General features: G+C 40.5%; 3 protein-coding genes and 2 non-coding genes across 13 annotated transcripts in view; 4 read left to right on the top strand and 1 right to left on the bottom strand.

Moving 5' to 3' along the window:
• PARP2 (poly(ADP-ribose) polymerase 2) overlaps nt 1-11725 on the bottom strand; it is a 14357-nt gene extending 2632 nt beyond the window's left edge. The window contains exons 1-9 of one of the 2 annotated variants that reach the window (XM_054447591.2): nt 11117-11725; nt 9705-9860; nt 9330-9400; nt 7908-7958; nt 4629-4725; nt 4129-4204; nt 2879-2981; nt 1011-1173; nt 324-462 (exon numbers count right to left, since the gene is read on the bottom strand). In XM_054447591.2, the coding sequence (XP_054303566.2) occupies nt 324-462; nt 1011-1173; nt 2879-2981; nt 4129-4204; nt 4629-4725; nt 7908-7958; nt 9330-9400; nt 9705-9860; nt 11117-11162 (902 nt within the window). In that variant the 5' untranslated portion in view covers nt 11163-11725. The remainder of the gene's footprint in view (nt 1-323; nt 463-1010; nt 1174-2878; nt 2982-4128; nt 4205-4628; nt 4726-7907; nt 7959-9329; nt 9401-9704; nt 9861-11116) is intronic. The other variant, XM_054447592.2, reaches the window with a different exon arrangement.
• A 2409-nt stretch (nt 11726-14134) lies between these two features.
• On the top strand, nt 14135-46264 carry CCNB1IP1 (cyclin B1 interacting protein 1). Of its 6 annotated transcripts, none has more exons than XM_054447589.2 (7): nt 14135-14327; nt 27605-27804; nt 30188-30265; nt 31330-31444; nt 40289-40620; nt 42713-43046; nt 44757-46264. In XM_054447589.2, the coding sequence occupies exons 4-7, from the start codon at nt 31420-31422 to the stop codon at nt 44957-44959; spliced, it is 894 nt and encodes a 297-aa protein (XP_054303564.1). In that variant the 5' UTR covers nt 14135-14327; nt 27605-27804; nt 30188-30265; nt 31330-31419; the 3' UTR covers nt 44960-46264. The 6 variants fall into 6 exon arrangements, with proteins under 6 accessions (XP_054303564.1, XP_054303563.1, XP_054303561.1 ...); XM_054447588.2 differs by having other exon boundaries at nt 27605-27916; XM_054447586.2 differs by lacking the exon at nt 14135-14327 and adding an exon at nt 21261-21583.
• Nucleotides 30455-30531, top strand: LOC129013455 (small nucleolar RNA SNORD126). Its single transcript, XR_008493928.1, has one exon. It is a non-coding gene; the product is annotated as a small nucleolar RNA SNORD126 (small nucleolar RNA).
• Nucleotides 33344-33491, top strand: LOC129013447 (small nucleolar RNA SNORA79). Its single transcript, XR_008493923.1, has one exon. It is a non-coding gene; the product is annotated as a small nucleolar RNA SNORA79 (small nucleolar RNA).
• Nucleotides 46265-48379: 2115 nt separating the features above from the next.
• TTC5 (tetratricopeptide repeat domain 5) lies at nt 48380-68144 on the top strand. 3 transcript variants are annotated; one of them, XM_063651362.1, is made up of 11 exons: nt 48380-48472; nt 52200-52411; nt 52523-52655; nt 53685-53896; nt 55053-55203; nt 55613-55704; nt 58024-58080; nt 58619-58765; nt 58946-59160; nt 62505-62649; nt 64909-68144. In XM_063651362.1, the coding sequence occupies exons 3-11, from the start codon at nt 52619-52621 to the stop codon at nt 65026-65028; spliced, it is 1176 nt and encodes a 391-aa protein (XP_063507432.1). In that variant the 5' UTR covers nt 48380-48472; nt 52200-52411; nt 52523-52618; the 3' UTR covers nt 65029-68144. The 3 variants fall into 3 exon arrangements, with proteins under 3 accessions (XP_063507432.1, XP_054303557.2, XP_054303558.2); XM_054447582.2 differs by lacking the exons at nt 48380-48472; nt 52200-52411 and adding an exon at nt 48486-48579; XM_054447583.2 differs by lacking the exons at nt 48380-48472; nt 52200-52411; nt 58619-58765 and adding an exon at nt 48486-48579.
• Nucleotides 68145-70379: the final 2235 nt, after the last annotated feature.

Raw genomic sequence — 70379 nt, 5'->3', positions numbered from 1 at the left:
TGTGGTTTTGGTTACCTCAAATAGGAAAAGGGGGTGATATGCCTGAAGGTGTTTTACTTGGTGGTTGGATAGCTAGACCCATTCTCTCTTGGGTTGGTAACTTCCACTTTGTCAGAGAATATGGCTGTGGTCAAGCCGGGAGATTGCATCCCATATTTGTAAGCTGATTAAATAGGCTATCTATATATCATTTTGTTTCTGTATCTATTCAAGACGATCATTTTCTTAGGAATAAAAGATTTAAAAGATTATAGCTGCTGCTGATGGATACAGGGGATATGTATAGGTAGAAGAACAAAGTGAAGTAACAGCACAGGCCTTACCCAAAGTCATGCGGAATCCTGGTGTAGAATTCATTGCATGCTTCCGTGAGAGCTCGTCCATGCTGGCCAGCCCGAATACAATCTTCAATCTTCTTAAGAGACTGGTAACCTGCCTTGATTTGTGCCACTGTCAGCTTCCCTGTAGGCCCAGCCAGAGATCAGACTCCAAACTAGGATCCCATCTAGTGAACTGTACTTAACGTCCTTCCCTAAAAAACTTTCACCTTTCAACTTTTTTTTTTCCTTTTTTTGAGATGGGGTCTCACTCCAGTTGCTGAGGCTGAGTGCCGTGGCACGAACACAACTAAATGCAGCTCAGCCTCCTGGGCTCAGGTGATCCTCCCACCTCAGCTTGCCCAGTAGCTGGATCACAGGCACACACCACCATGCCTGGCTAAGTAGTAGAGGCGGGGTCTCACCATGTTGCCCAGGATGGTTTCAAACTCCTGGGCTCAAGCAATCCACCTGCCTTGGCCTCCCAAAGTGTTGGGATTATAGGCATGACCCACCACACCCAGCCTCAACTTTCAAAATAGTTCCTCCTCCCTCCCTACAACCTGTCACCCCAAATCCCATTTACTTCATTCAGTACTATCAGCAAGCTTTAAATCATAATGATAATAAAATATCCATTAAAGGAACTAGGAATTATGAGGAGAGAATGCAGAAGAAAATGTGAAGTCCTACCAAGTGGGGCTTTCTTGGTATTATACTTCATTTCCATCATCATTTCTTCCATGGCCTGAACATTACAGATCAACTTTATTAACTCCTGTACCCGAAGATCTAGCTGTGACTCTGGCTTCAAGGGAGATTTAAGAGATTCCTCTTTCTTTGTTTCCTCTTCATCCTATAGCAAAAAACAAACAAACAAAACAAAAGAAAATCTAAGAAATCATCTCTAGATTCCTTATAACACCCAATATTATACAATGTAAATGCTTTGTAAAGCTTTTATATTGAATTGTCTAGGGAATAATGACAAGCAAGGAAAAAAAGGCTGTACAGGTTCAGTACAGAAGCAATTTTTTTTCAAATATTTTTGATCCTCAGTTCATTGAATCCATGGATATAGAGGGATGACCATACTAGTTCTGCCTCCCACATTTTACAACTCAGAATAAGTCTAGAAAAAAAAGGCTTTCCTCATGACGTCAGTGTGTAAAGATAGCTATTATGTCTCAGATCTTCCCATCTTAAAAAAGACTAAAACTTCTCCATTTTTTTGGACATGTGACTGTTTCAGGACAGTTTCAGCATCCTGGTATACCTCAGTTTATCTAAATTAATTTTTTCATGGTGGTATATATCCAGAAGTGAAAACATTTTTTATCACTCCTCTCTTGGTCCATAACAATAAACTTCTGGGGCCAGGCGCGGTGGCTCACGCCTGTAATCCCAGCACTTTGGGAGGCCAAGACGGGCGGATCATGAGGTCAGGAGATCGAGACCATCCTGGCTAACACGGTGAAACCCATCTCTACTAAAAATACAAAAAAAAATTAGCCAGGCATGGTGACAGGCACCTGTAGTCCCAGCTACTTGGGAGGCTGAGGCAGGAGAATGGCGTGAACCCGGAGGCGGAGCTTGCAGTGAGCCAAGATGGCGCCACTGCACTCCAGCCTGGGTGACAGAGTGAGACTCCATCTCAAAAAAAAAACAAAAAGAAAAAAACAATAAACTTCTAGAAATAGGGCCTAAGATTTTATAAGAACCTTAGTAGGCCAGGCATGGTGGCTCATGCCTGTAATCCCAGCACTTTGGGAAGCTAAGGCAGGTAGATCACCCAAGGTCACGGGTTCAAGACCAGACTGGCCAACATGGTGAAACCCTGTGTCTACTAAAAATACAAAAAAAATTGCTGGGCATAGTGGCGGGCACCTGTAATCCCAGCTACTTGAGAGGCTGAGGCAGGAGAACTGCTTGAACCCAGGAGCTGGAGGTTGCAGGCGAGCCGAGACTGAGCCATTGCACTCCAACCTGGGCAACAAGAATGAAACTCCATCTCAAAAAAAAAATAAAGGAACCTTAGTAAATAACAGAGCCGAGACTAGAAAGGCACATTCTATCCTCATTCTGACTGTCCCTTCGGGATTACAAAGATCAGTGAGAGCATCCCTGAGGTGAGAAGTAGAAAGGACTCAAGATATCCTGGCCTGTCCCAGTCTAGGAATGACCTAAGCTATTCTGCTTTACCCTGAGTAAGAAGAAACAGGAGTAGGTGTGGTGCCTCATGCCTGTAATCTCAGGACTTTGGGAGGCCAAGACAAGAGGACCGCTTGAGCCCAGGAATTCGAGACCAGCCTGGGCAACATAGTAAAACCTCATCTTTACAAAAAAAAAAAAAAAAATCAGCTGGGCAGAGTGGCATGGGCCTGTAGTTCCTGATACTGAGGAGGCTGAGGTGGGAAGATCACTTGAGCCTAGGGATCTTGAGGCTGCAGTGAGCCATGATTGTGCCACCCAGCCTGGGCAACAGAGCACACAATTTTGCCTCTAAAAAATAAAATAAAAAAAGAAGATGGGTTTCCTTCGAAAAGTATAGTGAGAGTTACCTGAGTATTGGTGGCATAGTCCATCTGTAGCATGTCATATTTTCCAGGCACCTTCTCAAACTTTTCTCGATCTTCCCAATTGTTTTTCGTTTTGTCAAGGAATCTGTAGAGTCCAAGGTATAAGAAAACCTTACAAATAAAGGTCTACTATGAAGATGGACTTACAACTGTTTCCTTAGACAGAAAATCTCCAAAGAATTTATTTTCCAGCACTGAGCTCCTTTACACATCAACTTTCCATAAATCAAAATTAGTCTAATTCTAAATGAGGACACTAAATGGACAAAAAAGCTCTGGAGAAAAATGGAATTTAAAAAATGGGGAAAAACAATGCTTGTCCTTCCCAAACACCACAAAAGCCATTGAGATTTCAAACAAAAGATATCCATCTAATCCCTGAAAGAAACATGTTCCCAAATTCTCCAGGAAGTTCTTCATCTATATCATAAAGTTTTAAAAACTCTAACTGAATATTTTCTTTTTTTCTTTCTTTTTCTTTCTTTTTTTTTTTTTTGGGAGAGTCAGGGGTCTTGCTTTGTTGCCCAGGCTGGTCTCAAACTCCTAGCTTCAAGCAATCCTCCCGCCTCAGCCTCCCAAAGTGCTGGGATTACAGGCGTGAGCCACCGTGCTCGGCCCCTAGTTGAATATTATCTACCCCGGGATAGTCTCCACTTACCCAAATTTCCTAAATTTGTTGGTCATGTGTTAAATATGTTAGATTCTTCTGTTTTTAGTGACTTTCAAGGTATTAGTTTGATTTAATCACTAAGGATGCAGTTTGGTGTTTCAATCACAGAATGTCAGGGTGAAAAGACATTAACATTTAGGCCAAATCACACCTATAAAATGAAAAGTTTTTTGTAAGCCACACACTTATAAAATTTTTAGAGAAGGCAGGGCACGGTGGCTCACGCCTGTAATCCCAGCACTTTGGGAGGCTGAGGCTGGTGGATCACCTGAGGTCAGGGGTTCAAGACCAGCCTGGCCAACATGGCGAAACCCCATCTCTATTAAAAATACAAAAATTAGCTGGGCGTGGTGGTGGGCGCCTGTAGTCCCAGCTACTCGGGAGGCTGAGGCAGGAGAATCGCTTAAACCCAGGAGGCGGAGGTTGCAGTGAGCTGAGATCGTGCTATTGCACTCCAGCCTGGGCCGACAAGAGTGAAACTCTGTCTAAAAAAAAATTCTTAGAGAAGATACATCTAAGAAGAGGAGGGTATATTTTTTTGTAGTCACTTTTTAGCACTCACTTCTTCTGAAAGATTTCCTTGGCCTTGTTGAGATTGCCTGAACAAGCCACCAGGCTGTGCTGTCCCATTTTCCCAACTGCAAAGTAAATGCCACACATAAGATAGTTCCCTAATAGTAACAGGCCAGCTCTCCAAGATCTCTCTGCTTAACATCTGACAAACAGGCAGGAAAGGGAGAAGGGAAAAGTGAAAGGATTTAGGGAACTAATCATGTTGATACAAGTTACCTGCTAATTGCCATAGTCTATGAGCACTACTAGCAGTTCAACTATAGAAGAGTTTTCAGCCTCAATGGGCTGCTCTTAGTTTTTCCAGGGGGAACTCTAAGGAGGATGCCTGCCATTCCCCAATTTCAAGATGCTCAACTTGATTCCTAAGCCTCTCCCAGACTTCAGAGCCTCTACTCACCCAATTTAAACCCAGAGAATCCTTTGGCCACCCACTAAGCTGCTTCTGACTTTCTGAATGCCAACTCATAAAATCGCAATAAAAATCATTACCTCGGCCCCATCTCATCCAAACACTGAAGTTCCTCTGGGCATCATCTTCTAATAGCTGAATCAGATAGTACTTGTTGTTGTTGAACTGGAGATTGGTCTATGTTGAGTGAAAACAAAAACAAAAAACAAAAAAAAGAGTTTTGCAAATGGAAATCACATAAACCAATGACTCATCATTGTCACAGGTGCCAGTTATTTCCATAAGGAAAAGGATAGCATCAGGCAAGAAAATTAGATTCCTGTAAGATTAAAGATATAAAGAAGAAATAGGGCTTATACATTAAACTTTGGATTCTTAGGAATTAAAGTAGGAGCCTAGAAGCTTCCTAAAACCCTCTACCCAACCTCAAATATCCTACATTGAATGGCTCCTCCTGTTTTTTCCTGCCTCAGCTCCCTATTTAGGTATTTTCTAAGCCATATGTGTTTTCCCAATCCACTCCCAATAATTATTTCCCAAATGAAAACAAGTTTGATGCTCCAAACGTCTAAAAATGTTATGCTCAACTGTTAAATGACTTACTCCTTGACAGTTCTACTCACAGCTTTTGTTTGTCAGCTGCAGAAATTTGACAATGAGCTGAGAGCAGGGCAATACTGGGAGGGGACAAGGGATACGCAAAACCACTGCCACATCCTTCCCATACCTAACCTGACCTGACTTGGAGATACTGAGAGAGAATATGGCCAGTATCTAAAAAGAGGTATCTGTAAGTAAATCACTCAGAGTGAAGAAGAGAGAGAAGTCCATGATAAGGCACAGCAGCTGGTGGTATATGGCTGAGCCCTGGATATGGAGGCATTCTTCTTTGTTAAGCATGCTGCCCCTTCCTACCTCTATCTCCTGCTTGCTCACATTCTAAAGCCATTGTACGACCTTAGCCCACTGGTGAAAAAAAAGGTCATTAGATGTTAGAACAAAAAGGAGCCTAAGATATTTTCTTTTTTTTTTGAGACGGAGTCTTGCTCTGTCGCCCAGGCTGGAGTGCAGTGGTGCAATCTCCGCTCACTGCCACCTCTGTGTCCCAGGTTCAAGCCATTTCTTGTGCCTCAGCCTCCCTAGTAGCTGGGATTACAGGCACACGCCACCACGCCAGACTAATTTTTTTTTGTATTTTTAGTACAGATGGAGTTCCAACATGTTGGCAAGCCTAGTCTTGAACTCCTAACTCAAGTGATCTGCCCACCTTGGCCTCCCAAAGTGCTGGGATTACAGGCATGAGCCACCATGCCCAGCTTGATATTTTCTTTTCCTTTAAAAATTTTTTTTGTAAATGTTTTTATGGTTTTTGTTTTTGTTGAGATAGGGTCTCCCTCTGTCACCCAGGCTGGAGTGCAATGGCTCAATCACAGCTCACTGTAGCCTCAACCTCCCAGGCTCAGGCAATCCTCCCACCTCAGCCTCCAAAGTAGCTGGCCCATGCCCAGGTGTTTTTGTATTTTTTTGTAGAGAGACAAGGTTTCACCATGTTGCCCAGGCTGATCTTGAACTCCTGACCTGAAGTGATTCTCCAGCCTGGGCCTCCGAATAAGTGCTAGGATGACAGGCTAGCTGGCTGCCTTAAGGTATTTTCCTTCTTTTTTTTTTTGAGACGGAGTTTTGCTCTTGTTGCCCAGGGCTGGAGTGCAATGGTGCGATCTTGGCTCACCGCAACCTCCATCTCCTGGGTTCAAGCGATTCTCGTGCCTCGGCCTCCCGAGTAGCTGGGATTACAGGCATGTGCCACCCGGCTAATTTTGTATTTTTAGTAGAGATGGGATTTCTCCACGTTGGTCAGGCTGGTCTCGAGCTCCTGACCTCAGGTGATCCGCCTGCCTCAGCCTCCCAAAGTGCTGGCATTACAGGTGTGAGCCACTGCACCCAGCCAACCTTAAGGTACTTTCTATCTGCTCGTGGTATTTTAAGTAGAAGAAATAGTAACAAATAAATACTAATTGGTTGTTAAAATTATATATATTGGATCAATAAATTCAAATATGAAGTCATATCCAGGAAATATATTAATGAGGCAAATGTATTATCTACTCAAAACCACAAAGATACACAAGAGAAAAAGGTTGATTAAAAAGAAAGCTGGGCTTGGGGGCAGATGCCTGTAGTCCCAGCTACTTGGGAGGCTGAGGTTAGAGGATCACACGAGGCCACAAGTTCAAGGCCAGCCTGAGCAACATAGCAAGACACTGTCTCTTAAAAAAAAAAAAAAAACCCAAAAATTTTTTAAAAAGGAAAAATTAATAAATTTAACTACAGAAAAAATTTAAAACTTCAGTATGGGCAAAAAGTGTACTATAAGGAAAACCAAAAGGTAAATGACAAATCTGGAAAACATATAAGCGAATTATGTTACAGACAAAAGGCTATTCTCCATATTATATAAAGTTCCTTGAAACCAGTAAGAAAAGGACCAATAACTTTTTAGAAAATGTGCAAAACAGCTTATCCCAGTGGCTCATCCCTGTAATCCCAGTGCCTCATGAGGACAAGGCAGGAGGATCATTTGAGGCCAAGAATTCAAGACCACTTATCCAACATAGCGAGATTCTCATCTCCATAAAAAATTTAAAAATTAGGCTTCGTGGCATGCGCCTAAAGTCCGAGCTACTCAGGAAGCTTAGGTGGGAGGATTGCTGGAGCCCAGAAGTTCAAGGTTGCAGTGGGCTATGACTGCACCAACTGCACTCCAGCCCGGGTGACAGAACAAGATCCTGTCTCTTAAAAAAAAAAAAAGTGCAAAAGGATATGAACAGAGAGTTAACAGTTTCAATAAATGATATGAAATTTGCAAAAAAATCTTCTCACAGAGGACTCTGCTATCTGATAAGAGTGTGCTAGGTCAGGTGTTCAACCACTAATGGCTAATATTAATATAAAAAGGACTTGCCGGGTGCAGTGGCTCACGCCTGTAATCCCAGCACTTTGGGAGGCTGAGGTGGGTGGATCACCTAAGGTCAGGAGTTCAAGACCAGCCTGGCCAACATGGTGAAACCCCATCTCTACTAAAAATACCAAAAAATTAGGTGGACACTGCGCCTGTAGTTCCAGCTACTTGGGAGGCTGAGGCAGGAGAATTGCTTGAACCCAGGAGGCAGAGGTTACAGTAAGCCGAGATTGTGCCACTGTACTCCAGCCTGGGAGATGAAGTGAGACTCTGTCTCAAAAAGAAAAAACAAGATTTAAAAAAAAAAAAAAGGGACTTTAATGAGCACTGGGATGCTATCATTAATAATTACCAAGAAGAAGGTCTCATAAATATAATGGTTCCACCTCTTGCCTCTTACCTGATTTAGCATGACATCATAGACATCATTTCCTTCACAATACACATGAGCCTAGAAAAAGAGAGAGAGAAAAAATCATTAGTACAGGTTCAGCCCTGAGATCCTAAATGAGACTCTAAATTTTCTTATGGCTCAAGTTGTCATTCTACAGCTACATCAACATTCATCTCCCAAGGAAAGAATGGCAAACCTATGTTCTACCAGTTACCTGGGTGTAACCTTACTATAAAAGAAAACATGCTCCCTTTTTTTTAACTATACAAAAGATTCCGAGTTAGGCTGTGCATGGTGGCTCACACCTGCAATCCCAGCATTTTGGGAGGCTGAGGCGGGCAGATTTTGAGGTCAGGTGTTCGAGACCAGCTTGGCCAACACAGTGAAGCCCCGTATCTACTAAAAATATAAAAATTAGCTCAGGCTGGGCGTGGTGGTGGGCACCTGTAATCACAGCTACCTGGGAGGCTGAGGCAAGAGAATTACTTGAACCCAGGAAGTGGAGGTTGCAGTGAGCTGAGATCACACCACTGCACTCCAGCCTGGGTGACCGAGTGAGATTCAATCTCAAAAAAAAAAAAAAAAAAGATTCTGAGTTAAAGAAAACTTACTCCAGAGGTAGCCTTCTTTTTTCCCCATTCATCAGTAACTCATGCCATTCCATGGTACAGTTTCTCATTAAAACAAGAAAACAGTTTTCCCTTAACAATGATACCATTTTCTGGTTTAAAAAGAGAATGAGGTGTAGAAGGCTGATGGCAACCACAAAAGGTACACATGTGATATAGTTTGTTTATTTGTCTCCTTCCAAATCTCACACTGAATTGTAATCCTCAGTACTGGAGGTGGGGCCTGGTGGGAAGTGATTCAATCATGGAAGTGGATTTCTCATGAATGGTTTAGCACCACTGTCTTGCTGCTGTCCTCTTGATAGTGAGTGAATTCACACAAGATTTGGTAGTTTAAAAGCGTGTGACATCTCCCCCATTCTCTCTCTCTCTGTGACACCTTCTCCAATCTCTCTCTTTCTCTCTGTCTGTCTCTCTTTCTCCCCTGCTTTTGCCATGTGAAGTGCGTATTCCTGCTTCACCTTCTGCCATGAGTAAAAGCTTCCTGAGGCCAGGAGCAGATACTGCTATGCTTCCTGTACAGCCTCTAGGAACCTCTTTTCTTCTAAAGTACCTAGTCTCAGGTATTTCTTTATAGCAATGCAAGAATGGTCTAACACACCATGTTTAAAAACACCCTGATTATTAACCCCAAGCCCTACCACTCCTATCTCTTGCCATTAGAGAAAACTAATCACTCATCATATTTTGGAGAGGATTCCTAAAATGAATACTAACAGCATCCTAGACAGGAGTGCTTATAAGAAAGGATGCTCTCTGAGACATCCATGGACTGAAGATTGGTTCCAGAGTCTCTTACCTTCCCCACCTTGGCTGTACACTCTGGGTCCACAGGAGCTTTGCCCTTTAACAGCAAGGCCTTCACAGATTCTGAGGAAAGACAGATAGGTACTACTTATGGGAATCAAAACAGCTGTTGTGGTTAAACAGAAACTTGTCAGGATTAACTTTGCCCTCCCAACCAATCCTGGTCTTTCCTTAGACCTCAGTCCATCTCAAATACATGAAAATGAAGATTCAAGGCAGTAGATTAGTGCTGTGGTATGCCCAAAGGATAGAGAAATTAATTATATCCTGAAAGAAGGAAGAAATTAGAGTTGAAATAACAAGATATCATCCCCAGATCCACTCCTACCAGAGACCCTCTTGCTGGCCCATGACCTTCCTGGCATACCATCTTGCTTGTCTTCTGTCCTGTCCTTATTAGATTTTCCTCCAGCCACAGGCATCTTTTTCGACTCCTGTCTCTGGCATCTGCGAGTTTTCTTGGCAGGGGAAGAGTCTTCTGGAGCCGTGTTGCCATTATTAACTCTTTTACTTTCATTTAATGCTACAGAATTTGGAAATTAGCAAAGAATTAGTACACCTGAATACGTGTAGATTTTAAAGATTGAAAAAAATCTTTTAAAGAAATGGTTTAAGATAATTTTGTTTTTTTGTTTTTTTTTTTTTTTTGAGGTGGAGTCTCACTTTCTCGCCCAGGCTGGAGTGCAGTGGCGCGATCTTGGCTCACTGCAACCTCTGCCCCCTGGGTTCAAGTGATTCTTGTGCCTCAGCCTCCCGAGCAGCTGGGATTACAGGCGTGCGCCGCCATGCCCAGCTAATTTTTGTATTTTTAGTAGAGAAGGGGTTTCACCATGTTGGCCAGGCTGATCTCGAATTCGTGACCTCAAGTGATCTGCCCTCCTCGGCCTCCCAAAGTGCGGGATTACAGGCGTGAGCCACCGCACCCCGCCGGTTTAAGATAATTTTCTAAGTTTACAAAGAGGCAATAACAACTGTCATCACACTACTCTTGTGTAACAGTCTGTGTAATTCTTCCTAAATTGCTATTCTAGCCAAATGAAATAAAACAAAATAAAAGGGAGCCCCAGGAGTCTTGTAAGCTCATAGACTGAAGCCTGCTTATGTTTTACTTGTGTCCCAATGTCCCCCAAATACCCACCTCATACATGAGGCGATATGGGATAAAGGTTAGTAAAGTGCTCAAAGGTCTGTGCCTAATTTAGAGCCTAGCTCTGCTGCTTCTCTCTGTGGAAACTTGGAGAAGTATTTGATCTCTTCCTACTTCACTTGCTCCAATATTAGAATATTGTACAATACGGTACTTCTAGAGAAGTACAATAGTACCTAATTTATAGGGTGGACCTATGCATTTAAGAGCATTATATACATAATACCGTATCTCAGTAGGTCTAAGACTCGCATTTTACTCTCCGGAACTGGGATGCATCTTACAATAGATGACATAAGCAGTGAATCACAGTTCACCATTTTCAGTGCTTATCCTTTCTTGTGTATAAAATAATGGTGTGCCTTACAATTACTTTTTGTAAATTGCATGACATTAGGTATTAACAACAGTACTGGCACATTAGTTGTTACCGCTCCGCAAGGCTTTATGCACAATTATGTAATCCCCAAAGCTCTGAAAATCGAAATTTACAAAATTTAGCACCCCAACTGGTTTGGTAGCCAAGTGCAGGTTATAGGGAGCTGGAAGGGGAAGGGCGCCACAGTAGGTGGCATCGTTCCTTTTCTGACTCCCCGCCCCCGCATCCCGTCCCGAGATATTGAGCTCCGAACCTCTCGCCCTACCGCCGCCGGCGCTCCGTCGCCGCCGCGCCGCCATGGAATACGAGCGCTGACGTCATCAACCCGCTCCAAGGAATCGTGGGCCCAGTGTCACTAGGCGGGAACACCAGCGCGCGGGCGCCCTGGCAGGAAGATGGCTGTGAGGGACAGGGGAGTGACGCCCTGCAATATTTGCATGTCGCTATGCATTCTGGGAAGTCACCATAAACGTGAAATGTCTTAGGGTATGGGAATCTTATAAGTTCTGGACAGGACCACCTTTTCCCATAGGGCGGAGGGAAGCTCATCAGTGGGGCCACGTGCTGAGTGCGTCCTGTCACTCCACTCCCATGTCCCTTGGGAAGGTCTGAGACTAGGGCCAGAGGCGGCCCTAACAGGGCTCTCCCTGAGCTTCGGGGAGGTGAGTTCCCAGAGAACGGGGCTCCGCGCGAGGTCAGACTGGGCAGGAGATGCCGTGGACCCCGCCCTTCGGGGAGGGGCCCGGCGGATGCCTCCTTTGCCGGAGCTTGGAACAGACTCACGGCCAGCGAAGTGAGTTCAATGGCTGAGGTGAGGTACCCCGCAGGGGACCTCATAACCCAATTCAGACTACTCTCCCCCGCCCCTTTTTGGAAGAAAAAAACCGAAAAACCAACCGGGTCGGGCGCGGTGACTCACGCCTATAATCCCAGCACTTTGGGAGGCCGAGGCGGGCGGATCACAAGGTCAGGAGATCGAGACCATCCTGGCTAACACGGTGAAACCCCCATCTCTACTAAAAAAAAAAAAAAATACAAAAAATTAGCCGGGCGTGGTGGCGGGCGCCTGTAGTCCCAGCTACTTGGGAGGCTGGGGCAGGAGAATGGCGTGAACGGAACCCGGAACAGCCTGGGCGAAAGAGCGAATCTCAAAAAAAAAAAAAAAACAAAAACCGAGTGGAATGTGAAAAGTTCCGTGAAACTCTAAAAACCCTTTGGGAACAGAGGGAACCATGGGGCAGGAAGCCCACGAAAATGCTAATTGGTCTTCTGGTTCTTGGTGACATTAGGTGAGGGGCGCCCAAATGTTTGGCTGCTTGAGAATCACCGAGTATGGGGACTGCATACTTAAGCAAATTCCCCACACCAGACCCTCTGATTCAATAAGCCTGTATTAACAAAATCACTGGGTAATCCTGATTTTGGCACCAATATCATTTAGAAACATATTGTTAGGATAAAATAGTACCTGTTAATAGACCAATCTGAGCAAAATAGCGAAACCTCGTCTCTATTACAAAAAAAAAAAAAGTAAAAAATTAGCCAGGCGTGGTGGCGGGCGCCTACATGTAGTCCCAGCTACTTGGGAGGCTGAGGCACGAGAGTCGCTTGAACCCAGGAGGCGGAGGTTGCAGTGAGCCGTGATCGCGCCACTGAACTCCAGTCTGGGTGACAGAGTGAGACTCCGTCTGAAAAAAAAAAAAAAGAAAAAAATTGATACATTTTAATTTTTGTTCATCAAAAGATGTAAAGTTTAGAAAGAAAAAACCCAAAATCTCATTATTTGCATGTAATTTGATTATGAATATTTTAAAAACTAGAAGAAACTACAGGATAAAAATTTTACCTTAATACAAAGCCTAGCAAGACTGATAGAAAATAGCTTATGAAAATAAATTCCATGCTTATAAAAGAGCTTCAAACGACTATAAATAAAATTTTTGGATAAGGTAGCATTTACAATAACACCAAAGCGTATCAAGTAGTTGGAAATAAATCTAACAAAATGTAGGTGCTGAATAAATGTTTGTTGGATAGGATTGCTTAACCTGTTTCAGTGGTACAAAGCCTGTTACATCTGACTTAATTATGACACAAATAAATTAGACTAGGTCTAAAAGGAAATACTTTGGAGATAGGAAAAATATAATGTAAGCCTTTATGAAATGAAAATTTATTAAAAATAGCTAATACTTAGTAGAACTTTCTTGTGTACTAGAGGCTGAGCTAAATGCTTTACATGCATAACCTCATTTAATCTTCATAAAAATAATAGCTAAAATTTATTTAGTTCTTACTATGCTACGAGCTTTACATACGTTATTTAATTCTCACAACAACCTCGTGAGGCATATGTTATTATCTCCATTTTATAGTTGAGGAAACTGAGCTTTAGAAAAATTTAATTTATTCAAGATCACACAGTGTATTGCTAGGGCTGCTATAACTACATACTACAGACAGGATAGCTGTCTGTAAACAATAAATTTATTTTGTCATAATTCTGGCGGCTAGAGGCCCAAGATAAAGGTCTTGACATGGTTGATTTCTTGTAAGGCGTGCCTCCCTCTCTCCTTGGCTTGCAGATGGATGCTGTCTGTCCTCTCTGTGCGTCTATGTCCTAATCTCCTTTATTTTATTTATTTATTTATGTTTTGAGACAGAGTCTTGCTCTGTTGGGCAGGCTGGAGTGCAGTGACAAGATCTCGGCTCACTGCAACCTCCACCTCCCAGGTTCTTGAGCAATTCTCCTGCCTCAGCCTCCTGAGTAGCTGGGACTATAGGCGTGGGCCACCACGCCTGGCTAATTTTTGTATTTTTAGTAGACACAGGGTTTCACCATGTTGGCCAGGCTGGTCTCAAACTCCTGACCTCAAGTGATCCACCCGCCTCAGCCTCCCAAATTGCTGGGATTACAGGCGTGTGTCACTGTGCCTGGCCCTTAATCTCCTTTTCTTATAAGGACATCAGTGATATTGGATTATTCCCAACCCATATGACCTTATTTTATCTTAATTACCCCTTTACATGTCCTACCTCCAAATACAGGCAGATTCTGAGATAATGAGAGTTCTTCAAATGTATACATTTTGAGGCGACACAATTCAGCTCATAATATACAGTTCCTAAAAGGCAGGGTCAGATCTGGGTGACTCCAAATTATATTGTTATCTACTAGGCTAATGTATTGTTTCATGACAGTAGTTACCATCCCACACACATTTTTTAAAATGTATTTTTAAAGTTTTTATTGATTCTTTTTCTTTTTCAGTCATGGTGGTCAGAATGAGAATTACTGAAAATATATTTTGAAGATATAACTTCTTTATAGTCAAATACAGAACAAGTGTAACTAAAATAGTACTGAAGCATGTCACCAATAACTGGAAGAAACCGACTGGGTGCGGTGGCTCATGCCTGTAATCCCACCATTTTGGGAGGCCGAGGCAGGCGAATCACCTGAGGTGAGGAGTTTGAGACCAGCCTGGCCAACATGGTGAAACCCCCTCTCTAGCACAAAATTAGCTGGGCATGGTGGTGGGTGCCTGTAATCCTAGCTACTCAGGAGGCTGAGGCAGGAGAAGCTTGAACCGGGGAGGCAGAGGTTGCAGTGAGCCAAGATCATGCCACTGCACTCCAGCCTGGGTGACAAGAGCGAGACTCTGTCTCAAAAACAAAAACCAAAAAACCTGGAAGAAACCAAAAAATTTATTTTCATAATTAAAACCAAAACCTCTATAGATAAGTGGATGAAAGATATTAATAAACAGTTTGCATTTGATAAATAAGTACCTGGAAAAGAAAAGATATTCAGGCTCACATAGTATGAAAAATGCAAATTAATATTCGACAGGACAACTGGCCTACTCTCTTCATATTATCATATAAAAAAAATTCTTAGGACTGTTCTAGAGTAAAAGAGACTTTGAAGCATAACAACCAAATGCAATGTTTGGATGCTGGTTTGAATAAGCCAGCAATAAATGGGGATATGTGTATATGGACTGGAAATTGGATGATTTTAGGGAATTATTTATTAGATATTATAATGGTATTCTAGTTATGTTTAAAATAATGATATTCTAGTTATGATTTTAAAATGTCCTTTAGGGCAGGTGTGGTGGCTCATGCCTGTAATCTCAGCACTCAGATCCTCAGGCAGGAGGATTGCTTGAGCCCAGGAGTTCAAGACCAGCCTGGGCAACATGGCGAAACCCGACTCTACAGTAAAGCGCAAAAATTAGCTGTATAATTTATCACTTGAGTCTGAGAGGTCAAGGCTACTGTGAGCTGTGATCATGCCACTGTACTCTAGCCTGGGTGATAGAGTAAGACCCATTCTCAAAAAGAAAAAAAAAGTTCTTTAAAAAAAGCATGCTATAGTATTTTCTGATAAGACATCAGGTTATCTAGAATTACTTTATTTTTACAGATGGAGTCTTACTCTGTTGCCCAGGCTGGAGTGCAGTGGTGTGATCTCAGCTCACTGTAACCTCTGCCTCCGGGGTTCAAGCAATTCCCCTGCTTCACTCCAGTTTGGGCAACAGCATAAGACCCTGTCTGAAAAATAAGATAAATTTAAAAATAAATAAATAAAATGAAAGTTAGATCATGTTAGATTTTTGTTCCAATGGCTCCCCATCTCAAATGCTGTGGCTTGACCAGGCTCTATATGATCTGCCTTTTATCCCAGTGCTTTGATTTCATCTGCTATTATTTTTCCCTTTGCTTACTCCTGTTAGGCACTCTGGCCTCTTTCCACTTTGTCTCAAACATACCAGTCACCCTTCTCCCTATGGGCTTCTGTTCTCTCTACCTGGTCTACTCTTCTTCCAGCTAACAAGATTGATCTCTGACTTTCTTCAGGTCTTTGTTCAAATGTTATCTTCGTCGTAGCAGTGGTGCCTTCCTTGTTATAAATAACATCACTCCTACTATCACTTGTAGCATCTTACTCTGCTTTATTTTTTTCCAGAGTACTAATTACAACTTAAAATATATTTGTTTAATTTTTAGGATATCTGACTCTCTCCAATAGACTGTAAGCTCCAAGTGAGCCAGGGCTTTGTGTATTTTGTTTACTGCTCTATAACCAATGCCTGGAACAGTATCTAGCTTTCAGTGATTTTTGTTGAATGAGATACTAAATAAGAGGGAGTCAAGGAGCAAGGGGTATGACTTGAAAAAGAGTGTGGGTCCTGAAGGAAAGGTGAGACTTTATTGAACTTCACTCTCTTGAGGATTTTTTTTTCCTACCTTATTCAAAGAGGTGAATCTTGAGAGCTGTTTAAAAAAGAAATTCAGAATCAAAAAGATCAGTAATTGAAGGAACCTAATAAGATTTTAAAAGCTTTGAAATTCCACAAGTATGGTTTATTATATTGCCTGATGTTATAAATACGTTTCCAAACTTATTTATGTTTATTTATATATTATATTGCCTGATGTTGTAAACAAATTTCCAAATTTATTTATTATTTATTTGCCAATTTCCCAAAAGTGATCAGCAAAGCTGTGGATCAGGAACACCATTTAAAGGAATTTGCATACATGTCTTCAGGAATAGCTAGGAAAGGGGATGTTGATGAGAGCCTTCTACTTTGCTACAACTTTGGAAGGAAAGGATCCTCAAGAGATATTAATTTAAAATGGAGAGAGTTCTGAGACCTATTAAAAGGGGGAAAGTAGTAGCTCGGAGTTGGGATAGGAGGTGTTGAACATGTAGAAGGCCCAATCTCTGGAGTCCTAGGTTCAACTTGGGGGATAGGCATTCATTGTGGTGTCCATTTAGCCTTTGAAGCCTGTCCTTTGCTGCCTTAGGAGGTTGGGGTCTCCTACTTTTCTGTTCTCCCCTCTAAATTGAAACCTACTCTTGGATCTCTATCCTTATTTTGTGGAGAGGTACTGTTTTATTTTTTAAACATGAACACATTCTTCTTGTAAAACATTGCAGATATTCAAAACCAAAAAGCTCCTCCCTTAATTCCCTCAATCCTGCTCCTAGGAGTAACTTGTTAGCAGTTTGGTGAGTCTCTTTCCAGACTATTTTCTTTTCATTCACTTGCAAAGATGTGCACATACAGAATTATTCTATTTTGCCTTTTTTGTGGGGGGGGGGGAAGTGTTACATAAATGTGAGCATATTACATGGTGTTATTCTTGGCTATTTTCACTTCATATGCATTGGAGATGTTTTCATGTCAGTACATGCAGATTTACTTCATTCTGTTTAACTACTGGTTAGTATCTCATAGAATGGTTGTATCATTTAAAAAATGTTGTGGGTACATAATAGGTGTATAAATTTATGGGGTATATGAGATATTTATTTATTTACTTATTTATTTGAGACTGAGTCTCACTCTGTCACCCAGGCTGGAGTGCAATGGCGCGATCTCATCTCACTGCAACCTCTGCCTCCCTGGTTCAAGCGATTCTGCTGCCTCAGCCTCCTGAGTAGCTGGGATTACAGGCACATGCCACCATGCCCGGCTAATTTTTATATATTTTAGTAGAGATAGGGTTTCACCATGTTGGTCATGCTGGTCTTGAACTCTTGACCTCGTGATCCACCCGCCTCGGCCTCCCAAAGTGCTGGGATTACAGGCGTGAGCACACCGCACCTGGCACATGAGATGTTTTATGTGCAATGTGAAATAAACACATCCTGGAGAATGGGGTATCCATCCCCTGAAACCTTTATCCATGGACAGTCTTTCAGTTATTTTAAAATGTACAATTAAGTCATTATTGACTATAGTCACCCTATTGTGCTATCAAATAGTAGGTTTTATTCATTCTTTCTAACGATTTTTTTGTACCCATTAACCACCCCTGCTGCCAAGGAATAGTTGTATCATGATTTAATGATCTTGTTTGAATAGACATGGGTGTTTCTAATTGTTTTGCTGTCATAACCAGTGCTACAAGGAACATCCTTCCTTGAACATGCCCCTTTGAGCACAATATTTCTCCGGGGTGGATAAACAAATGTGAACTTGCAAAGGAGATGCTTAATTTTTAATTACAGACAAATGACTTTTCTCAATTCTTCATTTTGAATAAATTATAAATGAAATTTTTAAAGAGTGTTGCGTTTTCCAAGAGTTTACTCACTTCAGCAGTGATAACATCCCTTTTTTCCTTTTTTTAAATTTATTTTTTATTTCAATAGGTTTTTGGGGAGCAGGTGGTGTTTGGTTACATGAATAAGTTCTTTAGTGGTGATTTCTGAGATTTTAGTGCACCCATCACCCGAGCAGTGTACACTGTACTCAGCATGTAGTCTTTATCCCTCACCCCCACCACCCTTTCAGTGATAACATCCTTAAACAATAGTCATTCAGTTGGTGTTCTCCAAAGGGTGAGCCTCAAATCTACCAGAAGTACCTGAGAGTGCTTATTAAAGTACATATTCCTGAGACCCACCCACTGAATTAGAATCTCTGAAGGTGTGTCCCAGGAATCTACTTTTTTTTGAGACAGGGTCTCACTCTGTTGCCCAGGCTAGAGTGCAGTGGTGTAAACACAGCTCACTACAACCTCTACCTTCTGGGCTCATGCTGTCTTCCCATCTCAGCCTACCTTAGTAGCTTGGACTACAGAGGCATCACCACTCTTGGCAATTTTTTATTTTTATTTTTTGTAGAGACAGTTGTTTTACCATGCTGCCCAGGCTGCTCTCAAACTCTTGGGCTCAAGCGATCCTTCTGCCTCCATCTACCAAGTATTGGGACTACAGATGTGACCTACTGCACCTGGCCTCAGGAATCTATCTACTTTTAAACAATTTCAAAGTTATTTTACAGAGCACAAAATTTTGATGTTACCAGCTGAAGAGAATTTCATCATGGATTATTATAAGTATTAAAGCCCGGAATACAGAATATCATAAAGAAATGTTAGATATTTAATGGGAATTTGAAAAGAATATTGTACTTTCTAAGGTTTTCTGAAATCACACAAATGGAGGCAGTGCAATGTGGTGGTTGAGTTTGGGCTCTCAAGTTGGATGGCTGCTGTCTCTGTTTTCTGTTGCCTATAACGGAATACCTGAAACTGGGTCACTTATTTATTAGTTTGTTTGTTTTTTAATTAATTTATTTTTTGGATACAAAGTCTTGCTCTGTCTCCCAGGCTGGAGTATAGTGGTACAATCTTGGCTCACTGCAACCTACACCTCATTAGTTCAAGCGATTCTCCTGCCTTGGCCTCCCAAGTAGCTGGGATTACAGGTGTGCACCACCATGCCTGGCTAATTTTTTGTATTTTTAGTAGAGATGGGGTTTCGACATGTTGGCCAGGCTGGTCTCGAACTCCTGGCTTCAAGAGATCCACCCGCTTCGGCCTCCCAAAGTGCTGGGATTACAGGTCTAAGCCATTGCACCAAGCCTGGGTTATTTATTTAGTTAGTTAGTTTTTGAGACAGGGCCTCACTCTGTCACTCAGGCTGGAGTGCAGTGGCACAATCTTGGTTCACTGCAACCTCCGCCTCCCGGGTTCAAGTGATCGATCCTCCCACCTCAGCTTCCTGAGTAGCTGGGACTACAAGCCCATACCACCATGCCCAGCTAATTTTTGTATTTTTAGTAGAGACGAGGTTTCGCTATCTTGGCTAGGCTGTGTGGTAATTTATTTTAAAAAAGAAATTTATTTTTTGCAGTTATGGATGCTGTGAAGTCCAAGGTTAAGGGACTGACTCTGGGTTGCATCTGAACTCCTTCTTGCTGGAGGGGACTCACTGTGATGTTCCAAGGTGTGGCAGGAAATCACATGGCCAGGATGCTGAGACTGCTAGCATGCTATCCTTAAGTCTCTTTTCCTTTTCTTTAAAGCCACTAGTTCCCCTCCCATGATAACCTACTAATTCATGAATAGATTAATTTATTCATGAGGGCAGAGCCCTCATGATCCAGTCACCTCTTGAAGGCCCCACTTCTAATGAGGATTAAGTTTCAGCCACTTTAGGGATTAAGTTTCAACATGAATTTTGAAGGGGACATTCAAACCATTGCAACTGGGATCTGAATCCTGACTTTATCACTTGCTAAATAGACAAATTCCTTAATCTCTGTAACTCTGTTTCCTTTTTTTTTTTTTTGGTGAAATAGTTATAATGAAAGTGCTTACATTCTTGGGTTAATGTGAAGATTAAACAAGGTAATGAATATTACATTTCTTGAATGTTTATAGTAAGTATTCAAGAAATGTTTTGGCTCTAGAAGTTACAATAAATCAATTATGAAACAACAAATTAGCATTTGATGCTAAATGTTGGGAAATTTGGGGCAGGTAAACTCTAAAGTGGATTGGAATTAGGTAATTTCTAGTAAGGTGGAAGCAGGGTGGATAGGATGAAATGATTAAAAAATGAGAACTACTATGAGTTAGAGTTGTATCATTTCTTCGTATAACTTGAATCTTTATACTTCAAATATTTGCACATTACATGTATATTTGTACATATAACACATTCGTATATATATTCCCTATTATTATAATAGTATTTATTAAGAATAATGATGAATATTGTGCCAGGGAGTCCTCTAATTATGGCTTAAAAAGAAATCTTTCAGCTTGCGCAACATGGCGAAACCCCGTCTCTACAAAAAAATACAAAAATTAGCTGGGTGTGGTGGTGCATGCCTGTAGTCTCAGCTACTTAGTGGGGTGCTGAGGCAGGAGGATCGCTTGAACCCAGGAGGTCAAGGCTACAGTGAGTCGAGATTTCACCGCTGCACTCCAGCCTGGGACACAAAGTGAGACCCTGTTTCAAAAAAAAAAAAAAAAAATTTAACAGAGTAAGAACCTATACTTTAACTGGAGGGCGATGTGAGGGGTCAAAATAATTGATTAATCAATTATGTCCTCAGCATTGAAAGTCATTGTTTTTGTCTGGAGATGTGTAAAACGTACACTTTGCTCTCTAGTTGTTTATAGTCTACTTGGGAAGATAAATCTAACAAGAAATATGTAACAACAATAATAACAGCTAACATTGTTGAGTACTATGTACCGGGCATTGTACTGAGTACATTATATAAATTATTTTACTTAATCCTCACAACCATCAGAGTAGGAAGATTTCATCTTTTTTCCCTCTTTTTATAGTTGAGGGAACTGAGGCTTAGATGTGTGCAAATAAGTGGCAAGGTTCAGATTCAAAATCAGCTAAATTTTATTTGAAGCCTAAAACACTCAACTCACCTATCTTTTATCTACTAAGCCTGTTAGTTCAAAGATTACCTGAAGGTAAATTTTATCAGGCCAGCTTTGGATCTGGGGGGAAAAAATGAAGGTAAATTTTAACTTGAATCGATCTAGACTGTTTATAATGGAATCTGTTGCCTAGCCTAAGTTAACCATGTTGAGGTCACAAAGGATAAGAAATTACCCTTAAGGGATGAAAATTCTTTGGAATAGAATGCAGCAGGCCCACGCAAACAACAACGTGTATAAATAGCTTAAATTAGCCTGTTTTTGCCTAAGTACATTAACTCAAAAGGAAACTTGGTTTAAGAAGTTCACTCTAAAAATAGCGCAAGAAGCATCACTGGTCCATAAAGAGAAAGGGGTGGAGTGGGTTACGTCATTTCAACACCTTTTAAGGTAAAGGAGGAGGGAATCCTCTTGAACTCATTAGCCAATCAGGTTCTGAAGACGCTTCCCAAGACGACTTCCTGTCTCTCCACTTTCTTTCCCTCTCCGTTTTGGTGGGCTGGTGAGTGTGCGCTTCATTTTGCTCTCTAATTGTTGAATTTCTCTTCCATTTGAGTTATATACCCAGGTGGCAGGCCTTTATTTCAAGTCGGCATTGGAGTGTGTGTGAGTCGCAAGAAGATTAATTTCGGCTGTGTGGAGGTTGGGAGAAGGCAGTGAAATGCTCTGCCTGGCTTGTTTCCACGTGGGCCTCTGCAGTACTGGGTTTGCCTTCCATCTCCGAGTCCTGGTGACCCAGGAACAATAGACTGTGCTTCATGTGCACAGTGCGTGTGTTCTTGGAAAACGCCGGCTTCATTTTGCTTGGCGGGAAAGATATTATCATCCCAATGCTGTTTTGATTTATATCTCCCTGGGTGAGGTCAGATTTCGGGAGAAGCGTTCAGCTCAGTAGAGTTTAAGTCTCCGGTGAGTGTCGAGAGGGCCCAGGTCCTTACTGGGTTTTGTGGAAGCTGCAGCGGACCTTGTCTTTTCCCTGGCCTTTGCTCAGATCATTTCGGCTTTCTTGGTGAACCTGGGCAGCAAACTCTGAAGACGGATAAGCCTTAAAAGGAGCTCCTAATTTTTAATGTTGCCACTGTGGTGATTGTGTCCTTAAAAGCTATGGAAAAAGATCAGGGACCTTAGTTCAGGGCAAACCTCTAGATTTAAATTCCAGCGCCACAGTTTACAGCTCTGGTGACCTTGGGAGAAGCGGTGAGCCATTCCGAGGCTTAGATTTCCAAGATCAGATAAAATATATAAAAACTAGGCTCTAGTTGGTGTGTAATAAATGTTAGGTACCTTTAGAAGTAAGCAGTACTTATTTATTTACGGTAAGTATTTTGGATATCTGTTTTCTCATAAAAAGTTTTGCTTAGTGACCTTCAATGTAATTTCACTGAATTCCTTTTGGTACATATTAATTTTTATATGATGTTTGTGTTGGATATTCTTATAGGCAGAAAGTGTGAGAAAGACAAATAATAAACCAGTTAATGGAATGTAGTAATAGGTATTTGTAGGCCTCCCATAATTTTTATAATTCTTAAGCATTGTTAAAATTTATTTTTTGGGGCACGGCGGCGCATGCCTGTCCTCCCTGTAGCTCCCAGCTACTCGGGAGGCTGAGGCAGGAGAATCGCTTGAACCCGGGAGGTGGAGGTTGCGGTGAGCCGAGATCGTGCCATTGCCCTCCAGCCTGGGCAACAACAGTGAAACTCTGTCTCAAAAAAAAAAAAAAAATATATATATATATATATGTATACACATCATACATATATATATTTTTGAATAGGTAATACATTCACATGGTTCAAAATTCAAAAGATATCAAAGTTTCTTATCCCCTTCTCTAAGCCATCCAATTCCTCTCCCTCATAACAGTGTTACTAAGATATTTTATGCATATAAGCAAATATGTGTAGGTATCCTTCCCTTTTACTATACCTACTCTACTATGTGTCTTACTTTTTCCACTTAAGTTTCATGAGTGTTCATATTGTTTATAATGGTAACATAGTATTCTTTAAAAATCATTTCTTCTAAAAATATATTTTTTGTTTCAGTAGGTTTTCGGGGTATAATGGTAACTCAGTATTCTAATTTATGTACCTACTGTAATTTATTTAGCTTTTATCAGTAGATATTCAGATAGTTTATGATCTTGATATTTCCCCCTCAAATGAATAACCTTGTAAATAAGTCAGTTGGCACAAAGGCATTTCAATTGGGTTTTGGTATATTCTTGTTTAAAAGGACTCTAGATATTTTGCAGTGCTTCCTATTTATATTTATTTTGTACACATAGTGGTGATTAGAAACCGATCAATACTCTAAACTTGATTCAGCAATAGAGGATTTTCTACCGAAAGGAAAATCATCTTGATGGCTTTTATGTGAATATATTTTTGCCCACTTTGGTTTGAGTAGGGGATGGTTTATCTTGTTATGAGCATGTGTTTAATGTTGGGAATGAGTGACAGCAGTGGCCCAGAACAACCAAGTCATCTTTGTATTCACTGGGGCAGAAAGGGCATGCTTTCAGTGTTTACTTAGAAAATGTGTGCTGGATATGCCCCTGAACTCATGGTGTTGAGGGAGTATTTTAGTATTAAGTTGAGTATTAAGTTACAGGGAGTATTTTAGTATTAAGTTAGGAAAAGCTGAAATGTATTTTAGGATGTAAACTTGCAAAATAAAAAAGGAAGCCTTTGGGCATTTCTCCAAAGCTGTTTTAGTCTTAAGAGGCTTAGTTCTGGTTTTTTAGGTGGAAGTTTTGTGAGTTGGGAAAACATTACATTCTTTCCAATGGAAGCATGCTTTTGTTGATAAGTAACTTCATAATACATTGGAGTCTTTATTGTTAAGTAGGAAATGAGGGGAAGGGGGAAGCAAACCTGTGTCTTTTTTTGCTTGAAAGACAATATGGCCGGGCGCGGTGGCTCACGCCTATAACCCCAACACTTTGGGAGGCCGAGGAGGGTGGATCACCTGAGGTTGGGAGTTCGAGACCAACCTGATCAACATGGAGAAACCCCGTCTCTACTAAAAATACAAAATTAGCCGGGAGTGTTGGCGCATGCCTGTAATCCCAGCTACTCAGGAGGCTGAGGCAGGAGAATCACTTGAACCCGGGAGGTGGAGGTTGTGGTGAGCCGAGATCGCGCCATTGCACTCCAGTCTGGGCAACAAGAGCGAAACTCCGTCTCAAAAAAAAAAGGACACAATATCTTGGCGTTGGAATGGCCCTTATGAGTACTATATGAGTGACCTTTCTGGCTTCTGGGTTATTGTGAGAAGTGTGACTTTTTGTTGTTAAATTTGTTTTTATTGTAGATTCATGGGGTACATGTGCAGGTTTGTTTCAGGGTATATTGCATGATGCTGAGGTTTGGGCTTCTGTTGATCCTGCCATCTAGGTAGTAAACATTGTACCCAATAGGAAGTTTTTCAGCTCTTGCCCCTCTCCTTTCCTCCTTTTGGAGTACCTAGTGTCTATTGTTCCCAAGTTTATGTCCCTGTGAACCCAGTATTTAGCTCCCTATGCAAGATTTAGCTCCCACTTATAAGTGAGAACATGCAATACTTGGTTTTCTGTTTCTGCGTAAATTCGTTTAGGATAATGGCCTCCAGCAGCATCCAGCAGCTCCAGTTGCTGCAAAGGACATTTTTTTTTTTTTTTTTTTTTTTTTTATGGCTGTGGAAAAGTGTGAAATTTTTAGGCAGAATATTTGCCTTTCTACTCACTAGTTGGTTGAGCTTGGGCAAGACATAGAAATAACATATTAAACATTTAACTCCATGCCAGCTACAGTGCAAAGTGCATTTATTACCTCAGTCTTCACGGAAGTTTTTTTTTTTTCTTTTTTTTTATTTATGAAGTATTTATTGATCATTCTTGGGTGTTTCTCGGAGAGGGGGATATGGCAGGGTCATAGGATAATAGTGGAGAGAAGGTCAGGAGATAAACACATGAACAAAGGTCTCTGGTTTTCCTAGGCAGAGGTCCCTGTGGCCTTCTGCAGTGTTTGTGCCCCTGGGTACTTGAGATTAGGGAGTGGTGAAGAGCATGCTGCCTTCAAGCATCTGTTTAACAAAGCACATCTCGCGCCGCCCTTAATCCATTTAACCCTGAGTTGACACAGCACATGCTTCAGAGAGCACGGGGCTGGGGGAAAGGCCATAGATCAACAGCATCCCAAGGCAGAAGAACTTCTCCTAGTCAGAACAAAATGGAGTCTCCTATGCCCACCTCTTTCTACACAGACACAGCAACAGTCTGATCTCTCCTTCTTTTCCCCACACCTCCCCCCCTTCTTTTCAACAAAACCGCCATCGTCCTCATGGCCCTCTCCCGATGGTCGCTGTCTCTTCTGAGCTGTTGGGTACACCTCCCAGACAGGGTGGCCGGGCAGAGGCGCTCCTCACCTCCCAGACGATGGGCGGCCAGGCAGAGGCGCTCCTCACCTCCCAGACAGGGCGGCCGGGCAGAGGCGCTCCTCACTTCCCAGACAGGGCCACCGGGCAGAGGCGCTCCTCACTTCCCAGACAGGCGGCCGGGCAGAGACGCTCCTCACCTCCCAGACGGGGTGGCCTGGCAGAGGTGCTCCTCACTTCCTCCCAGACGGGGTGGCAGCCAGGCAGAGGCGCTCCTCACCTCCCAGACGGGGTGGCCGGGCAGAGGCACTCCTCACTTCCCAGAGGGGGCGGCCGGGCAGAGGCGCTCCTCACTTCCAGAGGGGGCGGCCGGGCAGAGGCGCTCCTCACTTCCAGAGGGGGCGGCCGGGCAGAGGTGCTCCTCACTTCCCAGAAGGGGCGGCCGGGCAGAGACGCTCCTCACTTCCCAGACGGGGCGGCCGGGCAGAGACACTCCTCACTTCCTCCCAGACGGGGTGGCGGCCAGGCAGAGGCGCTCCTCACCTCCCAGAAGGGGCGGCCGGGCAGAGACGCTCCTCACTTCCCAGACGGGGCGGCCGGGCAGAGACACTCCTCACTTCCTCCCAGACGGGGTGGCGGCCAGGCAGAGGCGCTCCTCACCTCCCAGACAGGGCGGCCGGGCAGAGGCGCTCCTCACCTCCCAGACGGGGTGGCCAGGCAGACGCACTCCTCACTTCCTCCCAGACGGGGTGGCAGCCAGGCAGAGGCGCTCCTCACTTCCTCCCAGACGGGGTGGCGGCCAGGCAGAGGCGCTCCTCACCTCCCAGATGGGGCGGCAGGGCAGAGGTGCTCCTCATCTCCCAGACGGGGCAGCCGGGCAGAGGTGCTCCACTTCCTCCCAGACAGGGTGGCAGCCGGGCAGAGGCGCTCCTCACCTCCCAGACGGGGCGGCCAGGCAGAGGCGCTCCTCACTTCCCAGACGGGGCGGCCGGGCAGAGGCGCTCCTCACCTCCTAGACGGGGCGGCCGGGCAGAGGCGCTCCTCACTTCCCAGACGTTGGGCGACTGGGCAGAGGCGCTCCTCACTTCCCAGACGATGGGCGGCCAGGCAGAGACGCTCCTCACTTCCTAGACGGGGTGGCGGTGGGGCAGAGGCTGTAATCTTAGCACTTTAAGAGGCCAAGGCAGGAGGTTGGTAGGTGGAGGTTGTAGGGAGCCGAGATCATGCCACTGCACTCCAGCCTGAGTACCATTGAGCATTGAGTGAGCGAGACTCCGTCTGCAATCCCAGCACCTCGGGAGGCCGAGGCAGGCAGATCACTCGAGGCCAGGAGCTGGAGACCAGCCCAGTCACCACAGCGAAACCCCGTCTCCACCAAAAACACAAACCATTCAGGCGTGGCGGTGCGCGCCTGCAATCCCAGGCACTCGGCAGGCGGAGGCAGGAGAGCCACAGGAGCCCGAGGCAGGGAGGTTGCAGCGAGCCGAGATCACGGCAGCACATTCCAGCTTCGGCAACAGAGGGAGACCGAAAAAAGGAGGAGAAGGAGACCGAAGAGGGGAGGGGGAGGGGGAGAGGGCTTCACGGAAGTTTTAAGAGGTGTGTAGTATTTGTCCTCATTTTACAGAGGGGACAGCTGAGGTTTAGAGAAGTTGCATAACTTACCCATGGGCACAGCAAATACATGAGAGCCAGGATTAAAATCTAGTTTAGTATGTTTTCAAAATCTATTATTTTAGGGAATATTAATTAGTGCAGCTATTATGGAAAACAGTATGGAAATTTCTCAAAAAATTAAAAATAGAACTACCATATAATCTAGAAATCCCATTTCTGGGTATATTTAAAGGAAATAAAATTAGTATGTCAGAGATACCTATACTCCCATGTTCATTGCATCATTATTCACAAAAGCCAAGATATGGAATTGACCTAAGCGTCCATCAACAGATGAATGGATAAAGCAAATATGATACATATGTACAGTGGAATACTATTCTGCCTTAAAAAGGAAGGAAACTCTGATAGTGAGTGGGAAATAAAACTTGGAGTCTGTTCTGATAGCAGTACCTTGTATAACTATCTCTAAAGGAAAACTATGCCAAGCTATTAGTTTAGTATTTACTTCCTATGAACAAAATTTTGTGTGTTCCTTTTGTTTCAGGTTGAAGATGAAATCCACTGAGGAGGGAAGTCCGGCACCCTGTGTGCCAGTCCAGAACTGGCCCATGTGTAGACCCCCTGAAAATCATATGGGCTTGGATTTGGATATTCTCAACAGAAAGGGTTAAAGGCTGATGGTACCTAAAGCCTGGTACTTGAATTTTGATCAAGATAAGCTGCCTTAAGTTCTCTTCATTACACGTATGTATGTCTTTTCTATCTAAAAAGCCTAGCTTAGAGATTCTTTGAGTTAGCATTGTATCCTGCAATGCTAGGTGGCACCGAGTAAATTGGAATAGAATCAAAAGGAATGGTAAGGAAATCTTAACACAAGTATCTGCTGATTTAGTATCAATTTGTAGTTTGTATTAGGCCTTCATGAAGCATCTGTTCACACATATAAAATGTACCTTTTGGCTATGAACACTAGTACTTTGAAGTGATTACTGCCCACAGTCAACAAAATGCTGGGATCATTGATTGTTTATGGAGCATTTGCAAAATACTTAGTAAATACGAAATGTCCTTTGTATAGTGGAATGACACTTGTTGAAGCATGCATGACTAGAATCCTGCAGGGAGCATCACACACTGGGAAAGGTATCACATATTTAACATCAGGATTTATGTGCCGGGCTTTGAGCTATGTGTCAAAACAAAAAGACCAGGCCTCTTGCAATCTGGGTTTTGTTTGTGAGTTGAGATTAATAGAGAAGTTGTTCCTTTCAACCTATAATTATTATCCTGTAAGAATACTTAGCTCAAGCAGTTTTTTTTAAATTTCCTTTTTAAAAAAATTTATTTTAGGTTTGGAGAGATCAAGGAGTTTTAAGGTAGACATTGTTAAAACTGGAGAAACCTTTCACACCATGTCTTGCTTCTTGTTTACATTCTCTTAGTTAACCTTGCATCCTGCTGATCTGAAAACATTTTACATAGTTAAAGCATTATAGAAATATAGGGCAAGGAAGGAGTAAAATAACATTTTGATCATATCTGTCTGAGATATTTAAAATGCTTCAGTTTCTTTCCAACCTACTGAGCTAGCATGTCACTGCATTACATTTTAAAGCAAACCATCTTCTTTAGCTCTGCGTATTTCCTGTAGGAAGTACCATGGTGAATTGAAGAGTATGGAGTTTTGATGGAATTGAATTTAAATCCTAGCTCTTACTAGTTAGGTGACCTTAGGAAATTTATGTAATTTTTCTGAGCCTCAATTTTCCTGTAAATAGGGGGTTGTAAAATTTAAATGATACAAATGCTATACTGCTTGACAGATAGGATTTCTAAAGAATGATAGCCACTGCTTTCTTTTCTGTCAGCTTATTTTAGACCCATTCTTAAAGGCACTGATGTCCAATGGAGCCTTCTGTTACGATGGAAATGCTCTATGTTTGTACTGCCAATATAGCTATTGAGTAATGAAAATGTGACTAGGGTAATGGGAGAAATTTAATTTTTAACTCTAATTAAGTGGTTACTTACTGGACATGTAACTTTAAGGTCCACTTATGACCCACTCTTTTTGCTTCATGAAGGCTTCCTTGACCAATCCTACTTCTTTTCTTAACCTTACTTGCTTTCTACTACTTATTTGGTGGTATGTTAATTTCTGAGTCTTGTCTTTCTGGCTAGATTGTATCTGAGGTTATGGATTTTTAAATCTCCACATTGCTGCATGAAAAAGAACACAATGATGAAAGTATAACTGCAGTATTTTTAGCTAACAAATTTTAGATGATCATTACAAGTAAATACAAAAAATTTTCTAGCTAGTAATTAGGTGAAGAGTAGGGAACAGTGTGAAGGTTGCCTGCAAAGATGAACTGCATATCTAGTATGTATTTGACCTGAAAGTTCAGATTACACGCAAATGCTGAGGAAATTAAAGCAAGCCTCTTTCTTACATTGCCATCTTGTGGCAGACTTGGGTTACAAATGTTACTAATTCAATTTTCCTATATAAAGGGAAAATTTTCTTCAGATTATTTTGACAAAGGATTACGAAGAGTAAAGGTTAAATACAATCCGGCATTGGCTCAAATGAAATTGAAACATGCTTTGAAAAAACTGACTATTTTGGATTATTTTCTCTGTTATCTGAATCTTACAAGTTCTTGACTCCTTCTTCTTGCATAACTGTTTTCTTACTATGAGGCTGTTGACCTTTATAGCCTTTCAGAAGTTGGTTAGACTATTGTGCAGTTTTATCCAAACTTGTAAATTTATACAAAATTAAGCTTGTGTAGGGGTCCTGCTTGGTTTTTTTTTGTTGTTGTTGTTAAATTTTTTTGTTTTGTTTGAGACAGGGTCTTACTCTGTTGCCTAGGCTGGAGTACAGTGGCACAATCACAGCTCACTGTAACCTTGAACTCCTGATCCTGCCCTATTTGATATTGAGCTTGGGCATTTGGTGACATTCTCCGAATAGATGAGTCAATAATTTGTATTAATGAATGGAGAGTTAAATAAAGGATGAACGGTTACTCTAAATTTTCTTATGACATGGTAGAACATGCTGGTGTGAGTTGTCATGTAATCATAACCTTTGTGAATTTATTTATTTTTTTTAATTTTCCAGAAATGATCCTAGGTAATTGATAGATCCTGTGGTTCAACTGGATTTCTAGATAGAAGCTGGATTCATGTGATGCCAGAGGTAAGAGTAAGAGCAAAATCTTCATTTTTACCTCATTTGGATTTCTAATCACTTAGCAAGTCTTGGGACTCAGTGTTATTAGTGGATGGAATTTGGTAATTCAAAAAAATCCCCATTTCTAACCTTAGGAGAATTTTCCTGTTTAGGGATGAGGAGCCAGTGCTGGTTTGCCCTTCCCCAGTCATTTACAGTTTGCCATGATGAAATGCATGTTAAGTCCGTGTTTCAGCTGATCAGCCTGATTAAACACATGCTCTGAGCAGACTACAGCTAGGGGCAAACACCTGCAATTGAATTCTGCTTGTTGGAATTCATACTGGGATTTAGTCTGTAATCCCAGGTAATTCTTAAATCTTAATAAATTATGAATTTGAGACTAATGTTTTGTTGTGCTTTGATCTTTTGTGATATCTCTATATCCCCAAAAAATCACTTTTGTGAGTTAGAACTAGGGTCAGGAATCATTAATCTAAAAGTTCAAACACTACAGAAAAAGCATTGGCAACTGCTATAGGCAATTCTATAGGCAATTTAGCCTGGCAGTTTTAAACTAATCATTATTTTATCAATCTATACATATAGATTAAAGGAAACACAGAGTTGGTTAAATCAATTTTGTGAAGACTATACGGTACAACACTATAGAGTCACTTAAAAGTTATGATACAGTTTTATGTTTGTTGAAATAGAATGGTATTCATGACATATGAAAAACAGATTATATAGAGCAATATGTTTCTGCTTAAATATTTTTATATGCGTATGTTTGCTTAAGAAAACTGAAAGGATATATATACTAAAATACTAGGGGTTATTTTCTCTAGAATTGGGTTCTACAAGTAATCTTTTATTATTATAAACCTATTTTCTAATTTTATTGTATTCATGTATTATAATATTTTAAAAGTTATTTTAGGTAACTTAGGAAAGCTTATATTCTTTACCCGTGCCTGCATTTTCAGCAGAGAATTAGGTAGAAAGAAGGATGAAATACAGGAAATATAAACAACTGAAAGTAATATCAGGACTTGAAATAATTTTTTAGCTTTTGTTGTCTTTTGCAGGAGTAGAATTTCAAGAGACTGAAACCAGATCTGAGTTTCACTGTTCCAGTCTGGACCTCTTTGGTGCTGTAAATCCTGGATATACGGTAGATGAGTACTGCGTTTTTCTTTTATGGTAAGGCTTACGTTGAGATTGAGAAGCTTTGCCATATATATGAGTCTTTGAAAATTCAGGTTTGTGACTTCATGGCCAGCTGCTAAGGTGCTATAAATTTCACTTTTTAAAAGTCAGTTGAGGCCAGACATGGTGGCTCATGCCTGTAATCCTAGCACTTTGGGAGGCCGAGGTGGGTGGGTTGTCTGAGCTCAGGAGTTTGAGACCAGATTGGCCAACATGGCAAAACCCCATCTCTACTAAAAAAATACAAAAAATTATCTGGGCCTGGTGGTGTGCGCCTGTAGTCCCAGCTACTCAGGAGGCTGAGGCTTGAACCCAGGAGGTGGAAGTTGCAGTAAGCAGAGATAGTGCAACTGTACTCCAGCCTGGGTGAAAGCGAGATTCCGTCTCCAAAAAAAAAAAAGTCAATCAAAGATGTTGAGAAGTAGCATTGTATAGTATATATATGGGTTCTGGAGTCAGACTGAGTTCAAACCCATGCTCTATCACTTCACCAGTTATGCAGCATTGGCAAGTTTCCTAATATCTGTGTCTTAGTTTTATATTTTAGAGGATGGCAATAGTATTTGACTCAGGGTGGTTATTTTGAAGATTAAATTAGTAAGGGTGTGGGTAAAGCATATGGTAAATGCTCAGTTTGATGTTAACTATTTTGTCATCAGAATCCATGTGTGTATTTCTCTTAGATTCTGTACTACCTGGCAATTTTTGACATCTGCATAACAGATTGACGAAAATTCTTTGTTTTGGCCTCACGTGATGGCTCACGCCTGTAAACCCAGCACTTTGGGAGGCGAGGTGGGCAGATCACCTAAGGTCAGGAGTTCAAGACCAGCCTGGCTAACATGGTGAAACCTCGTTTCTACCCAAAATACAAAAATTAGCTGGGTGTGGTGGTGTGCACCTGTAATCCCAGCTACTTGGGAGGCTGAGGCAGGAGAATCGCTTGAACTTGAGAGGTAGAGGTTGTGGTGAGCTGAGATCACACCACTGCACTCCAGCTTGGGTGACAGAGCTAGACTTCGTCTCAAAAAAAAAGAGGAAATTCTTTGTTTTTATTGCTTATATATCTTTCTGTTAATTAGACTACCCCTCATTACCTTCACCCCGCCCCTCAAAACTTAATTAAGTTCTAGAATTAGTCATAGGCACTATAATGTGTATCTTTATATAATTGTTGGAATAACATTTTCTTTAGTTGATTAATCTTGGTTTTGGTACTAACTTGTTATCTAGTTCCTCATTTTCCCTTGCTGGATCAGTTGATCCTTAATGATCTCTTCTAGTTCTTACTTTTTTTTTTTTTGAGACGGAGTCTTACTCTGTCGCCCAGGCTGGAGTGCAGTGGTGCGATCTTGGCTCACTGCAAGCTCCGCCTCCCGGGTTCATGCCATTCTCCTGCCTCAGCCTCCTGAGTAGCTGGGAATACAGGCGCTCGCCACTGCGCCTGGCTAATTTTTTTTGTATTTTTAGTAGAGACGGGGTTTCACCGTGGTCTCGATCTCCTGACCTCATGATCCACCTGCCTTGGCCTCCCAAAGTGCTGGGATTACAGGCGTGAGCCACCGCGCCCGGCCTCTAGTTCTTACTTAGATGTAATGATTCCTATCTTATAAGAGTCTCTTGATGTCTTCATTATTTTTTTTTTGAGACAGGGACTCACTCCATTGCCCAGGCTGGAGTGCAGTGGCATAATCAGGGCTCACTGCAGCCCCAGCTTCCCAGCCTCAGGTGATTCTCTCACCTCAGGCTCCCAAGTAGCTGGGACCACAGGCCACCATGCCTGGCTAATTTTTTGTATTTTTTGTAGAGATGGGGTTTTGCCATGTTGCCCAGGTTGAGATGTCTTTATTTTTTATAAACGTTTCTTAAATTAATGTGGTTGGAGTTAAACTTTGATGGCTGTTCCTCTCACTGCTTGAAGCCTTAGGCAGTGGGATTTTGATCCATCATATATCAAAAATGGCTTATCTTCACTCAGGGCACCATGAGGATGGGCTGGCTGTCCGTTAGTGCCTTCTGATTTTTGCGGAGTCAAACAATTACTAAATGGGTGGTGATTCCAGATTAAGAAAATGTACCTGTGATTAAAAAAATAAAAGAAGCAGCCTAGTTTCAAAACACAAGCATATAGTAATTAGATAGCTGTCATCTGGCACTATGAAATAAAGCCAGTTGATTCTGAGAGTTACTGAAACATTATACTCTAAAGTCATTCATGTTCAAATTTTAAATGGTTTACTCAGTTTTTTAGAGTGGTTGCTCACACACATGTCAGGGCAGTTTTAAAAATACACTTTTTGGCTGGGTGCGGTGGCTCACACCTATAATCCCAGCACTTTAGGAGGCTGAGGCGGATCACCTGAGGTCAGGAGTTCGAGACCAGCCTGGCCAACATGGTGAAACCCTGTCTCTACTAAAAATACAAAAATTAGTCAGGCATCGTGGTGTACACCTGTAGTCCCAGCTACTTGGGAAGCTGAGGCAGGAGAATTGCTTGAACCTGGGAGGTGGAGATTGCAGTAAGCCGAGATTGTGCCACTGCACTCCAGCCTGGGTGACAGAGTGAGATACTCCGTCTCAAAAAAAAATTTATATATATATATATACGTATATATATACACACACATATATACGTATATATATACGTATATATATACACACACATATATATACGTATATATATACACACATATATACGTATATATATATGTATATATATACGTATATATACATATATATAAAAAACTTTTCTTTGCAGTATGAAGGTAGATAATTCTTCATTAAAGATGGACTTTTTTCACCAGAAATAGCTTTATGGAATCAATTTGCAAAAATGTAAGAGGTGGCAAAGGAAAGAATAAAATAATATTTTCATTTTCTTCTGTTATTCTTAGATCCTTTGGTAGACTGTAAACTCCATGAAAGCAGGATACCTTCTTTTTCCCTAAGGCCTGGCCCAAAAGAGATACCAAAAAAATACTTGCTTATATATTAACCTAGTCTCTGGGTGTGGGAGCCATAGAGAGTTCAGGGTGGGGTGGTGGGGAAGGTGAGGGAAGCCCTGATTGACAAACCAGGGCGGTTTCCAGAAGGAATTCTGGGCATGTGTACTCAAGGAGACATGTACAGAACACTCACTGTGGTATTGTTTTTAATTGTAAAACCTGGAATCAGTGCCTATTATAAGAATGACTGCCAAAACCAATCTATTTATGTGAGGAATAGATACATAAAACCTTACTGGTATTTAGTAGGAAATCTTTCATTGTGAATATTTTATTTACAATCTTACTTGATATTTATCATTGAGTTAAATTGCACATACCATTCAGATATGGTTAAAAACTCATTTCTGCTTCACATTGAAATATTCTCAATTGATTTGGCTAAAGTATACTGTCCTATATGCTGTGTTTATATCCATGATGGTATATTTAACATGCAAGGGATACAAAATAAAAATCCAAATATTGAAAGTCTGGTATACTTCACTGTTTTTGTAATGAGATTTAATACTCGTGCTTATCCCAGAATCTCACAAATGGTATGCAACTGTAATAACTTGTGTTGGCCAGAATATGAAACCTCTTCTTTAAATTAAGATTCTTGATCATGCCTGTAATCCCAGCACTTCAGGAGACCGAGGAGGGTAGATCACAAGGTCTAGGAGTTCAAGACCAGCCTGGCCAAGATAGTGAAACCCCGTCTCTACTAAAAATACAAAAAAAATTAGCTGGGTGTGGCAGCGTGCCTGTAGTCCCAGCTATGCAGGAGGCTGAGGCAAGGAATTGCTTGAACCCGGGAGGCGGAGGTTGCAGTGAGCTGAGATTGTGCCACTGCACTCCAGCATGGGTGACAGAGCGAGACTCCGTCTCAAAAAAAAAAAAAAAGATTCTTGAAATTGCTTCATCAATAATATACATTTCATGAATATTCAGTAGTTTGTCTAAAAACAGTAAACAACTGAGTTAAACCATTTTACAAATTACAAGAAATATGTTAGGTCTTCAGGCAGTCAGACTTTTCTGTTGCAAATCTCAACTTTTGGCTATAAAAACAAGGTATCAAAATAAACAGGAAGTTACTTCTATGTGTTCAAATATAGCACTACTACTACTTGAAACTCAAAGCCTTTTCTCCTTAATTATAATATCTTCAGACTGCTTTTCTCTATATAGATTCTCATGGAAAGTATTTCTTTTCTTTTTTTTTTTTGAGATGAAGTTTTGCTCTTGTTGCCCAGGCTGGAGTACAATGGCGTGATCTCGGCTCACCGCAAATCTGCCTTCCAGGTTCAAGGTATTCTCCTGCCTCAGCCTCCTGAGTAGCTGGGATTACAGGCATGCACCACCATACCCAGCTAATTTTTGTATTTTTAGTAGAGACGGGGTTTCTCCATGTTGGTCAGGCTGGTCTTGAACTCCCGACCTCAGGTGATTCGCCCACCTTGGCCCCGCCAAGTGCTAGGATTATAGGTGTGAGCCATTGCGCCTGGCCTGATTCTCATGGAAAGTATTTCATATTTATAATTTTTTTTTTTTTTGAGACGGAGTCTGGCTTTGTCTCCCAGACTGGAGTGCAGTGACGTGATCTTGGCTCACTGCAACCTCCGCCTCCCAGATTCAGGCTATTCTCCTGCCTCAGCCTCCCGAGTAGCTGGGATTACAGGTGCCTGCCACCACACCCAGCTAATTTTTGTGTTTTTTTTGTAGAGATGGGGTTTGATCATGTTGGCCAGGCTGGACTCAAACTCCTGACCTCAGGTGATCCACCTGCCTTGGCCTCCCAAAGAGCTGGAATATATATAATTTTGTTATTCTGAGTAGTTTTGTCCTTGTGGTTGGTTACCTTGTTTTGTATAGCCAATAAATATGATGAAATATCATTCTAAAAGCAAATGAAATACATTTCTAATATTTTGATGCATATTGTATCCCTTGCATGGTAAATATAACCTGGGAATGTTACAGACTAGACTACCACTCCATCAAATAGTGAAGTTGTTGGAATGTTTGCTTTCTTGAATGTTGTGGTCACTCTGGCCTTCACAACTCTTATTGTAAGTTATTCAGACTCTTTATGTTGTGAAGAATGAATTAAAGTTGTATATATGAAAAGCAAAACTTTAGAATTATTGGAAAGCAAGAGTGTGATATTGGAGTAGACATAAGTACAAAAAGGAAAAGTTGATAAATTGGTGTACACTAAAATTCAGACTTATGTTTGCATGTCATATTACTGTTAAATGACTCCATATAAATCAAGAAAATCATCAAAGGACATGAACAGGCAAATCACAGATGAGGATCCCTGAGTAGTCATTCAGATGAAAAAATGCTCACTCTTATGAGTAATGAAAGAGTTGTACATTAAAACAACGCTGAGATACCATTTCACTGTCATCAGATAGACAACAATGAAATAAAGTAAAACAACTTGACATGGGTGCATGTTGCTGAATTTATAGCATTGGGCTCTTCTATACTTTGCTGGTGGCATGAAATTTATGCTTTTACTTTGGAGAGTGGTTTGGCAACATTTAGTTGATTTGAAGTTGCTTATATACTAACCCAGGCTCTGGGTGTTATATTCTAGAGGAATTTTTGGCACGTGTACTCAAGGAGACATGTACAGAATATTCATTGCAGTATTGTTTTTAATTGTAAAAACCCGAAATCAATGTCTATTAGAAGAATGGATAAATAAATTGTAGCATATTTGCAGTATATGGTGTTAAAATGAATTAATGTTAAGTATTTATTAACTTAGATACATCTCCAGGAAGTGATCATATTGCAGTGCAAAGGGAATTGGCTAGGATCACAAAGTTAGGTACTAGTCAAATTAGAATATTTTGCATTTTTCAACTTTAAATGAGTTGTACTTTTTTTTGTATTAATATTTCTACATTTGGCATAGTTAAAACCAGAATTCACACAGAAGGCTCGAACAGCCAAAAACAGATGTTAGGGAGTATATGGTTCACACCATGAATATCTCATTTTTTTGAAACTGGTTTATACCAGAATTAAGTTACCACTTTAAAGTTATCAGAAGATATTTTAGGAAATGTACAAAGGCCTAATTACTCCGAAACAGTTGACAAACCTTGTAGGAAGTTGCATAGTTTTCGACAGTTTTTTGTTTGAAGGAAAAAGATTTGATATTATGGTTTGGCACTACTCAAAAAGGGGTTTGCAGGGTTTGATGTCCATTGCGTGGCTAATTGCATGTTACTAATTCATAATAGGTTCACAACATCTGGAAAGATGGCTACAAAAGACAGTATAAGGCTGGGCATGGTGGCGCACGCCTGTAATCCCGGCATGTTGGGAGGCTGAGGTGGGTGGATCACTGGAGGTCATGAGTTTGAAACCAGCTTGGCCAACATGGCGAGACCCTGTGTCTACTAAAAATACAAAAATTAGCGGGGTGTGGTGGCATGTGCCTGTAATCCCAGCTACTCGGGAGGCTGAGGCAGGAGAATCGTTTGAACCCGGAAGGCCGAGGTTGCAGTGAGCCGAGATCGCGTCACAGCACTCCAGCCTGGGCGACAGAGTGAGACCGTATCTGGAAAAGAAAAAAAAGCTTCATTAAGGTTTATATCCTGAGGACCCATGTAGCTTTCCTATTCAGGTTAATTTTTAATCTGAATTCTAATAGATCCATATAGATTAAGCAGAAAATAATTACCTAAAGCAGCTGCTATGGGTAAGCACAGAAAGGCAAAGAAAATGACAGGCAACAGCATTAGAGTAAAACTGGCACAGTGCAATCATTTAAACACTGCCAGCAGTTCCAGGAGAGCACGCAGGTAGGTCACCTCAAAGTTCTGACCCTCAATACTATCGATTAATTAATTTTTTTTTTTTTTTTTTTAAGACGGAGTGTCGCTCTTGTTTCCGTGGCTGGAGTGCAATGGTGCGATCTCGGCTCACTGCAACCTTTGCCTCCTGGGTTCAAGTAATTCTCCTGCCTCAGCCTCCCGAGTAGCTGGGATTACAGGCGTGCACCACCATGCCCAGCTAATTTTTGTATTTTAGTAGAGCCGGGCCTCACCGTGTTGGCCACGCTGGTCTGGAACTCCTGACCTCAGGTGATTTGCCCGCCTCAGCCTCCCAAAGTGTTGGGATTACAGGCGTGAGCCACCGCGCCCGGCCCACTATCGCTTAATTTAATTTAAAGAGCTGTAATGCATGTTTGTAATGCAGACTCAAGGAAAATTATAATTTCCTTAAATGTGTGTAGAGGATGTGTGAGAGTGGAAAGATGTCTATTCCAAGGTGGATAAAAAATAAAATGGTGGACTACCTCAACATGGAGGTGCCAGCTGTCCAATTACAGCTGTCACACTGTTTCTGGGAATTTCTCCTGATTCTTAGCCGGAGCTGCCGGCCGCAACTCTCTCAGCCTGGCAGGTCCCAGGATGCTTCGGGGCAACCCCACGCATGCGCGCTCTGGCGTAGTTCCCTGAAGCACTCGCGCGCGGAGAATCCTGGAATCTTCGCTTGTGGAGCTGTGGAGGCAACGGAGTTTTTCCTCGCTTTTTCTTTCAGCCTCAGATTAACTATCATTTGTTATTATTATTGTTATTATTATTTTCTCTACTGAGTGTGGAAAGCTGGCTGAAAATTCCAGAGTGTAATTTCTGTGGGTCTGTTTCTCTAAAACTTGCCCCTCACGCAGCTTGTACAGACATTAGATTGGCGCTTACTCCCAGCTGGTGGAAGATTCGGAATTAGCTGCGCCTCTCCTGCGTGAGAGAGGGCTCAGCTTTAAAGCTTCCCAGCTCCTCTGCTTTCCCGCTGTCCCCTACTCTGCCGGATGTAAAATAGGCCTCTTAATCTTAACTGTGGCTGCCGGGTGACATACCTGAGGAAACTCACTCAGCGGGGCTATTGGGATAAAGGTGTAAGAGTGTTCCTTTTTGTCGACCCGGAGGGCCAAGGCAACTTTTTTTTTTTTTTTTTTTCTGAGACGGAGTCTCTGTCGCCGGCTGGAGTGCAATGGCGCGATCTCCGCTTACTGCAAGCTCCGCCTCCCGGGTTCAAATGATTCTCCTACCTCAGCCTCCTGAGTAGCTGGGACTACAGGCGCCCGCCACCACGCCTGGCTAATTTTTTGTATTTTTAGTAGAGACGAGGTTTCACCATGTTAGGCTGGTCTCGAACTCCTGACTTCGTGATCCGCCCGCCTCGGCCTCCTAAAGTGCTGGGATTATACAGGGGTGAGCCACCGCGCCTGGCAAATATATATATATATAATATATGAATGATTTGAGAGAGATTCTTGCTCTGTCGCCCAGGCTGGAGTGCAGTGGCGTGATCTCGCTTCACTGCAATCTCCGCCTCCCGGATTCAAGTGATTCTCCTGCCTCAGCCTCCCCAGTAGCTGGGATTAGAGGCTTGAATCACCACGCCTGGCTAATTTTTGTATTTTTAATAGAGACTGGGTTTCACCATGTTGGCCAGGCTGATCTCGAACTCCTGAGCTGAAGGGACCCGCCTGCCTTGGCTTTTCAAAGTGCTGGGATTGTACACTTGAGCCACTGAGCCTGGCCCACGTATATATTATTTTTGACTTTAGCAAGATCTGTAACTACCTTTGTCTTTACCTTTATCCTTAAAGTGTTTTTAGAAAACCGGACAGACAAGGAGCACAGTTAATATTATTGAGTAACTGAAATCAATATATCAATTATAATAAATACAAGGAGTATAATAAAATGTGCAGTATTTTATGATAAAAACGTGCATATTGTATTTATTTTTTACTTACTATTTATTTTATTTTCATTGCAATTTAACTTACTTGGCCTTTTTATTTACCCCTCCTTAGGACTCTTCAGCTTCTGGAGACCTCACTATCCTATTATGTCTTTGTGTGAAGACATGCTGCTTTGTAATTATCGAAAGTGTCGCATCAAACTCTCTGGCTATGCATGGGTCACTGCCTGCTCTCACATCTTCTGTGATCAGCATGGCAGTGGTGAGTTTAGTCGCTCACCAGCTATCTGTCCTGCCTGCAACAGTACCCTTTCTGGAAAGCTAGATATTGTCCGCACAGAACTCAGTCCATCAGAGGAATATAAAGCTATGGTATTGGCGGGACTGCGACCAGAGATCGTGTTGGACATTAGCTCCCGAGCACTGGCCTTCTGGACATATCAGGTTAGTGCTTAGTCTAGTTTTTCTTGAGTATATGATTTATGGCATTTGTGGGAACTTCTAGTGTCTTTCCTTCATTATATTATTATTAATTTTTTATGAGTATATGAGAAACTTTTTATTAAATTGTTTTCAAAAGCAATAATGTTTATTGTTGAAAATCAAAAGGAAGAAAATTAAAGCACTCATAATTCCATCACTCAGAGATAACCATTGTTGATATTTTGGTATATACACACACACACACACACACACTCTCTCTCTCTCTCTCTCTTCTGTATAAAAGATAATAACACACACTGTTTTATTGTTAGAGTTGACAATATATTATATCTGGTATGAATTTTTCTTCCTTTTGAGACGGGGTTTTCTTGTGTTGCCCAGGCTAGTCTCTAACTCCTGGGTTCAAGCCATTCTCCCGCCTCAGCCTCCTGAGTAGCCTATGCTTCACTTGGTATGAATATCTTGTAAAATATTTTTTAGTTAACTATTCTATAATCATATTTTAATGGTTATATTGTATCATAATTTATTTCCAAGTTATTAAAATGCTTTGATAAGCATTCTTATCAAATAGGCACCCTTAACTTTTTCCCTTTATGATTTCTACTTTTAGTATTTCCTTTGAAAGACCTCCCTGTGGATGACTTTAAGCATGTCTTTGAATGCACTGTTATATCTTACATATACACTTACACTTCTTAAGGATGTTTGTCATCTGTCAAGTAACTTTTTATCATATTTTTCTGGGTAAGTTGTTTCTCTTACACGCTCCTCTATTTTTCAACTCCTTTGGTTAAATACCAAATAGTGTTTTTGCTGGCTTATGTGGTGAGAGTATGTTTATTTTTGTAAGCAACTGCCAAATTGTCTTCCAAAGTGGCTGTACTATTTTATATTGCTAGCAGCAATAAGTGAGAATTCCTGTTGCTCTACATCTTTGCTAGAAGTTGGTATTGTCAATGTTAATAGGTGTATAGTGGTATCTCATTTTAATTTGCATGTCTCTGATGACATATGATGTGGAGCATTCTTTTCATATGCTTTTTTGTCTTTTTTTTTTTTTTTGGTGAGGTGTATATGAAGTTCTTGGTCTATTTTTAAATTGTTTTCTTATTGTTGAGTTTTAAGTGTTCTTTTTATCCTTACTGTTGAGTTTGAAGTATTCTTTGATCCTTTATCAGAGCTATCTTTTGCAAATATACTCTCCTGATCTGTGGCTTGTCTTTTCAGTCTCTTACAGGGTCTTTCACAGAGCAGAGATTTTTAAGTTTAATGAAGTCCTTCTTATCAGTTTTCTCTTTCATGGATTATACCTTTGGTGTATTTTAAAAGTCACTGCCAAATCCAAGATCACCTAGATTTTACTCTGTGTTATCTTCTGGGAGTTTCATAGTTTTACATTTTACGTTGAAGTCTGTGAACCATTTTGAGTTTATTTTTGTGAAAAGTGTAAGATCTGTCTAGATTCATTGGGTCCTTAATTTTTTGCTGGCTATTGGCCAGAGCCTGTTCTTAGTTACTTGCCTCTTGGGCCTTCCTGACATGGCTGCTTGCTTCCTGAAAGCCAGCAAGGGAGTGTGTCTCCTAGTAAGACAGACCTTATAGTCTTAGGTAATATACTTATGAAGTGACAACCTGTCACATTTTCTGTAGTATTCTAGTCACAGGTCCTGCCCACGTGCAAGGGGATAGGGAGTTACACAAGGGTATATATACCACGAGACAATGATAATTTGGGGTTGTCTTAGAGTCTGTTCTTCATGCTCTGGATTACTTGAAAAATGGGATTATATTTCTTAAAAACCTTTGGAAAACATGTCACTTGTTAAAGTAAGAGAAATACCCAGTTCTTTTGGTGGTATAAAGTTAGTGGTTTGAGAGTATTCTTCCAGACTTTTTTTCTATGCATTTAGTAACATAACTTATTGTTTTCTGTGCCTCATTGTGTATCCTGATTGCTTCTTAAACTGGGTTCTAAATGTTAAAATATCCCTATATAAGCATCTTTCTTTTCCTTTTGTGTTTGTATAACATTTTACAATATATAACTTTGTACCCAATACCTTAAAAATCTTTTTTCTTTTGGAACCAGGTACATCAGGAACGTCTCTATCAAGAATACAATTTCAGCAAGGCTGAGGGCCATCTGAAACAGATGGAGAAGATATATACTCAGCAAATACAAAGCAAGGATGTAGAATTGACCTCTATGAAAGGGGAGGTCACCTCCATGAAGAAAGTACTAGAAGAATACAAGAAAAAGTTCAGTGACATCTCTGAGAAACTTATGGAGCGCAATCGTCAGTATCAAAAGCTCCAAGGCCTCTATGATAGCCTTAGGCTACGAAACATCACTATTGCTAACCATGAAGGCACCCTTGAACCATCCATGATTGCACAGTCTGGTGTTCTTGGCTTCCCATTAGGTAAGAAAGGACATGTATCAAGTGTCTGTTCTTTAAATCAATGATTTTTTATACTGCTCTGCCCACTTCCAAGCATTCAGTGGAGACAATAAGGATAAGACAAGCATTGAGTTGTGGTAGGCTATGAATTCTTCACCCATGTTTCAACCTGCACATCATTGCTTTTATCTATTGTATTTGCTTACATTTAAATTAAAGCATTAATTTGAGCAGAGTTAATCTCTGCAAAATGAAAGTTTGTAAATTGCTACATTAAGTTAAAAGCTACGTAGTTGTAGCGATAATAATATTAGCTGTCATTTATTGATTCCTAAGTGCTAGGCACTGTTGTGTTTTATATAAATTCATATAATTTACAAAACTTTATGAAGTAAGTATTATTGTCCTTCTTTTATACAGATGAGAAAGCTGAGGCACAGAAAGTTAAGTAATTTGGTCAATATCACTAACCTGTTTTCAGAGCCTATACTCTTAACCATTTGCTATCCTCCAAGAAGGCCATGTTTCAATTTTTTTCACCTGCCAATACTGATTGTACAGTTCTTAAGTTGTCAGTTTGGTTGTTTTGTTCTTTTGTCTAATCATTTTTCCATTTATCAAATATTTAGCAAATATGTGTTATGTACCAGGTTGTTAGGTATGATCCTAACTAATGAGGACATAAAGATTATCCAAATAGGATTCTTTCTTTAAATCACAATCTAGTATGATGCCATCTCTTTTCTGTTTGTTAGGTGCCTTGCAGATGGAATGAATCTCATATCTTCCTGAGCTCTCTGCTTTATACTACTCTTTATGCAACAAAATCCAATAGATTTTTGCTATGCTATTAATGGAAATTGTTTTTGGCATACAAAAAAGTGAAGCCTCTTGTGCTGGACCTTCCTAATACTCATTTTTGGATATTTATTATAGGCTGAGGAAAAAGATTTAATAGGGGAGGAGCTGATGTCTTAGAAAAGGTATGAGGTGGTCAGGTGTGGCCCAGCACTTTGGGAGATTGAGGTGGGAGAATCACTTGAGCCCAGGAGTTTGAGACCAGCCTGGGCAATATAGTGAGACCCTGTCTCTACAAAAAAAAAGGTGGGGGGCAGGTATGAGGTGATGAGATGAGGAATATCAGATATAAGAATAAAAACCTAAATTTCTGCTTAACTTTCAGTTTTACTTATATAATGTAATTTAGTCAGAGTTACTGTAAATGGGCATTATAGATATACTTTTTTTTGTCACTTCCCACATTTGTCTTATTTTTTTCATATTCACCAGTTCTTTCCCATTCCTCTTTTTGTACACAGTTAACCTTTTTATGTCCTGCTGCCACTGTTAGCTTGAAGGCTATATAGTCAGCATTTTCCTTTAGTTGCTTGGTCCTTTAAAACCTGTAAAAGCAAAGGAAGGGTTCAGTGGAAGTAGTTAAATGTTCTTTTAATCAGATCTATTATCTGCTTTGTCTTAAGCCTATGCTAATTGATATTGGGTCATGGTATATGCCAATATTTCATAGTTATATTTTTTCTAGAATGTTTATTGCAATGTTTTTTAAAAAAATTATTCTTAACCTGGGGCAAAAGATTTTATATGTCTTTTTTTTGTAAGACAAATATTGGAGAAAAAATATACATATATATATATTTGATGATTCCTCTGAAGTAGATTATATAGATAACAAATGAATAAAATTATGTTTTTCCCTTTTTTCTACCCTAGGTAACAACTCCAAGTTTCCTTTGGATAATACACCTGTTCGAAATCGGGGTGATGGAGATGGAGATTTTCAGTTCAGACCATTTTTTGTGGGTTCTCCCACAGCACCTGAACCCAGCAACAGCTTTTTTAGTTTTGTCTCTCCAAGTCGTGAATTAGAGCAGCAGCAAGTTTCTAGCAGGGCCTTCAAAGTAAAAAGAATTTGAGCCACGCATGGTGTCACGCACCTCTGATCCTAGCTACTTAGGAGGTTGAGGCTGGGAGGATCACTTGAGCCCAGGAGTCTGAGGCTATAGTGATCTAAGATCATGCTACTGCACTCCAGCCTGGGCAACAGAGTGAGACCCTGTTTCTAAAAAAAAATAAAGATAATTTAGCTAACTTTACAGAATGTTTCTATGTTCATCTTCAGTGATTTCATTTAGCAAATCTTTTTTCTAGATAGGACTCCCCAGCTTCCCTGTGCTTTTAAGTCTCTGAAGTTGTTTTCACATTATCAACATAACAAACTCATTGGCAGTGGGGAGTGGTTTAGAGTCTGGTTTCTTTGTTTCTATTATTTAAAGCATAAGCATTTTATTAATCTCAATTCCATTGTGAACTGCTGAATTTTCATCCCTAGTGTGAGAAGGTCACAATAGTATTTGTTTCAATAGATAACTGTTTCTCCCTGGGCTGTTTCTGACTGAGCTGTGTTGTTTATACCTTAAGTACCTGTGTTATATGCTACATGTTGCTTTGAATTCTGGTATTTATGCGTATCTGTATATGTAAGTATGTTAATGTACACTGATATTTTGCTGTATTTGCCAGTATGTTTATGTGAAAATTTTGGTCTTGGAAAATGGTGGGTGATGTGTGGCTTGTTATTTGGGTATGTGTATTTATTTGTATGTATTTATGTATTTACCTTCATATTAACTTGTTTGGAGGTGTGCTTATGTCAGTGAACGAGAGTACAATTTGATGCATGTATGTTCAGTCCCTATTTGTATTTAAAAATAACTCACGTTGATGAAGTTATTTTTTAAAGTTAATTTTTTTGGCATTTATAGTCAGCCCTCTGTATCCATAGATTCTGCTTCTGCAGATTCAGCCAACCATATATCAAAAATATTTGAGAAAAAATAAAAATAATAATATAACAATAAAAAAATACAAATTAAAAACCAATACTATATAACAGCTATTTGGATAGCATTTACATTGTAGGTATTATAAATAATTTAGAGGTGATTTAAAATATTTGGGAGAATCTATAGGTTACCATGCCATTTTATAAAAGTGACATGAGCATCCAGGGATTTTGGTATCCGTGACGGTTCCTGGAACCAGTCCCCCAAAGATACCAAAGGAAGACTGTATTTTAAAATAAAGCTACTTCTTTACCTTTTTGTCAACTGTTGCCTTGGTTTTACTTATTTAGGAATGCACTTCTGCGGAAAGTTTACCAATGTGTTATTGATCTTAAGAGACTGTATTAAAATAATTAAAAAGATTTATTTACTGTTTTCCTTTAGTACTTCTGACTATGATTATGGGAATTAAATTCTGTTTAATTATGCATTTATTTATTGAAAATGTAGGGCCATGATAGAAATTTGAAGGAGATTCTCAGTAACTTTACGTCCTGTTAGAGGAAAGACTTGAAAGCATACTGGCTGAAGAGGCAGAAGATCTGGGTTCTGGTTTCTACTTAGTTTGAACTTTCTTGGACTTAGTCTCTGTATCTGTAAAACGAAGGATTGAATTAAGTTATCCTTACAGCCTTTTCTAACTCTTAAATTTTAGGATTGATTCTTAATGGTTTAAGATGTGTTAACAATGGAATTACCCTAAATGCCAAATCCCATTGTTTTTTAGGTAATAAAAATTATACTGAAATCATTTGAAGATATTTTATATTTAGTCATTGTAGAAAGGCAGTTAAATACCCCTGCTTTACATAATTGAAAAGCAAGTAGTGTTTCCTTCACTAGGAATATAGAGTATAAAATCTCTTAAAAATTATTTTTAGTGTGCACCAAAATTATTTATTACTGTTTTTTTGAGATGGAGTCTCACTGCGTAGCCCAGGCTGGAGTGCAATGGCAGCATCTTGGCTCATTGCAACCTCTGCCTCCTGGGTTCAAGTGGTTCTCCTGCCTTGGCCTCCCAAGTAGCTGGGATTACAGGTGCACGCCACCACACCTGGCTAATTTTTGTAGCTTTAGTAGAGATGGGGTTTCACCACATTGGCCAGGCTGGTCTTGAACTCCTGACCTCAAGTGATCTGCCCGTCTTGGCTTCCCAAAGTGCTGGGATTACAGGCGTAAGCCACCGTGCCCAGCCTTGTGTGCACCAAAGTTAAAATGTCTGAGAAAGAGGATGAAAAATTTTAAAGTTTTAGGGCCGGGTGTGGTGGCTCACACCTGTAATCCCAGCACTTTGGGAAGCTGAGGTGGGTGAATCACGAGGTCAGGAGATCGAGACTATCCTGGCTAACGGTGAAACCCCGTCTCTACTAAAAATACAAAAAATTAGCCGGGCGTGGTGGCGGGTGCCTGTAGTCCCAGCTACTCGGGAGGCTGAGGCAGGAGAATCGATCGAACCCGGGAGGCGGAAGTTGCAGTGCGCCGAGATGGCGCCATTGCACTCCAGCCTGGGCTACGCAGTGAGACTCCATCTCAAAAAAAAAAAAAAAAAAGTTTTAAAACATCCCTCCCTATTTTATAGCTAACGACATAGATTTATAGGTTACAATACAAACTATTTCCTTTATGTTGGAAAATGATTTGAGGAAATGATTTTATGTACGTTCATGATTTCTGCCTTGAACGTTTTGCTTCTTTGTTAGGTTCACAGAATCAGCTTGAAGCTGTAATTAAAACTAAAAAGGTAAAGCAAAACTGCCAGGAATATTACATGACACTTTAAAAGATTTATTCACAAGTTTAATTTATTCACAAGGTACAAACTTGAAAGTTACAAAAAAGGCATAGAGTGAAAAGTCTACCCCAGTTCCCTAGTCACTCATTTTTGCTCCAGCCACTCACTTCTGCTCTTTGTAAGCAATAGTCTTGCCAGTCTTGCCAGTGTCTTGTGTCTCTTTCCAGAGACTATGTAGAAGCAAATAATTTTTTATTTAAAAATTATGTTTATATTTGAATAGGTGATACATATAGATGGCAAGAAAATTCAAAAGGGCAGGCAGTGAAAATTTTCTTCGCTCACCCACAGTTCCCCAGTTTCTGTGTTTCCCTCTGCAGAGACAGTCATCCTTTCTTATATATCCTTCTGGATGTTGTCTATAAATATGGAGGCATTTAGAGCATGGTGGTTTTTATGAGCCATCCCAAGTGTAGTATTTATTAAGATAGTGCATTAAAATGATAAAATTAATCATACATAGAAAATTATTGCAAAGTTTGGAAAAGATTGAGTAAAGTAGCTATTGTACTACATGGCTTTCGAAATTTCAAACAACACAGGTGTGCACTTCTTAAACTCTCTTCTTTATGGAGTATTATAATCTTAGTATAAATAAGTAGGAAGATATGAAACAAGAATATAGAAATTAAGCTGAGGACATTTTGTTTCCAGGATCTGGGAAAGAAAGAAGTTTATGAACTCACAAGTGATTGTAGAGCATCTCTGTGGAAATGGTTAAGTTGGTTTGAAGCAAAGCCCTTCGGGGGCAGAAAAGCCTCCAGAGCGCCAGATGTCGCTGTGGTTCCGCGGTGAGAGAGGGCATGCGTCTTTGTGGTTATAAAGTTGGGGGTGGAGTGGCCGGGAGATGATGGCTGATGAAGAGGAAGAAGTCAAGCCGATCTTGCAGAAATTGCAGGTGGGGCCGTAGATTAAATTCTGTATGTGTTTTTGTTACTCCGAATGAAGCAGGGAGTCCAGTACTGCCCGCGAATTCCTCGGCACACACGCGAAGCTGCGTGCGTCTGTGTGGTTACTATAACAACCCTCGAGGGTGCAGCCACAGCCAGCCAGGGAGCCTCCCAGTGCGTTGGAACCCCCTGCTGCCGACCTGACTGCGATTAATTTCAGTCCTGTATGGAAGAGGATTTGTTGCTCCTGACTATTCATGTACATTTTTAGAGAGGACGTTGTTTTCTCGATTCATCCATAGCGAATAGCATATACGTGTGTGTGGCAGATCTGCATGAACTATTATCACGTTGTTTTGATCCCTACAAAAGCCATTTAACACCTTTCTGCTATGAATTTGGCAACAATCACGCTAATGACCTGCACTGCAAGTATCCTGGTTACTCCCCTTAGGATTGCAGTTTTGATTTCTTTCAACCTGTGTAATTCCACTTTGGGGTCTGATGCAGAGGGGTCCAGACTCCACGTAGTCCACAGGTGACCGTGCTTCTGAGTAAGACTAGTCTTTTGGACTTGGTAGGGAGGCGTTAACTAGTTGCTTGGGTCTTTGCCTTTAAGAACCCACGATTTTCCTTAAACCTCAGGAACTCAGTTCTTCGTTCTAAGACAGCCTGTAACTTAAGTATTAGAGAACTATGACAGGCTTGTAACTTGCCTAAAGGTGTTTAACGCACAAATTTAAATATTGGTGAAATTTCTTTGTTCTTGAGTACATTAAAATAGTAACACTTTTTAGAGTGTTCCAGCTGATTTGGATTAACTTCATTTTATTCCCTAATTGTGACTGGCTGAAATCAGAGATTCTCAATTCTGGTTCTATATTAGAAACATTATTTGTGTATATATGTTTGTATATGCACAGAAAAAATCTGAAAAGGTATACAAATCAGTGGTTATCACTGAGGTTGTTTGGGGGAATGTTTTACTTTCTGTTTTTTACATGTATCTATTTGAATTTCAACAACTTACATGTATTGATTTTGCCATGAGAAAATAAGTTTCTAAAAACGTTCAGTCCAGGGGAAAACAAAACCAAACAATAAAACCAAACAACTTCTTGAGTGTTTGGTTTAACAACTAAAACCAATCAATAAGCCCCTCTCTAAAACTCTTAATTTGCAGCCATGTTGAATGCAGGACAAAAGGAAATTGGCTGTAATTTTTTATGAGAATTGTCTTTTCCTAGGTTCATTTGTGGTAAATGTACTAAGCAGCTTGGGAGAGGATACTTCCGTTATCTTGGGGTGGGGTCGGTGCAGGAATGGAATAAAGGAGTGAAGTAGAGAAGAGGAAAAGGATTAGATAATGGTGTTGCTGTTCATGGAGATGGTGGTAAACTTTGATTTCATTGTTAAAGACATTTTAGTGTAAAAGGAATGTATAAAAGGATATTTCTCAAAGTGTGTTTTACAGTTTCATTACAGTCATCTGGGGTGCCTGTTAAAAATGTAGAATTTTGAGTTCTGCTAAACTGTTAAAATCAGAGTCTCTGCAGGCCGGGTCTTGGATATAATACATAAAATTTGAAAAGCATTACTGCAGAGGGTGCTAGTCTGTTCCCTTCATTCTGGATAGGATTTTAAATTAAGTATAGCACATATGTATTTGTTAGAACAGGGATAGTTAGTTAATTCAATCAAGTGTAGTGAATTAGAGCCTATCAATGTCCCAAGTCCTGTTCTGGTGCTCAGGTGTAGCTCGAAATAAAACAGATTAAAGCCCTTTCCCTCCTGGAGTTTACATTTCAGTGGTGGAGGCAGACAATAGACAATTAATGATAGGCCACATGATTTTAAATAAGTATGAAGAAAAATAAGAGTATGATTTAACAGTACAGGAGAGAAGGAAGGGATTCATTTGGGTTGAGTAATTAGGGAAAACCTTTCTGGAATTGATATTTGATCTAAGATCTAAATGATGATGAGGAATAAGTTATGCAGAGATCTGGAGAAAGTGTCCAGGCATAAGGGCTTCCAGGTGGGCTGAGCTTGATGGGTTTGAGAAACTGCATGAAGGTAACTCTGGCTTGAGTATTGTAGGAGAGAGAATGGTGAGAAGTGAAGTTTGTGTCAGGATGGGTGGTGGTAGGTCAGCTTGTACAGTCTTCTAGGTCATGATAAGGACTTGGGTTTTATTCTGTCTGCAACGGGAAACTATTTGAAGGTTTGTGATATGATGTACGTTTTTTATAAGATCACTCCCACTACAGTGAGGAGAATGGGAGAGAAGAGAAACAAGATGACTGGTTAAGAAGCTCTTGCAGTCCAGGCAAGTAACGAAGCTGATGTCATCCAGGAATGGTCATAGTGAGACGGAGACAGGTGGATGAATTCAGGATGTGTTGTGAAGATTGTTGATTATACTCGATGGGAAGTGATTATATATTTCTGCTGCTATCTATTCAGTTTCAGGGAAGAATAGGGTATCTCTTATCTGAAATGCTTAGGACTAGAAGTTTTTTGGATTCTGGGTTTTTTTGAATTTTGGAATATCTGCATATACATAATGAGATAACTTGGGGATGGGACCCAAATCTAAATATGAAACTTGGTGGTTTATGCCTGTAGTCCCAGCACTTTGGGAGGCTGAGGTGGGAGCATTGCTTGAAATCAGGAGTTTGAGACCAGCCTGGGCAACCTACGAGACTGTCTCTTTTTGTTTTTTTTTTTTTTGAGACGGAGTCTCGCTCTGTTGCCAGTCTGGAGGGCAGTGGCGCGATCTTGGCTCACCGCAACCTCTGCCTCCCAGGTTCAAGCGATTCTCCTGCCTCAGCCTCCCGAGTAGGTGGGACTACAGGTGTGCGCCACCATGCCTGGCTAATTTTTGTATTTTTAGTAGAGACCGGGTTTCACCATGTTGGCCAGGATGGTTTCGATCTCTTCATGATCTGTCTGCCTTGGACTACCAAAGTGCTGGGATTACAGGCATGAGCCACCGCGCCTGGTGACCCTGTCTTTTAAAAAAGAAAAAAAAATTGTTTAATTTACACTTTATACACATAGGCTGAAAATAATTTGATACAATATTTTTAATAATTTTGTGCCTGAAACAACGTTTTGACTGCATTTTGACTGTGTGTCAGGTGTGGAATTTTCTACTTGTGGTGTCAGCGTTTCAAAAGTTTCGGATTTTGGAGGATTTCAGATTTTTGGATTAGGGATGCTTGACCTGTAGTAGAAAAGCTTTGCCTGGTATGACAGGAAGACTCAGGCATTTAAGAGGAAAGAGAATATTTATTTGTAAAAAATCCAAGACAGCCAGAAGATGACTTGACAAAAAAATCAAACTAAACAAAACCACAATAAGCGTTTAAAAGAACAAAATGCTGCAAAAATACCAAAGTTACCAAGTTCAAATTGGTATGTTTGTGGTGGAAAACAATGACTCTCTAACATGTTTATTATATTCACAAAGGTTGTATTGTATTTTCAGATCTCAGCATATGAAAAATCAGGGATAAAATGGTTTTAGTTGAGAAGTCCAACTTTAAGGGTAAATTTCAAAGTGTTATTCTTTGAGGACCAGGATCATATAGAATGATCTTACTCACTTTTAGTTTATCTTAAGTTGCAGTGTTTCCCTCCTCATGACTGTGGAATGTGAAGTGCTTAGTCATATTAGAAGCCCTGCTGAGGCAGAGAGAAAATGGTCATCACAGTACAGACACTGGCATGGGACAACATGGGACCATGAGAGCTGGCCTGGGGTACTGGCTGCTCTTCCTCATGATTTGTGGCATTTTGGTAAACCTGTCCACCTGCCTGTTGTGCCATTCATAGGTGAGAAAGAGAATTGGTATTTCTAGACCAAGAGCTGGTGTGGCTAGCCAGTTTCAAGTTTCCCTGTCCGGTGATCTGTCCACTTAATGGTTCCATTGTCATACTTTTTAGGAACTAGTGGATCAGCTCTATTCATTTCGAGACTGCTATTTTGAGACACATAGTGTTGAGGATGCTGGGAGGAAGCAACAGGATGTGCAGAAGGAGATGGAGAAGACCCTACAGCAGATGGAAGAAGTAGTGGGTATGAGCCCTAGAGATTGTACAAACCCCATCCTTCAGTGAAATGTGATTGACCTTTGCTCCCTCCTCATAGATTCTTTGGTATCCTATCTGTTACTGCTATAGGGTAGTACAACGTAATATTACTTCTCAGGGCCCCCGTGCAACCTTTCATTCCCTAAGCCAGTTTTCCTAAAATTTGATTATAGCAAATGGCATGAAATGAAAGAGCATACTTACTTGAACTATTGCAGTAATCTGACTTTCTGCCTCTAATTTCTTTTACCTTCAAATCCACTTATATAATACCATGGCCATGGCTATCATTCTGAATCTTTACTTCATGCATTTAACCTTATCCTCTCATCTGCCTTTTTGCTCAGGTATCTTTAAAGATTCCTGCTATTGACTGGCTGAAATCTAACCCCCTTAACCTGGTATTTAAGTGTCCATTGTTTTACTCTGTTTTCTAACCTTATCTCTGACTAATTACTTGTAGAGGAACTTTCTGTTTCATCCAGGTTGAACCGTCTGTTCTCCCGTGAACATGGCCACATGTACTTCTGATTCTGTGTCTTTGTTTGTATCATTTTCTAACCTTGAGGGTCTTTTCTTCTCTCTCTCTCTCTATTTTGTTTTAACAATAACTATTTGTCCTGACTCATCTTCTCTTCACTTGTTAAAGCCCATTCATTGTGCTAATGCCATATGTTCTTTTTCATGGTTTTAATTTTCCATGTTTATGCTTTGTCTTCTCCACCAGACTGTAAACCCCTCTAGGAAAGTTAGCAACCAAGCTGATCCTTGTAGATAGGGACCCAAGAAACAGATGGCAGAAGCTCTAGAAATAGTGCTTTCTTTGTTGCCTAATTAGCTAACATAGCACTCTGCCTATGGTGAGCTTTCAATAAATGGTTTTTTGATAAATATTTTCCTCAACTCTTTTTATTCCTAAAACTGATGTGTAGTTATTTTTTGAGAGAAAGTGCCCTGGTCTTTAAGTGTAAGATTGCTTGTTTTTTCCCACTTTATCTTTTTTTCTTCCTCTTAGGTTCTGTCCAGGGCAAGGCACAAGTTCTAATGCTAACTGGGAAAGCACTAAATGTGACTCCTGACTATAGCCCTAAGGCTGAGGAGCTTCTGTCAAAGGCTGTGAAGCTGGAGCCCGAGCTGGTGGAAGCCTGGAACCAGCTGGGTGAGGTGTACTGGAAAAAAGGGGATGTTGCAGCTGCCCACACCTGCTTCTCAGGAGCCCTCACCCATGTGAGCTGCCCCCTATCCCTTTGGAAAGCACAGATGGGAAGGATGAATTTCTTTGGTTCTATGAGTTTCCCTAGGACATGAATACCAGAGTAGAACTGAAATTGAACTAGGACAGAATCAGGAGGGAGGAAAGGTCAGAGAGCAGACGTGAATGAGGAAAATAGAGGCAGGGGCCTGGGAAAGGAAGATGATGATAGGATCAGGTTCAGGGAGAGAAAGGAAGTGAAGAAAAGCTAGCAGCTAAGCTGATCCTTATAGATGGAGGTTGAAGATACAGATGGCAGCAAGAATTTAGATGAAAAAATTAGGGCTGGATGTGGTAGCTTGCACCTAGCACTTTGAGAGGCCGAGGCAGGAGGATCACTTGAGCTCAGGAGTTTGAGACCAGCCTAGGCAACATGGTGAGACCTTGTCTCTACAAAAAAAAAAAAAAAAAAAGTATATATATATATATATGGACCAGACGTGGTGACTCATGGCTGTAATCCCAGCACTTTGGGAGGCCAAAGTGGGGAGATCATTTGAGGTCAGGAGTTCGAGACCAGCCTGGCCAACATGGTGAAACCTGCCTCTACCAAAAAATACAAAAATTAGCTGGGCATGGGATTGCGTTCCTGTAATCCCAGTTACTCAGGAGGCCAAGGCACAAGAATCACTTGAACCCAGGAGGTGGAGGTTGCTGTGAGCCGAGATCGTGCCACTGCACTCCATCCTGGGCAACAGAGTGAGACCCTGTCACAAAAAGAAAAATACGGCCAGGCGCGGTGGTTCACACCTGTAATCCCGCGCTTTGGGAGGCTGAGGCGGGCAGATCACTTGAGGTCAGGAGTTCAAGACCAGCCTGGCCAACATGGTGAAACTCAGTCTCTACTAAAAATACAAAAATTAGCTGGGCATGGTGGTGCATACCTGTAGTCCCAGCTACTTGGGAAGCTGAGGCAGGAGAATGACTTAATTCGTGTGGCAAAGGTTGCAGTGAGCCGAGATCGTGCCATTGCACTTCAGCCTGGGTGACAGAGCAAGACTCCACCTCAAACAAAACAAAACAAAAAAATTAAAAAGGTAAAAAATTAGATTTAGAAGATTGAGTTCAGAATAGATCTGGAAAGGGGAGGTAGAATCAGGAAGATTGAGTATGTGCCTTTTCTATTTGCAGTGCAGAAACAAAGTCTCCTTGCAAAACCTGTCAATGGTGCTTCGCCAGCTGCGGACTGACACTGAAGATGAACATTCTCACCATGTCATGGACAGTGTCCGACAGGCTAAGTTGGCTGTTCAGATGGATGTCCGTGATGGCCGCTCCTGGTGTGAGTGCTCTCAAAAGATCTCAAACAGGTTTCTAGAGCAGATGTTTTCAATCAGAGCAACATTTGCAGTCCATCTTTTGAGTCTGATTCTGAGGTTTAAGCCAGAGAGGGCATCTTTGTTTTGAAGACACACAAAAGACATTTTGGGGAACTGCTTTTCTAGGAACTCTTCGGTCTTTTGATCCTAGTTTTCACGTAAGCAAGGCAGGGCTTTTGTACAGTCTGTTCAAATTTCAATTTGGTGTCCTTGGTGCTCTATCCTAGTGGAATTTTGGGTATACTAAGTATCGTGTCATTCCTGGTTTGGGTTTCTTGTGGGACCTTTCAAATATACTTTCAAGAATGATCAAAATAAGTCATATCTTGAACTTGGATTCTGAGATGATTTGTCACTGTGTTTCTCTTTCAGATATTCTTGGGAATTCATATCTTTCCCTTTACTTCTCTACTGGCCAGAACCCTAAGATCTCCCAGCAAGCCCTCAGTGCCTATGCCCAAGCAGTAAGTACTTATGGTCACCAGGCCAGATGAATAGGCAACAACAGAAACAAAAGCATTGTTCAGTCTTCTTTGTGGCCCTTTAGCAAGCATCATGGGCAGTGGCAGTGTTTGCTGGCATCTCATTTTTGTGATTTTGCAAAGATGTGTCTGCAGAGATGACTGACTTCTTATAACTTGAGTGTTAGGAACCACTTGCATTATGTTGCATTGGTGCTGGATAGCTCCTTGACCTGTCTAGGTTTCTTACACACATATATAACCAAATCACAGAGCTGCCTCAACGTGTTCATCTTTTTTTAATGGGAAAAAAGCCTATTAAAATAATGCTTATTAATATTTTTGTACATTCATTTTAAAGAACAGTGAAAACTTATACTTCAGTGTAAATTAAGTGCTATCCCCAGATTAACCGTTAGATAATATTATGGCTCTGGATTTCCCATGGGCTAAAAGAGAAAACAATGTGTAGCTTGTTCTGTGTCATTTCCTAGGAATTAAGTGAATTAGGTTATTTAGGTTTTCAAGCATTTTAATGTTGATGGGTATTTGCATAGGGCTTTCCCTCAGACTTTGAGTGCCTTTTTTCTCATTATTAGAATTGGCTTCTGACTTCACATTGGTCCTCTGAGCACTTTTTATTTAGCTCTCATATTTACCTTTCTTCTTTTGCTTCTCTTGATATAGAGAATTGCTTTTTAGCTTATCATTACTTATTCTGCTCCCTGTGGTAGAATAAAGAACACAGTTACTGTATGTTCATGTTTGCAATTCAGGGACTGCCCTTTTAAATTTGTTTTCCACCCCCTCCTGCCACCCTCCCCGCAACTCTACCTTTGACTTTAAACTGCCCTTTTTCAGTCACGGAACTTTTAGAGCAATTATATTTTACTCTAATTTCTTAATTTGGTGAATATTTACATTTTAAAGAATAGTGTGGTATATTCCTTCAACATTTTGTATTTGGCTTCTGCTAAATAGTCACTTTTTAATGTTTTTTTTTTTGAGGCGCAGTCTCACTCTGCCATCCAGGCTGGAGTGCAGTGGCATGATCTCGGCTCACTGCAACCTCCGTCTCCCAGGTTCAAGTGATGCTCCTGCCTCAGCCTCTCGAGTAGCTGGTGTTACAGGCACGCGCCACCATGCCTGCCTAATTTTTGTATTTTTAGTAGAGACGGGGTTTCACCATGTTGGCCAGGCTGGTCTTGAACTCTTGACCTCAGGTGATCCGTCAGCCTCGGTCTCCCAAAGTGTTGGGATTGCAAGTGTGAGCCACCGTGCCTGGTCATCTCTTTTTAATCTGAAGTTTTTCGCCCAGACCTGCATTTGTAAACGTATCTGAACCACCATTTAAACAATTCATGTTGTTTGTGCTTTTACAATGCGCCAGGTAATGAAGAGAATTAAAAAAATATAATAAACATAGTCATGAACATAGCCAGCAGTTGCTTCACAGCACACGGTCTGCACTGTCTTGTGGTGTCTGGCTATCTATTTTATCTGTTTAAAAAAAAAACTTTTCCTGGCCATCTATTTTAGTTAGAGTCTGAATTTGGCTTTCTATGTGTGTTTTAAGGGAACTTGGATGTAGAAACATGATTCCGCATGTGTCTGGAGCCAGGTTTATGGGCAGAGGAAATGCATTAAATGAACACCATTTCTATCCTAGCCTTTCTTCATTTATTACCAGCACTTCACTATTTAAATTTTTAAAAGTCAAAATGATTTCACCTATTTCATTCATTTATTTATTTTTCTGAGATGAAGTCTCACTCTGTCACCCAGGCTCGAGTGCAGTGGTGCGATCTCGGCTCACTGCAACCTCCACCTCCCGTGTTAAAACAATTCTGCCTCAGCCTCCTGAGTAGCTGGAATTACAGGTGCATGCCACCATGCCTAGCTAATTTTTGTATTTTTAGTAGAGACAGTGTTTCACCAGGTTGGCCAGTCTGGTCTTGAGCTCCTGACCTCAGGTGATCTGCTGGCTTTGGCTTTCCAAAGTGCTGGGATTACAGGCGTGAGCCACTGTGCCCGGCCCACATATTTCATTTATATAAAGATTTATTCTATCTTTATAATACTACATGGATAAATTATAATAATATTTTAAAGTCTCACACATACAAAAACACTTATATCCCTAAGGTTTTAGGGACTAAGATACCCACACTGTTATACGGTAGCTGCTTCTGTGGTATAGATAACATTTTGGCAAGGAAGAAACTTCCATTTCTCTAGAAAGAGGAGGCGTAGGACATGTTGGGCATGTCAGTCCTTAACATTGAGACAGGATCCACTGATAATCTTTTCATCCCATTATAGGAGAAGGTTGACAGAAAAGCTTCTAGCAATCCTGACCTTCATCTGAACAGGGCGACGGTAAGACCTTTGGGGTGTAGTCATCTGAGGGTCAAATAAATAAGACACCTAGGTCTTAACTTGTGAGGATAACTGAGTTTGCATAGGGACAAGATTGGGTACAGACTGCGAGAGGAAAGCCGTGCTATTTTTATAAATAGCTAGCTCGGTTTGGCTTCAGTATCTGGTGTAGTCACTGGAGGGAAAGGAGAAGGGGCTTAGGAGGTGGAAGAATATGTAGAGAGTGGGGGGATCTTTTAGAAGACTTCTGAAATGTTAAGTAAATATAAAGGTCAAGTGACCCAATATATACAACTTAACTATTTTAGAGTTTGGAAATTAGCTTCTTTGAAATGATTCCATCTTTGGGGTTGTGATCATCTTGGCTAGGAAGAAAGATGTAAGGTGTTACCAGCTCTTCAGGCTGTTTGTTGTAGCACAGGAAAATAACCAGGAAGGAAAACAGTTTATTTCTCTAGATTCCTAGCCCATGGTGCCATTATTCCTTCGGGATAGTTTGTTTGGATATACTTATAATTGGGATATACTTCTTGTACAGTTGCATAAATATGAAGAGAGTTATGGGGAGGCCCTGGAGGGCTTCTCTCGGGCTGCAGCCCTGGACCCTGCCTGGCCAGAGCCCCGGCAACGAGAGCAACAACTTCTGGAATTCCTGGATAGATTAACCAGCCTCCTTGAGAGTAAGGTAAAAATGTCTGAAGGGCTGAATTCTACTTTTTAAAAAAATTTTTGCCATGGGTCAATAAAATAAGAATAAATAGGTTTAGGAGGTAGTGATCCTATAGAAGTGGATTGGAGGGAAGGATTAGAATCTCAAGGAAGGCGACTAGTTTTCAGCTTCCTACCTATTTCCCCTTCTTTGCAGGGAAAGGTGAAGACCAAAAAGCTGCAGAGCATGCTGGGAAGCTTGCGCCCAGCCCATCTAGGACCTTGCGGTGATGGGCACTATCAGTCAGCCTCTGGGCAGAAAGTGACCCTGGAGCTCAAGCCACTGAGTACGCTTCAGCCTGGGGTGAACAGCGGTGCCGTCATCCTGGGAAAGGTGGTATTTAGCCTTACCACAGAGGAGAAAGTCCCCTTGTGAGTTTCTCTTGGATTTCCCCCGTTTTACCCTTTTGAACTAATTGCTCTCACTTTCTGTTCTTTCCCTGGCAGTTGAGGAGATTGTCAGTGGTCACAGATTTGTGACTTCTGATTTCCTTCTGTGACTGTCCCATGGGCAGATATTGTCTGGGTGATGTTTAACAATCTTTTGATCAGAGGCTTTTGTAGATTCTGTCACTGCCCATTTTTATCCCTGAGTTTGGTGATATGTGGATTCCTATAACCATAGTTGAAATTTGGCAGGACATATTTTTTTGTAAGACAGAAACCTCAAAATTCTTCTGTCCCTTTGCATTTTCATGATCATAGAAGTTGAAGGAGGACAAATTCTTAGTCCTGTTTGTACTTAGGTATACTTAGGCAGTTCTGAATTGTGAGCTTTGAGTTATAATTTAAAGTCTGGTTGGGAGATTGTCTTAGATGTCATTCAACAAATATTTATTGAGTGTGTAGTATATGTGTCATAGGGAGTGAGAAAAAAGAAATGTAAAGGACCCAGGTGCAGGTGCGTCTAGCAGCAGAGGAAATGAATTAAGAATATTTATTTAGAAAATTTTTGGATCTTGAAAAGTTAGGGTTTAGTGAATGCCACCACTCCTTGGTCCTTCACTCACTTCCTAATCCCTGGTCGACTGGTTTCCCTTTCTCTTTTCTACTGAAATTGTTATTTTCCTAGGATCACCATTGTCTTTCTAGGCACTGGATCCAGCAACTTCTATTGCGTGGTTCCAAAACATTCTGACTTATCTCTCACTATTGCCTTTCACATCCCTTCTGTTCCATCTAAACAGAAATATTCACAATTCCCATTATATGCCCCAGCTTTCTCCATGGCATTTTCTAGGGGTTTGTGTGTTTGATGAGTTGAAGGGCAAAAAGATAGTTGAGAACAGTTTAGTTAACTAGAGCAAATCCTAGAGCTGAGAAGAATTAGAAAGGGATATAGACAAAGGTAGGTTTTGGAGGACCTTGAGAACAAATAGATATTTTGCCACTTCTTGGTTTCTCTTTTTCTGCCCAACTTTTAAATCTTAGGTTCCAAGGACTCTATTTTTGTTTTTTTCCTTTTTTCTCTTTATACCAGGATGGCCTATAGTTGCCAACTTTGATCACTTATCAGTGGTTGCCTGACATACTGTGTAGAAGGATTCCGAGGCTTTGACTGGATTCATCAGGAGAGTGCATTGCTTGATTGCAATATTTCCTGTGAATTCAGGTGTGTCACGTGATGGCATGAGTGTGATTCTTCTCCATCCTATCTATAGATCATCTTGCCTTGTGATGGCATATAAACCCAAGGCTTTGGCAGCCTCCTATATGCTCACAGATATATCTCCAGCCCAAGCTTCATTTCCAAGTGTTGGATTCCTATAACCAACTGCCTCTGGGTTCCAATAAGAAATCTCTAACTCAGTATTTCAGTACTACTCACCTAAATCTTTCTCTGTAAACCTGCTTCTCCTCCTGGATTCCTTGTGAATGAATGGTATCACCTCTCAGTCACTTGATTAAGACTTTTGGAAAAATAGGCTTCTCCATTCTCCAAAAATATTTGCCTTTTTTGTCCTATAGACTTGACTTCTCTGTGTTTACCACCTTAATTCACCCCCTTATCACTTCTCCAAATAGGTCTCCCTGATTCTCTGGTTTTCTCCAGTGTTCCACAGTGCTGCCAGAGAAATGTTTCTTAGATGTAAATCTGAAAGTTGCTACTTCTTATTTAAGATCCCTTACTGGTACTATATGTAGCTTTTAGGATAAAGTGTGAACTACTTAGCTTAGCATACAAAGTCCTTCATGATTTGCTCCCTGCTTCTCTTCCCATTATCTTCTGTATCTTTCCCACCTGTGCCTTTTGTTTCAACCGTGGAACAATTTTGTTGGTTTTAGAGCAGCTGTTTTCCTGCCTCTGTGTCTTACATGCAGTTACTCTGCCTGGATAATCTCTAGCTTCTTCTTGGCATAGCTAACATCCTCTTCTGCCCCCAACATTTTGTTATAAAAATTTTCAAACATACAGCTAAGTTGAAAGAATTTTACATTAAACATTTGTGTTCTCAGCCACTTACATTCTACCATTAACATTTTATTTTACTTAGCTTATTACGTATCAGTCTGTTTATCCTGCTATCAGAGTAAATTGCAGAGATCAATATACTTTACATACTTCAGCATGCAGTCATTGACTCATACATTAGCATGAGTTCAGTATTTGTTTCAATTTTTTCTTTTTATGTAAAATTTACATACAATGAAATGTACAATTTTAAGCTTACATTTCATAGCTTTTAACAAATGGAAAATATCTGTATAACACAAATAGAGATCATTACCACCATTCCGGGAAGTTCCCTCATGTTCCCTCCAAGTCAATCTCTGTTCCTATCCCCTCAGAGGTTTTTAAAATTTTTACCGAGGATTAATTTTTCTCTTTTAACCCAGCTGGTTTTTTACCCTTTAAGATTCACTTAGAGCATCACCTCTTCCAGTAAATCTTCCTGCTTTCCAATTTTGATTTAGATATTTCTCCCCTGGGCTCCCACAGTCCAATCTGTGGCTTCATTGAATTCAGCACAAGGGAAAAGCTATTCTAGCACCAATCACACTGTGCTGTAAGTGATGACTTCATTGTCTGACTCCTGCTAGACTATAGGTCATTCATAGCTGGATTGGTACACTGTGCTGTAAGTGATGACTTCATTGTCTGACTCCTGCTAGACTGTAGGTCATTCATAGCTGGATTGGTACACTGTGCTGTAAGTGATGACTTCATTGTCTGACTCCTGCTAGACTATAGGTCATTCATAGCTGGATTGGTATCTTACTGCTAAACACAATGCCTGGCACATACGTAGTATTCGGTGAAAGTCTGTGGAATTAAACTACACAGACAGTGATGGTTAGAGGCTTTGGTTAAGGGTATGATAGTTAAATTGATAGATCAGGAATAATGTTACAACTGTAACATGTTGGTCTAGTTCATCATTAATATTTGTTGAATGGCTTCAGTGTGCTTTGTCCTAAGTTCTTATCAGAGTGACTCATGAGTTTCAGAAAAATGAAGACTCAGATGTACAAAGTGGAGGATGGTACCTCTCATAGGTTTTCTGAGTAACTGAGAAAAAGCATTTGTTTATTTTGCTAGTATTTTATTTTTAAAATTTAATTAACTAAGTTAAATTTTATATTTTATTTTAATTACCTATCACTGACTTTAAGTCCAGTATTTTGCTAGTATTTTTAAACCACTGTTTCTGCTCTTCTTTCCTACCCACATACCTTTTTGTTTTCCTCTCTCCTAATCTGTCTTTACTTGGCAGTACATTTGGCCTGGTAGATTCAGATGGACCTTGCTATGCAGTGATGGTGTACAATATAGTGCAGAGCTGGGGAGTGCTCATTGGAGACTCTGTAGCCATCCCTGAGCCCAACCTGCGACTTCACCGAATTCAGCACAAAGGAAAGGTGAGCAATGGCTAGGATTCTCTTCCAACTCGTAGGCTCTAAAAGTAGAACCAAGCTTCTCTTTTTATAAAAGATATAGGAATAATTATATGTGAGTATGTGTGTAGGCTATGTGTACATATATTTGTGTGTATATTTATATATATATATATATTTTACTAAAAAGGTAAACTGGTAAGCAAAAAAATAAAAAAATGGAGTGAAATATTATCACTCAGGTGTTATATTATCACTCAGATATTACTGCCTTTTAACTTACTGTTAACAGTTTGGTGTATATACCTGAAGTCTTTTCTTTTCACAAATATATACACATATATTTATGTCTATATTTTAAATCATTAGTGAGATATTATATGCAAATGTTTGTGAATGTTTCCTATGTTTTTACATATTTCACCACATTGAGTAGACACGGGGTGATGAAGATGGTAATGATAGTTAACATTTATTTAACACTTAATTGAGTGCTAGACACTGTGCTAAGGGTTTTTATTACCTGCCTTGCCCCATTCAATTCTTCCAAAAACCTTATGAATGTAGATATTTAACTACTGTTTAACCATTTAGATCAGGGGTTGGCAAAGCCCATTGACCAAATCTGGCTCACTGCTTGTTTTTATTAATGATGGTTTCTAGGCTGGGCATGGTGGCTCATGCGTAAAATCCCAGCACTTTGGAAGGCCAAGGTGGGAGGATCACTTGAGTCCAGGAGTTTAAGACTAGCCTGGGCAACATAGTGAGACCCTGTCTCTACAAAAAAATGTTAAAAAACTTAGCCAGGTATGGTAGCACATGCCTGTAGTCCCAGCTACTAAGGAGGTTGAAGTGAGAGACCCACTTTATCTCAGGAGTTTGAAGCTGCAGTAAGCCATTATTGTCCCATTGCATGCCAGCCCGCGTGATAGAGAAAGTCTTTGCCTCAAAAAAAAAAAAAAAAAAGAAAAAAAAGAGAATGGTTTCTGTGTTCTTAAATGAAAAAAATTGACAGAAGCATAATATTTTGTGATATGTGAAAATTACAGGAAATTCAGATTTCAGTGTCCACAAATACCACAAATAAAGCTTTATTGGAACACAGCCACACTCATTTGCTTTTTTTGCACTATAGTGTTCAGAGGTGACTTGTTCTGTAACAGAGACCATATGACTTACAAAGCCTAAAATATTTACTATCTGGCCCTTTACAGAAAGACTTTGATGACCTCAGATCTAGATTAGTACTTTTATAATAGAAAAAAAAATTAGAAACACAGTGAGGATTTTTATATCTTTGCTTGTATCTATGATTAGTTCCTTAAATGAATTTCTAATGTAGACTCCTGGGTCCAAAGGGTATGCAGAATTCTGAGGCTTTTGATACATATTGCCAAATAATTCTTTGGAAAATTGTACTAGTTAGTTGTCACTACCAACAGTGGATGTGAATAAGTGTTTCTCTGTAGTTTTTTTCTCAACTCTGGTTGGAAACCTTTGAAAAATTATTTTCTAATTTTACATGGAAAATATAGCATGAATATTATTTTAATTTATATTTATTGTATAAATTGCCATTTTTTGTGTCACTTGTCGATATTTCTGTGAAGACTTAAAAAAAAATTGGTTTATGAGAACTTTTAAATTTACTTTACTTGGACTTAAAAGAGCCTGCCTCTCATTGCCATATTTTTTGGATGAAGATTATTTAACATGTTTTACAACTTAAAATACACTTGAACTGATAAAGTGAGCTGGTACCCTTTTTGTTATTAGGAAAACGGCTACATTCTGTTTCATACTCTATTTCCTCCTCTTGATATAAAAAAGAGAATTAACTTTAATTTGTATTTGGTGGATTAAATTAGGACCTCATAAATATTTGGACTGAGATTTTCTCAGGATTCCCACTGGCTCTGGTCGGCTGCTATGTGTATCTAGTTAATTATCAGGAAACACCGCGGGAAAAGGCAGATTCTGTGAGTTGGTTGCATTCTTTTGTTAGGCAATGCCAGGAACCTGCCTTTTTTGGATCAAAGAGCTGTCTCATTCTTGTAATGGCACTACGTGACCTTACATGCTCCATGTTTTCCTTCTGAAGATTGAAAACTTTGGGAAAATTTCGTCCCCTTTGTTAGCTCAGTTTTGTCTGATGTGAGATGGAAGTAGAGGGGGTATACAACGTGGGAGGTGGTGCAGAAAGTTGCAAGTGGTGTATCCCCATGCTGGAGCTTTTTCCATCTTGGAATCTGTAGTGAACCTTTGTCTGTCTGTCTTTTCTAGGACTATTCCTTTTCCAGCGTTCGAGTGGAGACGCCCCTCCTGCTAGTGGTGAATGGGAAGCCTCAGGGATCCAGCAGCCAGGCTGTTGCTGCAGTGGCGTCGCGACCACAGTGTGAATGACCTTCTTTGACTTGCATACTCAACAGGGAGTGGAGGAGAGGAGACAAGGCCCTGGACAGCCGGTCCAACCACACCCAGTGATTCAGCAGGGATGGGAGGAATGTTTTAAATGAAGACTTTCTCTTTCCCTGCCTGTATTACACTTCGTATCTCTTCTGTCTCCTCTGTCCTCATCACGTTCCAGCTCTCTCCAGGGCCACATACTCTTCTGGCATATCTCTCCTGTCTCTTCCACTGCTCTCTATGTTTTAAGCAAAGAGCATGGAATTGGTAGAAGTCTTGGGATCTTGCCATGGGACAGAGTCCCCAAGGTTCCTGTTGTTGCCCCCTTCCTAAGCCTCATGTATATATATCAGTTCAGTATTTATTGCTAAAGGAGGGGGCTTAATTTTGTAATGGCTTTTATTTTTAGCAATTTTTATTTTTATTTTTGAAATTTAGGTCCTTCCACTTCTTGGGGGCTAGAACAGAATTAAATTTGTTTGAAAAAAAAAAATACCACGTAGTTTGGCCTGCTTTATTCTCCCTAGGCTTGTATTCTTGGTTTTAGGATCCCTTCAATTTATTGGAGTAATACCTCTGTTTTTTTCTTTATACAAAGTAGTTTATTTCTCTCCCAGTTAAAAGAATTCCAACAATAGACAGCCCAAGGCAGGAATGGCAATTCCGCAAAGTTGTTAGAGACCAGCTTTCTTCCATTTTCCCATTGTGTCATTCCCTAGGGGTGGTCTTCACTATGGTCCAAGATGACAGAGCAATACTGTTCTAATAGTGTTACTAGGCTGAAGGACCAGAGAGAGTTAGATACTCAGTTTCTTTAGAGTCTAGTGACATGTTTTATAACAGTTTATCTTAATATCCTTGTGGTAAAATGGAGAAATGTGAGTGAGGATCAATAACCAATTGAATTGGCCGGGCACGGTGGCTCACGCCTGTAATCCCACCACTTTGGGAGTCCAAGGCGGGTGGATCACGAGGTCAGGAGTTCAAGACCAGCCTGGCTAAGATGGTGAAACTCTGTGTCTCTACTAAAAATACAAAAATCAGCTGGGCGTGGTGGCAGGCACCTGTAATCACAGCTACTGGGGAGGCTGAGGCAGAGAATTGCTTGAACCTGGGAGGTGGAGGTTGCAGTGAGCCGAGATCACGCCACTGCACTGCAGCCTGGGCGACAGAGTGAGACTCCGTCTCAAACAACAACAACAACTGAATTGCTATAACACATTAATGTATACAGATGAATTGAGAAGTCTTCTAGTGAAGTGGCTCAGATCTTTTTTCTTGGTCCAGTCCTGTTCAGTTCTTGATCAGTGCCTTGAATATCATTGATGACTCATTAAATTTATAAAGAATGCAGAGGCCTCCTCAGAGAATGGATGATAGAAATGCATTGATGAGAGAAGTTTATCTATCTATCTATCTATCTAAGAAGTCATAAAGGCTGAGTCTAATAAGATAGAATTTTCAGTCCATTCTTTTGGTCCAAAAAGGCTAACATTCTCAGGTATAGCTTCAACATCATATATGAAAATTACTAAGAATCTTAGTAGATAAGCTAAAGTCAGTATGAGTAACCAGTCTGATATAGTTTGCAAAAACACTCTTCGTGGACTGCACCAAAGAAACCTGTGGTAGCAAGAGACAGTTTTTATTACAAGTACTGTGTGTTATACCACATATGGAGTCTTAAATGAGTTTCGGGTGTCATTTTGAGGCCTAGAGTCAGAGAAGAGTGATTAGGAGCTTGCGGGGTATAAAAATAACTTGAGAAATGGCTGAAAGCAACTAGGGAAGATGGGGGTAGTAGTATGTGTAAGCATTTGAGGCAGTAGAGATGCGGGACCCAAATACTGTTCCCCTTTTACTCAAGTTCTGAGATGAGTTGACATGTTCTGTGTAGGGCTAGAGAGTAGAAAAATGGCCAGTAGGTGGTAGCCCGAGAGAAGCAGTGTGTACAAACAAGTAAGTATGCAAAATTTGTACATATGTTTCAGGAATAACTAGAATATCCATAAAATATCCACCTGCCTTAAAAAACTAGAACATCATTGATAACTTGGAAGCGCTTGTGTACCTCTCCATGATCTCATTTGTCTTCACAGCTATATAATATCTCATTGTACGATTATACCATAATTTATTCATCCTATTGTTAAAGGATATTTGGGTTTCCAGTTTTTCTTTTTTTACTATCAAAGCACTACATTATTAATATTCTTGTATATGTCCTGATATGTAAGTGCAAAAGTTTCTTTTACAGCAATGGCTCTTGAAGAGTGGTTTCCAGACCAGCAGCATCAGCATCCCTTGGAACTTCTTTGAAATGCAAATTCTCAAGCCCCCTACCCAGACTTACTGAATTCAAAACTCTGTGGGAAGAGCCCAGCAATCTGTGTTTAGCAAACTGTCCAGGTGATTCTGATGCACAGTAAAATTTGAGAACCACTGTTTAAGAGTATTGACAGAATGGAATTGCTGGATCATAGAGTATATACATGTTCAACTTTTTTGAGAAGCACTAAACATTTCCAAAGTGTTTATATTAGTTTATGTCTCTACTATCAATAGATGAGTCACCCCAATGCTCCCCATCCTCTTCTGTGCTGGGTATTTTAGGTATTGCAAATACAGGAGATTTGAGTATTATTTCCTTGTGGCCTTAATTTGCATTTCTCTGATTATTAATGAGCTTGAGCATCTTTTCGTATATTTAGAAGCCACTAATATTTTCTCTCGGTAAAATGCCTATTCGTGTCTTTGCACACTTCTGTATTGGATGTCAAATTGATTTATATATTCCTTGTACTAATCGTTTGTCTGCATACAGTTTTATCTTGCTTTTTTTTATTCTATTGGGTCTTTTGCTGAACAGAAGTTCTTAATTTCAATGTCATTGAATTTATCTATCTTTTATGATAATGCTTGTTGTGTTTTAAGAGGTTCTTAGCTCTCCTAAAGTCATAAGGACATTTTCCCTCTATTTTATGAAGTTATATCATTTTGTCCTTTTCTTACAGTATGACTTTATTTTATGTTATGTACGGATATAATTTTTTTCATAATGAGTAAATAGCCCAGCACCTTTTATTAAAGAATCAATCCTTTCCTTACGGATCTTTAAAGCCCAGTCTGTCTTTTTTTTTTGAAATTGTCTAGCTTTTTAATTTTTACCAACCAGATGATTATAAAATATCATATAGTAGGCATAAATTACATTTCTCTGTCCATTCATGTTTCTTCTATGAAATGTCTGTTTTCTTTTGTCCAGTTTTTATTGGGTTGTCTTCTTATTGATTCCTTACATGTTCTGGATACTAATCCATTATAAATTATGTTTTTCAAATATATTTATCCAAATTTATACAGCTTGCTTTTTCATTTTCTTAATGCTCTCTTTTTTTTAATTATTATTATTATACTTTAAGTTTTAGGGTACATGTGCACAACGTGCAGGTTTGTTACATATGTATACGTGTGCCATGTTGGTGTGCTGCACCCATTAACTCGTCATTTAGCATTAGATGTATCTCCTAATGCTATCCCTGCCCCCTCCCTCCACCCCACAACAGGCCCTGGTGTGTGATGTTCCCCTTCCTGCATCCATGTGTTCTCATTGTTCAATTCTCACCTGTGAGTGAGAACAGGCAGTGTTTGGTTTTTTGTCCTTGCGATAGTTTGCTGAGAATGATGGTTTCCAGCTTCATCCATGTCCCCACAAAGGACATGAACTCATCATTTTTTATGGCTGCATAGTATTCCATGGTGTATATGTGCCACATTTTCTTAATCCAGTCTATCATTGTTGGACATTTGGCTTGGTTCCAAGTCTTTGCTATTGTGAATAGTGCCATAATAAACATACGTGTGCATGTGTCTTTATAGCAGCATGATTTATAATCCTATGGGTATATACCCAGTAATGGGATGGCTGGGTCAAATGGTATTTCTAGTTCTAGATCTCTGAGGAATCGCCACACCAACTTCCACAATGGTTGAACTAGTTTACACTCCCACCAACAGTGTAAAAGTGTTCCTATTTGTCCACATCCTCTCCAGCACCTGTTGTTTCCTGACTTTTTAATGATTGCCATTCTAACTGGTGTGAGATGGTATCTCATTGTGGTTTTGATTTGCATTTCTCTGATGGCCAGTGATGATGAGCATTTTTTCTTGTGTTTTTTGGATGCATAAATGTCTTCTTTTGAGAAGCATCTGTTCATATCCTTTGCCCACTTGTTGGTGGGGTTGTTTGTTTTTTTCTTGTAAATTTGTTTGAGTTCATTGTAGATTCTGGATATTAGCCCTTTGTCAGATGAGTAGGTTGCAAAAATTTTCTCCCATTTTGTAGGTTGCCTGTTCACTCTGATGATGGTTTCTTTTGCTGTGCAGAAGCTCTTGAGTTTAATTAGATCCCATTTGTCAATTTTGGCTTTTGTTGCCATTGCTTTTGGTGTTTTAGACATGAAGTCCTTGCCCATGGCTATGTCCTGAATGGTATTGCCTAGGTTTTCTTCTAGGGTTTTTATGGTTTTAGTTCTAACATGTAAGTCTTTAATCCATCTCGAATTAATTTTTGTATAAGGTTTAAGGAAGAGATCCAGTTTCAGCTTTCTGCATATGGCTAGCCAGTTTTCCCAGCACCATTTATTAAATAGGGAATCCTTTCCCCATTGCTTGTTTTTGTCAGGTTTGTCAAAGATCAGATAGTTGTAGATATGCAGCATTATTTCTGAGGGCTCTGTTCTGTTCCATTGATCTATATCTCTGTTTTGGTACTGGTACCATGCTGTTTTGGTTACTGTAGCCTTGTAGTATAGTTTGAAGTCAGGTAGTGTGATGCCTCCAGCTTTGTTCTTTTGGCTTAGGATTGACTTGGCAATGCGGGCTCTGTTTTGGTTCCATATGAACTTTAAAATACTTTTTTCCAATTCTGTGAAGAAAGTCATTGGTAGCTTGATGGGGATGGCATTGAATCTATAAATTACCTTGGGCAGAATGGCCATTTTCACGATATTGATTCTTCCTACCCATGAGCATGGAATATTCTTCCATTTGTTTGTATCCTCTTTTATTTCATTGAGCAGTGGTTTGTAGTTCTCCTTGAAGAGGTCCTTCACATCCCTTGTAAGTTGGATTCCTAGGTATTTTATTCTTTTTGAAGCAATTGTGAATGGGAGTTCACTCATGATTTGGCTCTCTGTCTGTTATTAGTGTATAAGAATGCTTGTGGTTTTTGCACATTGATTTTGTATCCTGAGACTTTGCTGAAGTTGCCTATCAGCTTAAGGAGATTTTGGGCTGAGACAATGTGGTTTTCTAGATATACAATCATGTCATCTGCAAACAGGGAC

The sequence above is a fragment of the Pongo pygmaeus genome, chromosome 15 (genome assembly GCF_028885625.2).
Source record: "Pongo pygmaeus isolate AG05252 chromosome 15, NHGRI_mPonPyg2-v2.0_pri, whole genome shotgun sequence".
In the NCBI taxonomy this organism is placed as follows: Eukaryota; Metazoa; Chordata; class Mammalia; order Primates; family Hominidae; genus Pongo; species Pongo pygmaeus.
Note: the sequence above shows the minus strand (reverse complement) of the source record. Positions and strands in the feature narration are given on the sequence as shown.

What these genes read in the sequence shown, in the direction of transcription:
- CCNB1IP1 (XM_054447589.2), top strand. Translation starts at nt 31,420, where the DNA reads ATGAGTACTGCGTTTTTCTTTTATG. An exon ending in TGGCCTTCTGGACATATCAG is followed by an intron (nt 40,621 to 42,712) that starts GTTAGTGCTTAG and finishes TTTTGGAACCAG; the next exon opens with GTACATCAGGAACGTCTCTA. An exon ending in TGTTCTTGGCTTCCCATTAG is followed by an intron (nt 43,047 to 44,756) that starts GTAAGAAAGGAC and finishes TTTCTACCCTAG; the next exon opens with GTAACAACTCCAAGTTTCCT.
- TTC5 (XM_054447582.2), top strand. Translation starts at nt 48,529, where the DNA reads ATGATGGCTGATGAAGAGGAAGAAGTCAAGCCGATCTTGCAGAAATTG. An exon ending in GCAGATGGAAGAAGTAGTGG is followed by an intron (nt 52,656 to 53,684) that starts GTATGAGCCCTA and finishes TCTTCCTCTTAG; the next exon opens with GTTCTGTCCAGGGCAAGGCA. An exon ending in CCAGCCTCCTTGAGAGTAAG is followed by an intron (nt 58,766 to 58,945) that starts GTAAAAATGTCT and finishes CCTTCTTTGCAG; the next exon opens with GGAAAGGTGAAGACCAAAAA.